This window comes from Gallinula chloropus, assembly GCF_964237585.1.
Source record: "Gallinula chloropus genome assembly, chromosome: 16".
Lineage (NCBI taxonomy): Eukaryota > Metazoa > Chordata > Aves > Gruiformes > Rallidae > Gallinula > Gallinula chloropus.
In genome coordinates this window covers 11,016,333-11,086,513 of record NC_140101.1, presented here as the reverse complement: position 1 = coordinate 11,086,513, position 70,181 = coordinate 11,016,333, and the positions used below count along the sequence as shown (strand labels likewise).

The 70,181-nt window shown below is 53.7% G+C and overlaps 3 protein-coding genes across 3 annotated transcripts in view; 1 reads left to right on the top strand and 2 right to left on the bottom strand.

Moving 5' to 3' along the window:
* ZHX3 (zinc fingers and homeoboxes 3) overlaps window positions 1–11,803 on the bottom strand; it is a gene marked incomplete at its 3' end in the record, with an annotated part of 23,837 nt that extends 12,034 nt beyond the window's left edge. The window contains 1 exon segment of the mRNA XM_084271613.1: window positions 11,787–11,803.
* A 25,264-nt stretch (window positions 11,804–37,067) lies between these two features.
* On the top strand, window positions 37,068–45,464 carry LPIN3 (lipin 3; the record flags this gene model as incomplete). Its single annotated transcript, XM_084271522.1, has 19 exons — window positions 37,068–37,259; window positions 37,597–37,692; window positions 38,454–38,680; window positions 38,890–38,997; window positions 39,410–39,530; window positions 39,695–40,124; window positions 40,956–41,055; window positions 41,180–41,349; window positions 41,433–41,526; window positions 41,716–41,785; window positions 42,221–42,313; window positions 42,444–42,502; window positions 42,770–42,899; window positions 43,115–43,263; window positions 43,422–43,508; window positions 44,436–44,588; window positions 44,869–44,980; window positions 45,075–45,178; window positions 45,320–45,464. The coding sequence occupies 19 exons, from the start codon at window positions 37,068–37,070 to the stop codon at window positions 45,462–45,464; spliced, it is 2,640 nt and encodes an 879-aa protein (XP_084127648.1).
* A 3,846-nt stretch (window positions 45,465–49,310) lies between these two features.
* On the bottom strand, window positions 49,311–58,241 carry EMILIN3 (elastin microfibril interfacer 3; the record flags this gene model as incomplete). Its single annotated transcript, XM_084271709.1, has 4 exons — window positions 49,311–51,205; window positions 51,408–51,655; window positions 54,403–54,525; window positions 58,045–58,241. The coding sequence occupies 4 exons, from the start codon at window positions 58,239–58,241 to the stop codon at window positions 49,311–49,313; spliced, it is 2,463 nt and encodes an 820-aa protein (XP_084127835.1).
* Between the last annotated feature and the right edge of the window lie 11,940 nt (window positions 58,242–70,181).

Below are 70,181 nucleotides of genomic sequence, written 5' to 3'. Positions count from 1 at the left end.
AAGCAAGGAAACGGGGATTTGGCAGGGTGGGATCGTGGATTGGGGTGGGTTTTCTTCTCTCCCCCACGCATCCCACTGCAGAGCAGTCCTTTAAGCCCCTGAGTGCAAGCGATGGCTTTCGCAGCTTACCGAGTTCGCCGGTTTATGGCAATGTTTTTCTGCTCACTGAACTGGCTCATTCTTTGAGCAGAACAAACTGTTCCACGTTGAGGCAGGAGTTGGCTGTGTTTTAACAAAGGATTTTTCCCTTCTGACAGTGTTTTGCAAAAGACCCAAAAAAAGGAGTTTGGAGCCAAGTTACAAAAGGTCAGGAGAGGCGAGTCAAGCACTGGGTGTAGTTCCTGTATGTCACGGCCAGTCAAGGAAATGGGTGGGGAGAAGAGGAATGGCATGTGGAGCTGCAATAACATATATAGAGCGATACTAATGAGGAACGGGCTTTCGAGTGGGGATGGCAAGTATCCTGGCACTGTAATTTTTGCTTTACAAGAGCCGGCTTATTAGGGAGGCTGAGGCCTCTGCAATCATTTACCCATGTGAAGCGTGTGTTTGAGAGAGTTCAAGTAGCACTAGTAGCAAGAGAAAGGCAGTCTCATTCACTTCCCCACCCCAAGCTGATTTCAAGCAGCCGCCATGCTCTCACCTCCCATCAGCCGAGAGACTATTCGAAAGGCTTCTGCCAAGCAAATGCCAATCAGTCACCAGCACAGTGCTGGGGGAAAGAAACACTGGGCTGAGAGATTTGGCACCTTGTTCTGGCCCTCACCCTGCTCTAGCACCCCAGCCATTTTTAAGGGGGGGTATAGTACTCCCACAGAGGGTTGCTGGGTGCCATGGCTGCTCCACTTGCTCCTTGCTCTGCCACACGGCAGGACATGATGGCTCGAGCAGAGCTGCTGCACGGAGGATGAGGACCCACTAGCGAGGGTGCTATGGGTGGGGGAGGACCCCAGTTAGCACTGTGCTCTCAGCAGCACAGCCTTCCTCCCTAAGGAGCTGACAACAGACCTGCCCTCTTCTAGAGCCTGGGACCACAAAGGCTTTCACAGCATTGGATGGACAGGTTTCTCATGCAGCAACAGCAGGCAGGACCAGGGTCTTTCTGTGCTATACGAGAAAGACAAACCTAAATGTCCAACTCTGGCGTCATAGAAGTTGGAATGAGAGGAGCCAAAGGGATCTGCAACAGTTGACAGTATGTCATGCCTGGTTCTCAAGGTTTTCCAGGCCTCAGAGGATCCCTGAATAGAAAGAAACCACCCATCACTGGACTACAGCCACTCCATACAACAATACACCACAACAGCAGAGCCTGTAAGCGGAGCCTGTAAGCAAAGAATGCTGCATCCACTTAAAACTGAAGAGGGAAATTAGGGACACCGTCTAATTCTTGATGTTTAGGGTGTACATACCTACTCTGTGAGAGTGGCACAGGGCTATCTTCCATTGCCTTGCACGGACACTACCTTGGCCTAAAGCACTGCACCAAAGAACTTCAGGAGCAGTCAGACTGGAAAGTGTTCAGCTCCTTCAACCAGAACCCTGTTTTCCAAAGTCGTGCCACACATTTTTAGTACCTCCACAACACACTTCCAGAAGTCCCAACCTTCCAATGGTTCCTGCTGGCACAGAGCAGGGCAGATCGCTAAGAAAGCTCAGTAAACCCTGACAGGAAGCCAAACATCAGAAGTCTTCCCAGTATTAGGTGCTCTACCACTCCGCTGCAGAGAGGAGCGGGCATGGAGAAGTACATCATCCACTGACCCCCCGAGAGCTCACAGGGGACAAGCTTCTCCCTTTCTTTGAAATACTCACCATTTCTTTTAGGCTGGATAGGAAAAGAAAAACTGGATTGGGATTTCATTCAAGATCTCTGTGGGCATGAGCCTGGAGTCCGAATCGTGCACCTGCCAGTCAAACACAGTCCCTGTCATTTGCCTTTTGGTTTGAAAACTATTTGTTCAAAACCATTTGTCATGCCACCCTGGACACTATGCAGGGATACAGAACAAAGTGCAAGGGTTATCTGTGATATGAACCGTGCTTGTCAGGACTCTTTCTCCAGCTGTTTAATGACACTTGGAATGGATTGTCCTTTCTGGAGAGTCAGTCGAAAACTCGCCATTCTCTGTAGGTCAGCTGTGAGCTGAAAGCATCCCAGTTATTTACTGCTGGAAGCTAAAGGAATTTCCTTACTCTCAGCAGACAGACATTTAAAATTAGTTTCAAGTACAGTTGTGATAAACAAATCATGTTGTTCTCCTCTCCCTCCACTGGTTTTTATGCTTGCTCGCTTTTTAAGCAGTGCCTGCTGGTCTAACCAGCCTTTGCCTTAGCTGCCCCCTGCAACTCCTCATTTAAAAATTCATTCACAACGACGCAGGGGAACTACAGACATCTTCTGAGAAAAATCAGCCAAGCCAGAGCCCTGCTTTCAGAGCTCTCCCTTTGCACTGGGCTACCCTGGAAGCTCAATATTTGAAAACCATTTAAAAAAACCAAAACCCAAAAGCACCAAAGATTTGGCTTTTTGAGGAGTTGGGTCGTTACCTTCTACATGGGACACAGGCTCAGGACTTCAGCTCTCTGGCCATGGGCAGCCAGTGGAGGCTCTTGCTGGCTGGAAGATCATCTCACCAGCCTGCTCCACTGACCCTGCTCAACAGCAGCGGAATGGAAACAGCTTTCAGCAGGCTGATAAGGAAGGAAAGATGTCTTTTAAAATGGTATCACAGCCCAAGGAAAGGGCTTTGGCTTTTGGACTGAGTCTCCTGCAAGCATCTATTCAAAATATTGATGTACTTAATTTGTGGATACAAGGAGATTCGTTTAAAAAAAATTCAGGCACACTGGGAGAATTGCTTCCTTGCCACGTGCTAGTGTGTCTACCCACGAACTGCCAGCAATTACTAAGCCTCCACTCTGTATTCAAAGCTCTATACAATGGAGTTGATTATTTTTAAGCCTTTCAAACATCAGTGTAGTGAACTTAAGAGCACCATTTGGAAGATTAAGATACGAACACCACCATATTATTCAATTTAGCTCCAACACTGAACACTTATTTCTGCAGAGAGTCACAGCTAATACTACATTTCCAGCTGCCAACAGAGACAAATACTTATAGCCTTAAGTCACACTGCAACATGGTCTTGTACACCAAGTTTAGGGAATAAGAACAAGGAAGTTACTATCACTATGCAAATGCTGCCCAAATACTGCCAAGCCATACCGAACCTATCTTCAGGTTTTGGCCACGGGCTTCAAAAATACACCCATGGACATTACAACCCGAGGAAATCTCCGTGTTCTGTGCATGCAGCCAGGTATGAAGCCACCAGTACATCTCCAGCTGCTGTATTAGAAAAGTTTTCTAAATATTTTATATGTTCATATAAGTGTGGAGAGGCTTGCTGCCAGCTCCTCGCCTGCTCAGGAGAGCGGCAGCTCTGGGTTTTGGCAGTAACGTGCCATACCCACAGGCTCCAGCCACATGTGTTTGGGTCTCATTCCCATGTCCTCTGCATGGTAGAAACTTCAGTCCCATCCCCACAAGTGGCAGCTCACCTTGAAAGAATGACACCACCTGCTTTTCCAAAGAGCTCTGCGCAGCCCCTCTGCAGAATCAAGGCCACCGCTGAGCTGCACTGCTGGCTCAGCTCCCCTGTGTCCTATTTTGGGGCTTTTTGTGGGTACCATAGAAACATATAACAACTCAAACTGGGAGGGACTGCTGGAGGACACCTCCACTCCCAGCAAAGAGTTTCCATCAATTCTTCACCAGGCAGGCCAATCTGCCTATCAGCACTGAGCTCCTGTTTCCTATGAACTTGTGTTGCAGGGATACAGAACAGCTTTCTGGCCACTTGTGCCACTTCCAGAGATGGGTGAGTAACAGCACTTCTTTCAAAAATCCACGTGAATCACTCAAAGAAAAGAAAGATCAAAAAAACCCCCCACAACAAACCATAAAAGTAGACAGGTCCCAGGACTTTTAGGCTGTTCCTGTAACAACAGCAAACAGAGTTTACTAATAGCTGCTTTATTTGCCCAGATCAGGCATGCAGACAGGTGACAAAGGGGAGCAATGGCAGGAAAAAGGATTTGTGCCTGTTTTCTGTCATTATGCTGATCAGAGGAGATCCAACTGCTGCATGTTGCCTTCTTGAAACCATCCCACCCTTCACAAACCATTGTGTGAGTGAGACTGGACAGGTGCAGCACTAGCAGGATGGGCACAACATTTTTCCAGGGAATAACCAAGGAATCAAGTGAAGTAAGAGTCCTTTAAAAATTATAAATCAAGTTTGCCTGCTTGAAGGCTCTCATTTCAGGAGAGCTGATTTAACTTGAAGCCTTCAGGGAGAAGCTGTCTTTTAGGAATGTAAAATTTCCAAGCCCTTCAAACTGAACGTGGAAGAGTTCTCACTGGAAAGGGTACCACGGACAACAAAAGTATTCCTGATTTACACCACTAAAAGCATCACAGCCTATGCTATAACCTCAGAGAAAGGGAAATCAAGACTTTCCCCTCCCTTTTCAGAAAGAAACACAGGTCGGTCTCATTACACCAACCTGCAGCATTCATCATCATTAGGGTGAGTGGCACGGTATACATTATTAACTCTGTTTAACCTAACCAAGAACACCACAGGATAAACTAAACCACGGGAGGAGCCAGTGCAGGGGATGACAATGTCAAATACCCATCGTGCTGTGTCAGCAGGCAGCCTGGGAATGGGATGAGTGGCTGGCATGATGGAGCCTTTCACTTCGAGAGCAGCAGTGCACATCACAGCCACATTAGCAGAACGTGGACCTCCTGCTACCTGCTTTCTTCCTCAGGCTGGGAGAGAGCAGACTCAGAAGCATCTTGGTTATACTGCATACCCAAATGACAGCGTGTCACGCTGGATAAAGCTCAGGACAGCAGGAACTCCCTCCCTACACAAACCCATAATCACCTGCTGACAAAAGATTACGCGATTAGATGTCTCCAGTGCCAGAGGAGCAAGGGGAAGGAGTGTTCACAGTCTGCAGGGCTCGTCCCCAGTGAAGTCAGAAGCAGACAAGGTAGTGTCGCAGTGAAACCACCCCAAGGGTAATGCTCTTTAGATCAGTCACAGAAATCCTCACCTCAAGCTGCTTATCCAAGCGGCCAGGATCAGGCAGAGAGCCGGGCCAGAGGGTTCGTAAAAGCAAACTCTCCCTGGATTAATGCTGTAAGACTGTACATACCTTCCAGTGTCAGCGGGGAGAGTGGTTTGCAGCCTGTCCAAAACACTGAAGAGCTGTTCTGCCACTCTCTTCGAGGCGGTTCTAAGACCATCTGCTTTCATAGCAAAAGGACTCAGCAATTGCTAGCAACAGCACCCAAAATTCAGGGCCAGCTGCTCCTATCCATACCCTTCAACCTCTCTCCCCTTCTAAAATCAGGCACAAGTCTCATCACCACCTGGCAAGTGCTGGTGAGTGGTGAAAAGCTGCTAGCAAAGAAGATACCCTCGCCTTTTAGGTTACACAAGTTGCCATCTTGGGCAGGGTCCCATGGGACTGCAGCTCCCCACCAGCCAAGCCTGGCTTATAGAAGGATATTCAAATTACAGTGAGCAACACACCACTTGCCATCCCCCAGAGCATACAGGTGTTCTGAAACCATTCCCAGGGATCATCTACAGAAGGAAATTGCTGGTAGTCACCTCCTTGTTGCCTGGCATCTTCTGCTCATCCCCCTCTTCCTCTGCCAGCTGTTATTTCCATGGTATTTTAAGTTCTCCCCAAGGGACACTTTCTAAGCCTTTCCCCAGAGCATCTCATTTTAGGATCCTTCAAGGGAAAACTCTGCAGGCTTTCAGAAGCCACACATACGTGTGAACTTACACACACACACACACACACCAGTCAGTAGCTCACCATCCCCAATGCACGAAGTAGTTTGCATGATTGAGAGACTCACAACTTGGGGGAAGGTCTACAGCCTCAAGTGTGAGCTGTCCCAGCGTGAGGATCACTCAAATCACACAAGGGGAAAAGAAGACAGAATAAAGTGCCTGAAGATACCCTATCCCTACACTGACAACATGATTTCTTCCCTTTTACCAGGCCAGCTGTTCAAGGCACAGTTCTACTGCAGGAGGGTTCCAGGCTGCACACAATGTCTAAGGGAACAGCTGGCCCACCAAACCAAAGTTGGAGGTTTACAACCTAGAAGCAACCTGCCTGCTGCCCAGTCTTGCAGCATCCCACCCAGCACATCCTTAAATAACTCAAGATACCTCAAAGAGGGTTTGTGGTTTTGTTTTTTGGGAAGTGCAGAACAGAGATGAAAGTAAAGCCTCTGTCTGAGAGGGATGGATTTTCCCAAAGGCTGGGTCATGCTTCTTGCATGACTCATGCGACAAATATTCACACCAAAGATGAGAGAGCTGACCCAGGCTACATTCAGGTGCTAAGTTGCTTTGATGTGCTTCTCAAACAGCCTGCACAAGTCATTGTACCCAACTGGATAACCAGAGGGAGATACAGGTGTGGGTATGGTGTTGTTATTTCTGGAGAGTCAGATACTCCCCAGGAGCATTTTTACCCACCCACAAGCACCACGAGGCCAGATTTTCTGCCATGTCTCAAAGACACTCCTTCCCATGGGCTCAGCCACAGCATCCCACACCGGCTGGAGCTCCATCGCTGCTGGAGGTGCTGACACAGGTCTCAGGCCAGCCGCTCACCTGGACCCAACCCAGATCACCCGGCTCTAGCAGAAGGAAGAGGGGCTCCATGCCATCAGGACCAAAGAGGAGCAGCATTGCTCCTCTGCAGCATCAAGCAGTGGCTGAAACATGGTGACCCTCCACTGGAAAGGGGGAAAACGAAGTGGGGAGGGATGAAACAATCTGCCCAAGGTACAGCTGCACGCTGCAGCAGGAAGCACCTTCATGTGCCAGCATCTTTACCCACAAAGCCATCACCTCTCCCTAGCATCCACTCAGATGTGAAGGAGAAAGGCAGCACAGGAACAAACACACAATATGTTCAAGGAAAACTCCATGCCAAGGCCAAAGGAGCATGAGAAGCCTGCTCTACCCAAACTGGCCATCAACTTAAGGCTAAGGGAAGAACTGAAAGTGATGCTAAGGCTTCCCAGCTCAAAAAGCAACCACCTTGCTACCACATGTCTGCAGTTATATAGGGAGCAGCAGGATCTCACCAAGCAAGAGCTCTGGGCACGTACAAAACCATTTAAACAGACCATCCCCCCACTTCTGTTCTCCCCAGGAGAAGAGGAGAAGGGCCCGTAATATGGTCATGCTTCTGACCCCGTCCAGACTCCTGGCACACTGGCTATGGAAAAGGCACAGGCTGCCTTCCCACTGCCACTGTGCCGGCTGGAAGGGAAACGCTGTCCCCGGCGTGTCACAGAAGGGAAATGAGGCACGGAGCAATTTTAAATAACTCGCCCAAGGTCACAGGAAGCTTGCAGCAAAGCAAGTAATTGAACTCAGGACTTGTGAGTCCCCAGTCTAGTTATTTGATAGCAGAGTTCATTCCTTTAATGGGTCACCTTTAGGCAGAAGCCCTCCCAGTCTGCACGTGAAAGCACTGCTGAGAGATTACACTGAATTACATCGGCAGAAAATTATTACAAGTTTCCTTCCCAGCCCAACAGGCTTCATGGGTTGTTTTGCAAACAGACTGAAACTCACTGTGTGTTTGGGTGTGCTGGAACAGGCACCTTCCCAGCGCTGCACCAGCCAAAGTGCTCACACAACTCGGACTGGGCAGGGAGATAAGGTGTGTTTCCTCCAGAGATCATCCTCCTGTTCCGCTTCCTCTGGTGGGTAAGAGCTTACTGGTTCCCTGAGTTTCACCTTGGATTTGCATTATCAGTCATAAATATCTCTGGATGAAACAAAACATTGCCACTTTAGCACCCAGACTGACATCAAGAAGTCTTTCCCTTCGCAGGAGGCATCTCCTTGAACCTGGTGTGTGCCACCACTTTATGCTGCTCCAATTGTCTACAGCACTCAGATAATCCTCAATTGATGACACATGGTGAAAGTGTTGGGCAACAGGTTTGGAAAGGGCCACACTGGGTGGAATTCACCTTTCATGCAATGCAATGGGGGCTGCACGGGGGGAGTCAGACACTTAGTGTGGGTCTAGCCAAAGGGTTTACGCAGCGTTTAAGCATCCAGTGGCCCCATCTTTCTGTGTACAAGCAATTTAATTTGTCAAACTGATGTTGTGTACATCCTGAGCAGATAGGTCAATACAAGTAAGAGTAGGAAGGGAGGGATGAGGGGAAGGGATGCAAGGGCATCAGGAAAACGGGGTCTGAGCTGAAAGTTGGGAAGACATTACAGGTGTGTGTACTGACTAGGGAGGTATGAAAATGAAAGCAGAGATGGACCACGGGTCCAATCCCAGAACAGCTTCACAGCTGCACGCTCACAGCTACATCCAGCTGCTTGGGAATGACAAGCATGACTCGGAGACCCCCAACCATCACCTTCCTAAAGAGCACCAAACCCCACCAGCTCAGCAGGAAGAGAGAAGATAAACAAAAAAAAGAAAGAACTTTGCCTCTGCTAAGACTCTGTTACAGACAAACACCCCCCAAGTGCTACCAAATCAAAGGGATAAAGGACGATTCTCTTTTAGAAAGCCTTTGGACAAAGAATTCTTTCCTTTGCTGCAGATTTGAGGCGAAAATTTGCTCTCAGGAAAAGTTTCTCACTCAGGGTGGGGAGAGCAGATATAACTTTTCCCTGTCTCTTCTTTACTGGCAGAGCAGAAGCAGCTGTCGGGTGGAGGAGATGATCACAGCCATACAGAGGAATAACCCTGGCCCAATACATTTTGCTTTAAGGCTGCTCACCTTACAGACCTTGCTGTCACTCTGCAACACCAGACTATAAACCCCAGCAAGGAGAACATTCAATGTGGGAGCTGGGACCAGAGGTTTCATTGCAGAGCCCCAGTTTTGTGAAAGCACCACACGCTTTTCACACTGTGGGCTGTCTGACTGCGATGAACCCCCAGCCCTCTGCCACAACCAGCTCAGCAGAAACATCTCCAGGAGATTATTAGCAACAAGACCACACTAGCAGCCATGGGCCTGCAGATCCACAGGCCCTAAACACAGGGCTGAAGAGGCATGACATCAACTATGTCAAAAATTTGCTGGCTTTGAAATCCTACTCCTGTTTATTTGGGTTACAGGAGTACCCAGAGGCCTCAGCCAAGCCAACATCTGCCCTGCAAAGCTCAGGCTGGGGAAGTGCACTTGCACATGTAATGGCCATCTCAGTGTAGAGCTCTCAGCCCATGGCCAGTCACAAGCAGCTCATAGTTTTACAGCAGAAATAAATAACAGCCAGGTTTTGAAGAGAGTAGGGGCAGCAGGATGGACAGGCTGCAGGACTCATCCTGCACCATGTTGGGAACCAAGCCACTGGCCGGACACCACGGACACTGGTGTCCCTGGGGCTTTTCTGGAGATCCCATGGTAGAGCTAAGCTCTGTCTTTCAGCAGCCAAAATGCTGTGCACAGAGCAGAACCATGCTCTGCAAACCCCTGCAAGGATTTAGAGAAGGTTGTTAACCTAAACAGACAGGTCTAAGATTGATTCAGAGGAAGGATGAAATCAAGAGGTAAAAATAACATTTCCAACACACCAGTGACATACTGAGCCCTTAATCCAAGGGACTATTTACAGGGCAAGAGCATTCCTCACTGCTCTTACCTTCATCTGGAAGGCCCGAGTCCACACCAGCTTTGGAGGAGCCTGTCTGCAGGCAACGGGCAGCCCAGGGAACAGCCCAGCCTGGGAACTGGGATTTGCAGGAGGAGAAGGGAAGGGAAGTTAAATAATTGGAGAACTAAGCATAGCTCGCTGGGATTTTGCCTCACAATCCAGGGGATGAAAGTCGAAAACTCAAAACATTTCCTCTCCAAATGTATTAAATTCCCATCTTCCTGTTCCAGAGTCCTTCCACTGGCTTCAGCATCCAGATATGTGCTTCCCAAACACCCTGCTAGGAAAAGGGTGTTGTAAGCAAAAGTTTTAGAGAAGAGGAAGGTTAAGGCACAGCATATTTTTCCCATTACTTCAATACATCCTGCAAGCTCGGTAAAGAAAGAGTCTATTTAAAAATCCAGGGTGGGGATGAATTAGCTCACCAAAACCATAAACAGATTTGCTTTGCACTTTCAGTCCAAGAGAAAAAACAAGACAGACTATGTGCATATTGATGCAGACAATAGCACAATCATTTTAAAAACAAATGAATGGGGAGGGAGAGGACACCAGAGGAGAGTTGCGGGGGGAAAGGAGGAGAAAAAGAGGCCAAGGCTGAGAGCAGATATGCCGAGTTTGGTTCCTAAAGCTCCTGAGCGGACACTGAGGAGCCTCCGTGCACCAGCACAGCACCGCCAGGACGCAGGGAGGATGACACATGGTGCTGCAAACACCACGACCCATCTCTGGGTGCAAACTCTTGAGTAACAAACGACGTTATTTTCTGCAGATGTAACACAAAGGAACCCTTCCCACTTACCCAGTGACCTCCCACACAAAGCATCCAACTCCCCGATTACTACCTTGCGGTGGCAAATACCAAGGGATATAGCATTTAATTCCCTTCTCCCCACTCTCCCTTGCAAGAGGCCCTGACTCCATTTACCCAGACAATGTGAAGCTGCAAAAGCCTCACCCGCTTCATCCCACCGAATTCTCCACCTCAGACAGCCCAGAGAGCAGCAATGCCCACTGCATTTGCAAGCCTGGTGCCTTAAGGTATTTGAGGTCCCACCTAGTAGGCGATTAATTGAGGCCACTTCAAGGAGGACAGCTCTCAGGGGGTGCAGGTGGATCCCAGCACATCATGTGCTGTGGCAGGGTCTGTTAGCTTATTCCTACCAGCTTAACAGGCTGGATTTAGCCTGCAGAGCTGGAAGTTTGTCAGGAAAGCTACAGCAAACAGCATCAGTCCTGCTGTCATACTCCCAATACTGATTATTTAATGAAGTCTAGAACTAAGCATCTCTGGGCATAGCAGAAGCTGGGTAGAAATCACTCTAGGGTTTGAAAATCCCCATTTCCATAGGGACACAGTCATTTATCACACAGCCATGGAATGGGTGAATGAATTTCACACCAGTCTGCTCCCTAATGCTCCACCGTTGAGCTTCGTTTCTTACGAATAAAATGGCTTTGCTCTGGTATGAAACCCAATTTCTTCTTCAAAAATCTGGAATGGTGCAATGGAAAACCAGAGTGTTATTTCCAAGCACTGCTCTTCCATCCACAGAAGCCAAAGGGAAAATGCATCGCTGCTTTGACCCCTCATCCCCACCATGGGCCAGATGAACATTAAGTGATATGGATTCTTAGGGATGGGGAAAAAAATAAACCTCTGATCTAACACAAGGAGAGAGGAGCACCAGCCTGGAGAAGAGCACAAACGCCCAGGACATCTGAACTCCATCCTGTCCAACGCATGATGTTCAGGAGCAAAAAATACCCGATAAATTGCCTCCTTCTCAGGGACACGTGGGAGCACAACCCACGATCCACACCGAGCACGGAGCACAGCAGGGCTCAGAGGTTAACGGAGCCACACGTCACACAACCACTGATGTCAGCCATTGGGCTGGAAGAGCCATCCCAGAAGAATCCTACAATGCACTGAAAAGTGCCACATTGCTCTGCCCAAGCTACACGAGATGGAAGGGTGCACGGACCGTATCGCACATGGAGCCCGGGGTGGCCACAGTGACGTACCTGCACGAGGGACCACGTCCTCAGCCTGTCCTTCTCCAGTTCCTCCTCTGCGCTCGTGCGCATCTTTAAAGTGCCTGTGGTGGCTTCAGCTGCACCAGGATTCAAGGCTGGAAGAGAAGACTCAAAATTACCACAGCAGCTCCGAAGGAGAAGGCAACCTTGGTTAGTACAGGCTAAAAGTAAAAACAAAGCCCTCATCACTTTAAGGTGCCTCCCAGCTCATGCCATCCACCCCGCCGTGCTCCCAAAGCATCCCAAAGCACGTGCCTTTGATTGTCTTTTTTCCCCCACTCAATTAGCAAAGACATTATTTATCAGAAGTTAATCAAGTTCGTGGAATTAATTGCCAAGCACTCAACCGTGCTGGCTCCCAACCCAGTAAAAGTAAAAGCCTCCCAGCTGCGACGTGCCAGAGACCAGGGACGCTGCTCCCAGGGCTCAGCCACTACTCACAGGCTCAGTTCATTAACAGGACTGGAACCCTCAATGGCTGAGAACATATTTAAAGGAGGAATCACAGCACCCTGCCTGACACTGCTGCAGCCTGGGGCTATATATAACCCGCAGCTCTGCTTGTAGCTGTGGGCTTCCTCTCTCCTCTCCATTTCCCTCTGCTGCAGTCCAGTCCCCATTCCCTCAGTCCCGGAGAAGCAGCAGGCTGATGTATTTCATAATTTCTAAACTTAACCGTCTGAAGGGATAACCAGCCAAGTGGATTTCTGGGATTAAGTTCAGACTGGGGTGGGGAAGGGGGGGAGAAACCAGCGTACTGAAAAACAAAGAGTCATCCTGGAAAAAGGTGAGCCAGAGCTCATAATAAGGATGAGAAATAGGAAACTTATGTTGTGATTCCAAAGAAAAGGAAAATTTATACTCGTTTGCTGGTCCTGCCAGAGCACAGGCAGTGGCAGGTTCTCCCTCCCCAGCAACACGTCCCCAGTGTCCCTCTGCTTCAGCCAGTGCCCATGCTCCGGTCCCCTAACGTCCCCAGCCAAAGCCCCAATGATCTCAGGTTGGATCCAGCTGACCACAGACTTTGCACACAACCAGTGAGTTTCTCTGATTAAAATAAATAAGCAAATAAACTGCATGGAGAGATTTCACCAAATAACTAGCAAAGAGGCTTTCAGCTTAGGAAGGTGCTTCCATCCAAAATCCTGCAGGCAAGAAGCTTCCAGTCTGGCTATAACTGTGCCAACCAAACCCCAGCAGGAGTTAAGAGAGAAGAGAAGGAAAGGGGAAAAAATATAGCAAAGGAATTGGACAAGTGTTGAGGGACGTACAAAGGTCCCTGCTGCAAGGCCACTGGGACAAAGCTTTCCCCAGGCCCATGGTGATGGTTGCCGTATGTTATTTCCTATATATTATTTTATTTCCTATATATTATTTTATTTTCCTTGATTTAATTTACAGGAAACACAAAGTGAGCACAAAGCCAGGGGAAAATTCAGCCCCGAGTCTGGCAAATCCCAAGAGTTCAAAGAACAAGAGAAAAATACTTTAAATGCCTGCTAGATGCCACAGCTTTTTCGTTTTTCCTTGCTTTTCCTTCTTTTCCCCCTCCCCTAAACTGAAGGGAAAGGCTTATTCTGAACCAACTGGGTTTCAACACACTTGGAAAGATCGCAGTGTCAAACGCCGGGACCTTGACATAGCAGGTGACAACCTTTTCTATGCCAGAAAAAGTTTAACATACAATAAGAAACAAATATTAGACTGCTGATGGAGTGGGTTTTTATTCCAGTAATTTGTGTAAATGTCCTGTAACAACTTGCACAACGCTACAGTCTCCCAACCACAGTGATAACAGCACAGCCCCACCATGCCTCCTTCCATGACATTACCCCTCTCTTTCCTCCCCAAGCTCTCCCCGCTATGGTAGGCTTAATATTATTCACACACTTCTTTAGGGATTCAGCATATGCCTAAGACTTTAACAAACACGACTTCATGATCCTTGGAGTACCTAAATTAAGAGTGACCTTGATTGCAGCAGTGTGAGCGGCTTCGTGCTTCCTGAAATTAAATGTGGTTTAAATAGAAACTTAAACTGCAGGCAGAGAAAAAACCCTGAGTTTCCCAAAACCTTGCTCTGCAATATTGAGCAAAACCCCTGGAATTTGGCACCATGAGCTGCTGTTCCCCTAGGCCGCTCCTCCTTGAATTGCCTGAAGCCAGTGCTTCAAGTCAAACCAGGAGAGCTGGGGTTGGGGGTTCCTCTGAGCATCATGTCAGCAACAAGGACCACCATGGAATGGTTTTTTCCTAGCTTCTTTCAGATATTAAATCCCAGCATCTGAGAGCTCAGGTCCTTCCGTCTCCAGGATCTCTGCTGTCTGCCAGAGCCCCTGGCCGTCAGCATTTACACCACACTGCCCATCTTCTGGAGTCTTACTGTTTCTTCAGCCAGACTGAGCAGCTCAAAACCTGCAAACAGTTCAGGAACACAGAACATATTCGCCAAGTATCAGACTTGACATATGCAGTGTCTCTACATTTAGAAATCAAAACCACTGCAAAGCCTCAAGAGGAGAGATGTTTCTGTTTTCCTTTCACCTGGCAACCTCATCTCAGCTTTTTTAATCATTTTATTCTTTTAAACAGCTGTCAGCTCTCTTCTTGCTCCCTTTCACTTTGGTTTTCTTTTCTGACAAAGCCAGGAAGGGAAGAAGGCTCTCCCAGAGCAAAGCTCCTTCGCAGGCCAAAGCCCTGTTCAACCAGATACTCACACAAACAGACCAGGCAGCCCTGGGCCCCGCTCTTGGCACTCTGTCCTGCCAGAGGTCAGGCTGCAGAGGAGCAAAATGATATGGGAAAAGACAAAAAGAAATCCCCTGCCTGCCAGTCCCCAAAGGGGATGCTCTGGGGGATGCTCTGGGGGATGCCTCACCATTCCTTGCTGTTCCAGGACTGGGTAACAGCACAGACATGCTCACACTTCGTAGACTCTGTTTTTGAGAGACAGACACCTTCCCACAGTGGCCATGTGGACCTTTCTGTGGTTCATGGGACCTTCTACTCCAAAAGCCAAGCACACAGCAAGGTTTCTTCACCAAGCTGCTCCACATCCCAAGCCCCACAACCAAACAAGCCTCATTCAACACTTCTTTTGGTTCCCATCGATGAGCATCCCAGCCCTGTTTACAACATTATGGTTGAGCAGCTCACACAGACGGCCCTGAAGTTGATTACAAGCGGTTGTTACACCCAGTGAGGAGTGAAAAGCTCACTTGTACCTCAAGACCTGAGTTGCTTTATGTGGTTATGAAATAAAAAAAATGATGCACAGTGATGGAGAGTTAATGGCCTGAGACTGTGCACCTCATCTGCAACTCACCAGCACAGAGCTGACCCTGCTCCCACCTGTAAAACAGCTATACAACAGGTAAGGTGGTGTCACGCTGGCATCTTTGATAAGACTCTTGAAGGAAATAGCATGAAGAGGACACAGCAGAACACATTCCTGACCTGAAAAAGATGCATGTGGAGCATCCTCAGCCACGTAGGACCTCCTTAGACAGCTTCAGCACTGACCGCCTGGCCCTGCAGGCTCTGCTGGGAGGTGGCGGGGGGGACACGACACATGACAATGACCCTGCCTTAACAAGGTTCTCATTCCCCAGGTGCAATTAAAGGCCTGGCAAGTCACCATTTTGGTACCCTAAAGTGGCTGTTTCTCCTCCTGTATTTACACAGCACTGGGAGCTCGTCTGTACTGACAGTCGTTTAACACTGCTCTGCTAAAGGCTCACACCTCCTCCCTTTCTCTTTCAGCTGAAGTGGACCAGTGCCCTGGAAAGGCTGTATCAAGAGAGGCAAATCATACAATTTAACGTCCAGAATGTTCAATTTTAGAATCAAAGAGCATAAAATATTTCTAGCCAACATCTGCTTTTGAGGAGAGGCACACAAACTTACATTATCTTTAGTCACTTCAATCTTTTTAAGTGCCTGAAAATTTAAGCCCCAGAACATCACTTGTCCTCTCTTGCTTATTTTAGCCTGAAAACCATCCTTTCTAACCTCACCACTCCTGCCAGCACTGCAGGAGCACGGGAGAGCTTCGAGACACCTCCCACTTGCAGAACAAACTGCACCTTCATCGCCCATGAATGACCATCAGGAAATATTAGAAAGCCGTTCTCAAGTCATTTCCATCTTCCAACAACTGATGCTCCACAAGCTCTTCAGACCACCAAATCCAGTTGTTAGGTTTAGGAAAAGTGTTTTCCAATATTTAATCTGAACCTTTTTCTCTACAATTTGAGGACTCTGACCTCTTGTCCCACCAAGGTGATCACAGAAAGCAAACACCACCTCCCCTTTAGGCACCCAAAGATGTATTTCCTCCTTCCCTCCTGCATTACCTAGAGCCAAACAACTCGGGTTCGTTCAGGCCAGGGGTCTCTAGACCTCCAGTCAATCTTGTAACAACCCTCTGGACCTCCTCTCTCATGACATAGCCAGACAAGGACACCTTCCCCCATCATTCTGCCACTACACACCCATCTACTCTGGGATGGTTGTTTTTTTTTAAGGAGAGGTGAGTTTTATGCACAAACTCCAAGAATTCACAAGCAGGGAGAGACCTGGGCCAACTCACATCTACCTTAGTCATGTTTTCCTATTGCAAAGAGGAGGAATTAGAGGATTATTCCCGTTAAACCAAAAAATCCTACTGCCGAGTTTTAAAAAATTTAAATCCAGTTCAGGTCAGACTTAAGACAAGGGGTGTACACAGCACCAACTGCTAAAGTTCAGACAATGATAGTCAGTTTCTCACTCCAAGGGAAGGAAAACACAAGCAGACTCCTGCTCCTCTCCCTTCCATTCACTGCCCCAAGGATGCTCTGAGAGCCACTGGGGACACAGATACCTGAATTCTACTGTCCAGTATTTGGGAGCAGAAATCTTCCTTTTGTTACATGTTTTATACAAGGTCTGATCACCTGTGTCATTCTCCAGCCTGGCTGAAGCAGAAGAGCACCAGTTTCCCTTCTGCCCAAAATCTCAGCCCTGCAGCATCCCCCAGGACGTGGGAAACTGCTGCTCCAGTCCCGCACTGCCTGGAGGGTTTGGGATCATTAGCTCCAGATGGGAGCTGGGATATTCCGGGATGGGGAACTCCATCAGTCCCCTGGGATTTGGCTTCCGTGCTGAGTAATGTATCTAACCAGTCAATACACTCAGTAATGAATCTGAACAGTTCCTCTGCTTCCAGGCTCTTCCAGCTGCAGGGAATGGTCCCATTCACCATTTGTGGGAGCAAGGGGACAACACAAGCAAAAATAAGTGGGTTTTTTTTTAAATAATAATAAAAATATAAATTCTCTTTGACCAAGAAACCCCCCTGAGCCCTCTGGGACAAGCAGCACTACCGTTAACTCAGGTATAAAGAAGCCCAGGGAGCCAGCAGTGACGGTACTATAACAATACCAATTATTAATAGGAGGGACCCCATCACTCTCAGCTTCTGCACACAGCTCGGCTAAAGGCAAAGGATCCTATGGGATATTTTTGGTGTGTGGACCTTGTGTATTCCATAGTCAGCAAAGAAAAACCCACACTGACAGTTTTTACACTGCCCACGGTATCTTCCTAAGGTGATTTGTCATTTAAACTGTCAGCTTGAAATCTAATCATTTCTATAAAATATTATGTATTAGAGTCACAGGCTGTGACCACTGCCAATTCCCGTGTCAATTTTTATGGGATTATAATCATATCCCTCCTAATGTTTTATTCTCTTGCTTCTGTGCCAGAGATGGGAAGGGCAGTAAACAGCTACTTAAAAACAGTGTGTAATGATCCCAATCCAAACTGACAATGGAGCAAAGTGCCATGCTCCCCCTCCTTGGGAGGGATGCTCAGCAAGAGCATCCTTAGGTGTTGCCAAAAATGCTTTCAACTTCCAGTGTAGCCTCGAGGCAGGTTTCTTTTTTTCCTAAAGGGAAATGCACTTTGAATTGAGGGGCAAACACACAGCTGGACAAGCTTTGTGTTCCTGCCATTGGAAATGCCCAGGTCTTGCAGAGACCAGGAACAACTCAGCTCACCAGTGGACACAACGGGAAGGTCAGTGGGACCCCACAACCCCCTCCCCAAGCCCGTGCACCCTCCCCTCCATTCACTGCTCAGAATCTCTGCAGCCTCATCTCCTCCTGACGCTCTCCTCTTGCTCAAGGTGGAACAGATGAACTGACACATCTTGGGTCTTCCCATGTTGCTTTCCTTACTGCAAAGGATGCAGGTCCTGTCCCAGTTCCAGCAGGGACCTGGCTGGGGCTCAGCCAGGGGACACTTCCACAAAACAAGCATTTTGGCTTTCTCAGGCAGAATCTAAATGTCTTCCCTGTCTATTCCCACCCCCCTCATATCCTTCCCCAAATGCCTGGAGCACAACAGTGCATGTTTGCACCCAGAGGACTAACAAAATTGTCTAGAAAAGGAAGGAAAAATTCACTTGCCCAAATTAAGGGGCAAATTTTACAACATGAACGCAAGGAAAATGTTGGGCTTGTTTCCCCCCCTTCCTGCAGAGCAGTTTTTTGGGTTATTTTTTCAGGACAGTGTTCCTTTATAAAAGCATTCTTCTGAAAGCACTTCTCCCCTGAAGCTCCCCCTCCACCAGCTACTGTTACAAATCTGTGATAAAAGAGGTATTCAGCAGGGTTTGGCACACAAATAGCACCCAAACTGGCACTGCCAAAGCCTCGCTGCTTCATCACAAGCTTCCAAATATTTGGAGAAAGAAAAGATGCTCTTGCTGGGAGCATTGGATAAGAAAAGCTTCAGGTCCTGGGGCTGTCGGAACCTCAGTTTTCATGGAGTGGGGGTGGGGGAAAGGAAGGAAAAAGGGTGTCTCTCCATGCAATTCTGGAGAAAAACTCCCAAGCAGGAGCAGAGTGTGATTCAGGGTTTCAAGGACTGGTGGCCAGGCGGAACCTTTGTTGGACCATCGCTTGATTTGATCCAGCTTCAGGATTTTGCAGTGTCTCGCTGGTGACATCTGAATATTTTGGGGGGCAACCATGCTGTGAAGTTCAGCTGTGGAAGCACTACTAGAACAAATAGAGGGGACAGTGGCCATCCCTGATGCCACCACGTTCTTCAGACAGCGTGGGAGCAGAGCCATGGAGGTCCCATGTGGCTGGACATACAGACTTTGGAGTTCAGCTGAACATGCACACTTTGCTTGCCTAGGTAAGGTACATGTCCATGATCTAGCCACTTAATCCTGCTAAAAAAAAAAAAAAAAAGCCAAAAAAAAAAGCAGGAGGTCTTGCTCTGGTCACCCTCACCCCACATCTCCCTATCCTCACCCCTTCTGTCACTCCTTATCTGTCACTTAGTGTGTGCTAGACTTCTCCAAGAGTTTCTGCTCCAGCAGAAACCATCCACTGTTATCCCTAACCATGGGAGCATCCCTTACCAGCCTCTCATTTAAGTTTGCAAGAGAAATGGAAATGACACACACACACACCTCCCCACAGGGGCTCATCGGAGCCCAGGGGATGCTCAGATCCCGATGGAGGAGGACAAGCCTCAGCAGCATGGGCTGAGCCCACAAGTGTGCAACACTTACAGGGTGTCTCTGCAGGGACACAGGCACGCACACCCGACAGCAAGCACAACCCTTCTGTCCTGCAGCTCTTCCCTTCCATGCCAGAAACGAGCCACAGCCAAACTGGACCCGGCATCCATGATGCAAGGGAAAAGAAACATCTCAGCAATGAATAGATCTCAGCTGGAATCTCCCAGGAGATGGTATTAAAACGTAGGGGGAAGAAATAAATAAACTGAGGAGAAAAGAAGGAACTTGCCAGTACTGGCCATGCCAACTTCTAAAACCGTGAGTCAAGTCCCAAACCCCATGGCACCAGCTCCCAGTCTGGGATATTGGGAAATAACCAGGCTAACACGCGGTGGGTTGACAGGAGGGCATCTCCTATCACAAGAATTATCATTCTCCAGCTTTTCTCTGTAACCACAAAGCTCCTGAGGTCTTTTTTTCTCCTTAAAAATCTGACATTCCCCATGAAGTCCCTGGTTCTGAGCGCTGGGCTTCAATCCAAGTGTCAGATGTCAGGAGATAGCACTGGGCTGCAGGAGCTGGCCAGCAGCCATACCCTTTTCCAACCAGCTCCGTCAGGGTCTGGATTCAGGAATCCACACCAATGCATTTGGGAAGTATTTCCCAAAAATGCAGAGTTTAAGCCCCAAACCATATCACGCAGCAGCAAGCACAGCTCCACAGCACCCTATAAATACACCACTACGTACCACGCTCGCCAGGTCCAGCTCTAAATCTGGTTCACCCGTCAGTTGCAGAAAATATAAACATTCTCCCTGGTTTTCAGTGCAATATTCCCAGGTCAAGCCAGAGAACCTATGGAGTCACTAAGCTATAATTAGAGGTTTATTATAAAAGGTGTTTGGGATGCCTGTCAGCGCTGAAGGAGACTCTGTATTTAAGGTACCCGTAACACACGTAGCAGCAGCAGGCTGGCTGGGGTGGGTTTTTTTTTGGTTTTCATTAAAAAAGGAAAAAAAGCCAACTTGTTTACTCACCTCGAGTGACTTTTCTTGGTCTCTGTTTTGCTGGAGCATTTTCAGCCTCTAACTTGATTAATGGCATTTTAAAAAAGGCAAAAAGAAAAAAGCCATCAGTGAGGTGGTTTAAAGGAGAGAGTTTTATCCGTAGCTCGGAACGGGATTACCAGCTAAACCTCGCCCTTCACCCCCCAAAAAATATAACAGAATGAAATTGATCGGCTGCAGGACGCACAGATTCGCTCTCTCACTATTGTAGGATTGTTGACATTAGCTTTTATTTTTAGAAAAACATGAAGTGTGGAGGGGAAATGAAACAATGCAATACTTCTTTGAGCCCGGCTCTAACGTTAGGAAAACGTGCAAAGAAAACAGCCTAGCGATCAGCTTGCATACCTTCCCACAGAGCGCCGGGCTGGAGTTTATAAAACAATAAATATCCCTTCAGAGCACTTGGACTGGCCTCACTTTTTCTTTTTTTTTTCCTTTTTTTTTTTTTTTTAATAACATCTCACAACATCACTGTACCCCCAGCCTTTGGGATGGAGAGGACCAGAGAGCCACACTCCAGGGATGCTCACCAGGACCTGGTGTGCCTCCTGGCCGTCACACCATGGAGTGACTTTGGGCAGCTCTTGCTCCCTGCACCAAAATCAAGGGGGGCCCACACCAGATCACAGGCTTCATGCCAGAGCGAGCCTTTCCTATCCCCAGCACCTCCAATTGCCCTCATCCTGCAAACACCTTCCTGGGAAGGTTGCTCCATCAAACACACCAGGATTTATTTCTCACCTTTGCAGCACAGCTTGGTTTGCTCCTACCCAATGCCTGTAGGGCTGGGGTTTCAGCAGACAATTCCCTGGATTTCCAAATAAAGTATTTTTAGTGCACAAGCACCGAGCTGTATCACAGCTCAGCAAACACTGCTAAAATTAAATTTAAACTGGGAGGAAAAAGCATCTCTAAAAGGATGCTCTCACACAATACCTGGTAGTAGCATCACTGGCGCTTTGCTGTTGGTCACTAAGTCCTGAGGTGAGGTGGCCAAGCCAGGAGCTAACCAGATCTGCTCCATGAGGGGGTAAAAAGTCACATCACGAGGACATAAACCCATCTCTGTTAATATCTAATATGAATTCAGATGCACAGTGACATGAGCTGCCAGGTCGAGCTCTGTGGAGGTGACCTTTCCTGGGGCTATCCAGATGTGACACCATGCAGGTACCAAGGCAGAAAGAGGATTTCTCCAACCACCCACCTTTGAGGCAGAACTGGCCAAAACAAGCAGCAGAGGGAGGCAGGGCAGAGAGCAGCCACAGATCCCTGTGGTAACAGGCTGCCCAGCTCTCAGATGCTCTGAAATTGCCCCCTCCCAAATGCTGATTTCCACCTGTCCCTTAAAATCCCAACACCAACATATTCGGGAGCTGGATGGATGCACCGTAAACACGGTAACAAATTCCACTATTAACAGGCTCCCACAGACTGATCTTTGCATCCTGCAGCAAAGCACCACTGCAAGGGAATGTTTTCTGCCTCCAGCAGACTACTTACTGTCACACACCTACATAAAAATACAGATATTAGACTTAAAACTTCTATTCCCCTCCCCCAAAGAAAAAACAACTAAAATTGAGCTTCTCAGTTCCCAACTTTGCAACACTTTGTATCTGCAACTCAGTTCCATGAACATCCCCTATCTCTTCTGTACGATCCCACGGAGAACAGCTACACTGCACATACCATTTTTCACTACATTGAGCTTGAAGAAAATTTAAGACTTCCTCTCCTCCCCATCTTCTTTTATTATTTTTTAACGGGAGATGTGATTATTGAAATTAATTCGGGGAATAGTCAGCCTTCACCAGTCAGCTCAGCAGTTTGGGTTTTCTTCATCTCCTGGTTACAGGCTAATTATTGTACTGGTGGGATTATTTCCCATTCACATTTGGAATTTACAGCACAGTAGGGAATTGATTAAATTAGAAGAAAAAGAAAATAAAAAAATAAATAAAATCAATGACATTTGAAATTCTCCATTTTTTTTTAATCTTTTTTTTTTAAAATGTTCCTCTGTGCCTCATGCCTGGGAGGACCTGACAGACCCAACCCCAGCAGACCAAACGTGCACAGCAGCATTTTGAGGCGTTAAAAGGCAGAATGGCAATGACACCTCTGGAGTAGACACTTCGGGAAGGCAAAGCGAGCCTTCCACATTCATCAGTATCTCTGCTGCTTGCAGCATCCTCCGCTGCCTCACCCTTTTCCACGTAGCCAACATTTGTAATTCAGCAGGAAAACCTCCCCTCTCTTGGGAGACAGGCCCTGCTGAATTCAGGCGGAGAGGGATCAGGGCTGGCTGTGATCCTGACATGCTAGAGGAGGATGCCAGCAAAGCCAGGAGAGTGAGGAGAAGCAAACAGGGCTCAGGGAAAGGCTGGGTCCAGGTGGACGTGGCAATGACTGCTCAGAGAGAGGTTTTACACAATCAGCCTCCAGCACACTGGCTCCAAGGGTGCCACTCCAAAGCACCTTCGTTTCTAGTGATTTTCTAAGCACAGCTGCAATTGCCAGGACCAAATCTCCAACCTCTGGAACCGATGCTGACACGTGGCTCAGCACCATCCGCCCAGGCCGGGTGAGCAGGACACCAGCACACCAGACATCAGCTGCGAAGGGCAGGGGGGAAGCTAAAAGCAAAGGACCTGCAAACCTGCCGTGGTTGCACCATCACCCTCTGTCTCCATCTTCCCTGTCTGTAAAGCAAGAGGAAAATGCCAGGCGCTGGAGCAAGGAGCACAGGCTGCTCTTTAAAACATCCACTGTGCTTCACAGCACACCCAGGGCTGGAGGAGCGGGGCCTAACAGGTGGGGTTTGCTATAACAAGTGGGTTATGCTCTTAACAAAACACTCACACTCATCTGCTTTGCTCTGAGTCCAGACCACAAGTCTGGAGGGGGCTTGTGCCCAGATTTTTGGGTTTGAATTAGCTCTGCCTCTAGAACACAGCGACGCTCCCCTCGTCCTAAACATTTCCCGACATGGAAACGATTCCTAGCAAAGGAAGAAAGAGCGGGACACGTTTCAGAAGAGGAGTTTGCTTTCACACCCTGCTTAGCAAGCCAAAGTGTAACACAGACAGGCTGGCATCCTCCTGCAGGCGCTTCAGGATCACTTGTCTCTTAACTTGTCTCTTAACAGCCACCCCACAACTAGCAACATGTGAGAGCCAGTTAGCCTGCATGCGAAGAGCAAACACACCCATCTCGCCAGGGCTGTGAGGAAACATGTCTAGAAGCCCCACTGTTGTCACACCCAACCCATAAAGGTCTCCAGAGCAGCTGAGCATCATGCTCAAGGTGTTGGTCCGGTGTTGACCATCTCTACAGGGTTGGCCAGAGCCTGAAGGTGCGACACACACTGTCTGCAGCAGACTGGTTAGCACTGGAGACTGAAATGGTTCAGGCAGGACCTGGAGCCACCAGAAAGGTCTCCAGCCACCAAAGCCTGCTCTCTGCACAGGCACGAGGAGCCAGCAGTATGGTTGGATCCTTAACCCAAAGACACAAGACCTCAGGTCATTAAACACACTACACATCAAAAAGCACCCCAGACAACCTCATCTCGAATGTCCTCTTACACAAAGTATACTCCAAGTTGTCCTCTGTGCTACAGTAAAGACCTTTGCTACTCCTGCGCTGAGATCAAGCCTAATTTTGGTCCTCTTAAACTAAAGGCTTTACTTCTTACCATTTTAAGAGCAGGCAAGACATTTCAACCCCTCTTCAAAGCAAAAAAAGATACCGATGGGTTCCTGATTATTTAGGAAGGCAGGAGAGTGAGCTCCACCTAACAGTAATGCAGTAACCACACTCTCCACCTGTGGAACAACCCAATCGCTGGATTTACTTTCCAGAGGGACCCCACAGAATCATTAAGGTTGGAAAAGATCTCCAAGATCATCTAGACCAACCATCCCCCTACCACCTATATTACTGACTAAACCATGTCCCTAAGTACCTCACCCAACCTCTCCTTGAACACCCTGGGGGACCCAGCAACGTCGCAGCTGGGGCTACGGGACAGGAACTCAGAAGAACAGAAAAATACCCCCCAGCTTTCTGAGAAGCACCTGGATATAAAGGAAAAAGTGTCACAGCTTCTGAGTGTCAGCAGTGTGGCTGTGAAGTGAGAAGCTGCAGGAGATGCACAGATTTCCAGGTGGGAAGAAACACTAACAGGGCTGGGTGCATACAGTTATGAACATATGTCACTGTACCACCAGATAAAGCACTGAATGTCCTTCAAAAGAAACAAATTACTAACCCTGCAAGTGTTTGTGCAGCACTGGCACAACACCTGAGGGAAATCAGTAATTGCCCGACCTGTTTTCATAAAAGAAGTTTCTGTAAGTTTCACGAAAACCTCTTTCTTTATGGAAGTGTGAGAGCAGAGCAGGCGCGAGCATCCTGCACGGCCAGCCAGGCTTTGGGTGCAAGGAGCTCCCTCCCCTTCCCACGGGAGCAAGCTGACCCCCCTTTGTACCTGCAGAGCAAAAAGGTCAGCCTGAAAACACTATCAAGATGCTTATTCAGGAGAAGAAGAGTCAAAGGACTCCGACACATTCAGCAGAGAGCCGCCTCGCTGGAAACCCCTTTAAACCATTTCATCAGCCTCTTGCCCCAGTGCAGTTCTAAGCGCTCGCTATTTAAACCGGTCCCACCCAGGCAATTCATGAAGGACACTCTGCTGACCCAAAGCCAGGGCTCATTCCCCACCCTATTCCTGACGTGGTCCTCTCAAGCATCTCCCCATGAAATGAAAAAAGCCAGAAAGCTCTTCCCCTTCCCTCCGAGCAGCCAGGCAGTGCAGCAGGCAGGCAAGTCCCATCACCCAGCCTGAATTTTCTGAGCATTACTGGGCAGCAGCATTTGGGTGGAGCTATACTGGAAACTTTTGCAACCTTCACATCATTTTATTTATTTTTATTTCCTCCTCCCTCCCCCAGCAAGTGGTAAAACACATGGGGGGCTGGGCTGGAACTGCGAGGGCAGCACTGGCCTTCAGTAGGAAGGACAAGCGTTACGAGAGCCATCACCTCAACTGAGTGCAGAGTTTAGAAGGGTCATTCTCTGGTTTCTCTATTTCTAAAAAGAGAATAGATTATAAAAATAAAGTAGGAGCAAGGAGTGGAGAGTACATGGGTAAAAAGGGAGGCCAGGGAAATGTCCCATTATCATGCATGTAGATAAAGGAGATAGATAAAGGAGAAGGCACCCTCATACAGTGTCCATCTCTCAAATGGGAGGGGAAGGAGAAGCCAGGAAGTCTTTGAAGCGCACAAGGTGGTCCTCCATGCAGAGACAAGCCACGGCTGTGGTGGCTGCAAATGCCTCTGGTGACAGGCCCACCGCTTCTGCTCTGCTCTTGTGCCACGTGGCATCACCATCTCCTCTAACTCCAGCACGGTCCTCATCCAACCAGGGCTTCTCCAGTGACTTCACACAAACTCGCTCCATTTGCATTTTAAGCATTGTTATTTAGAACATTTGTCCAGAGGAAAAAAACCAAACAAAGGAGGGGAGAAGTACAAGATTTTTTTTTTCTCTTTTTAATTAGAAACATCACCCCTCTCCTACTCAACAAAGCAGAAAAGCCATCACAGCTGCAAGAGGAAGAGATGCTAGAGACCTTCACCGCAGAGACCTGCTATTGAGCACCAGCACACAGCATCTTCTCCCAGTTAGCCTCCGTCACAGGACTAGACTCCTTCCACCTTGAACTGGTGCCCAAGTTATAGACATAACCACCCTGCTTAATCCTGCTTTCTGTGTTAACGCAGGGGGAGAGGCACCTCTGGGAGCAACTCTGTGTGGGGCAAATCATCGTCAGGATGATGGAAACAGGGGGGACCAGGACCTGGCTCTGGGCTCTCTCTCTCCCAGGCAAACCCCCCTTATCTCATGCCAGCTCCCTGCAAGAACCAGGGTGACAGTAACCTATATGAATACCCAGCAAACCAAGGACCTCTCCATGGCATGAATCCCCCTGATGCTTTTAACACACAAATCAGGTGGAAAAGACAGAAGGGGAGGAATAAATAAATAAATACCAGGAGATGGGGAGCAGGGGACCCACGGCAGCAAAGAGAGCAGCAACGAGACACCCCCGTGGGCTTGCTTGCACAAGCTGGGGTGGGGGCTGAGTAGGATGGTGATGTGGTGGGAGATGTCTGCTCCCGTCTTCTGCCTTTTGTTTGCAGAGATTTCCACAGACCCTCAGTTATTTGTTTCCGCTCCCAGTGGTTTTCTGGGGGAGCTAACGCCCTGCCTGCGTCGGGCAGGGAGCAGGCAGCCAGGTCCCCGGAGGGAATGAAGACAAGTGGGTCTTCCAGGGCTCAGCACTGGGCAGGATGCAGCCCCGCATTTGGAAACAGTGAGCGAAGCACCTATGCAACAGCCTCACATGGGGCAGTGGGCACCTCGTGCCTGGTAACCTGGAGAAGGCTCCTGGGGGAACAAGCTGAGGCTATGCCCTGAAATGATGCTGTAGACCCGCCCCCATGCACAAACAGGGGAAGGTTGGACAAGGGACGGGCGCAGACCCACATTCCAGGGTTGGACTGTAAACCCAAGTTGTAGATAATTCCAGGAGCTACGAGACGAGCGGCTTTTACATAGTAACACCATAGTAACCGAGGCGGATGGTGAAGCTTGTATACACAAGGGCACCACGTTTTCGGAGGGAAGCTAGAAGGGGTCTAACCAGGAGGAAAACCTTCACATGGAGCACGGGGACATGCCTGTATGAAGGAGAACTCAAGCCGCACTGCTGTTTAAACCTCCCCACACTGACAGTGCAGATGACTCTCCTACCAGCCCCGCTCACCTGCTCCAGGCATCCCTGCTCCAGCTGTCAGCATCCATCCCTGCAATCCCCCTACCAAAGCCAGCAGCCCCCGTGGGGCTGGGTTCACTCAGCTTTGTGACAAGTGACTTCAGGGCTTCAAGTTACTTCACCTTTCTTACAGCAGCAAGAATTGCAGAGCCTATCAGAAGAGCCAATGCAAACCCTAACCTGTCTATAATACAATTAACACAACTCCAGATTAGGTTGTATCTGAAGCAAAACACAACCCTACAGCCTCCTCTTTCCCACCCCCGAAGGTGGGTCAGGGCTCCAAAAACTGTGCAGGCGTTTGTGTTCTGGCAGTTACTGGGCTGGACTGAGAGGAAACAATAACCAGACTGGAACAGTCTGCTCCCTCTTCTCACTACGCATCCCAAGCTGTAAAATGCATCAAGGTCACTGACCCAACCGAGTTAATACAAGTTATCTTTGATTTGCTGCTTTTGTCTACAGTAAATAAAATGCTTCTCATCTTCCAGGTTGTTGGTTTGGTTTGTAGTTTTTTTTTTTAATTCCTCCTTATCTCTTAAAGAGAAATTAGTTTAGAAAAAGCTGTTCCACATAATGGAGTAAACTTCTGGCTTCCTATCCGTGAAGAATCGTTCCTCAGGACACCACGATCCTTGGCTGGGGACTGCAGCTAAAGTAGGTGGCTGGGGAGAAGAGCAGCAAAACCTTCCTCCCATGCTGGGTGGAGGGGAAAGCCCATGGCCAGGCAGAGCCTGCTCCCTTACGGGCCCAGAGATGGGAGCACACAGCACAAGAGGGGCTGCTACAGTGTTTAATTATCCAGGCACATCTCTTGGCCTAATGAGACGCATCGCCTACATCACCTACCACCCCCCCAAAGTTTTCCACCTCACCGACCAGATTAGAAGAGGACCCCTCAGAAAAACCCTGCTGCTTGAATTCTGAGGGCACAGACTAAGCACGCCCCAAACAGAGGGCAGAGTTTAAAGCCCCAAGCACGAGCTACGTGGCCACCCCTCAGACACACCAGCCCTCCAAGCAAACGCGATGCCCAGGGGGACCCACACCCAGCTAATGAAACATCCCCACTCTCCAAACCCACTGCCCGGAGCACAGAGGCCTCGGTCCACTGGCACCCGGCCATGGGCCCGGCTGCTGCCGCAGGAGCCCAGGTCAGGGGCTGGCATAGCTCAGGCAGGACTTTACCCCGCAGCCCGAGGGCGTGTGGCTAAACCACCAGCCCCAGGCAGGCAAGGAAAGTGCCCATGGGAAACTGGGGCACAGCGATCCGGGGTTGAGTCCCAGCTCCGCCACAGATCTCCTCCACAGCCTCGGGCACATCACTTAGCAGCACTCGGTGTTCCTACCTGTGCGAGGAGGGTGATGCCGGCTGCTCATATCCCGGTTCGTCCCAAGGCCGGGCACGTTGAACCCGGCATCGCGGCCACAGCGACAAAAATCCCACCCGTGCCCAACGCTGCCAAACCCCAGCTGCGACACCAGCGGGGTCAGCTGCCCCGCAGTCCCCGGGGCCAGCGGGCGGCAAAGGCTGAAAAAAAACCCCTCTTCTTCCTCCAAAGCTCCAGTCTGAGGGAAAACACCCAACCCAGACCCCCCGAGGGAGAGGCAGCCGGGTCCCGGGCAGCCCCACGCAGCCGGGCGCTCACGCAGAGCTCCCACAGCGCCCGGGCGGCAGGTTTTTAATTGAATTTATTTTCATTTGTATTTTAATCGCCCCCGAACCCATCGCAGCAAAGGGCAGCGCAGCCCGACGGCTCCCCGGCGGCAGGGCCGGGCGGACCGGGGCGGCGGCGACGGGGCGGGGGAGGGACACGCGTGTCCCGACCCCCTGGTGGGCACCCGATAAGGGGAGGGGGTCGTGGGAGCGGCACGGCCCCGCCCGCCCGGCCCCCCGCACCTGCCCGGGGTCTGCGGTCGCCGGGGGCAGGTCCCGGGGGACGGGAAGGAGCGGGCGGGACCGCGGCGGCCAGGCGAGAGGAAGGGCGCGGAACTCCCCCCTCCTCCTCCTCTCCCCACACTCCCGGCACCCAGCGCTCGCACTCACCCGCGGCAGGTCCCCGGGCCGCCGTGGCGACTCGGCTCGGCGCGGTCCGGCGGAGGCCCCGGCCCCGAGCGCGGGGCGGGCGGGGCGGGCGGCGCAGCGGGGCGGCCGGGCGGGCGCCGCCGAGCCCAGGCATCAGCGGGGGGCGGGGGAAGCGCGGGGCGGGCGGGCGCGATACACACCGGCATTAGCCGGGCTCCATCGCCGGGCGGGGACGGGGTGCTGACGTCACCGGAGTCGGACCGGGGCGGTGTGCGCGCTTGCGCGGGGGGTACCGGGCGTCCGGTGGCTGTACCGGTACCGGGGATGGGGGCGGCCGGGCCGACTGTGCGCGTACCGGGGCGGGATGGTGCAGCCGCCGTACCGGCTGCGCGCGTACTGGGCATCGGGCGGCTGTACCGGCTGTACCAGTCCCGGGGGGCGGTGCAGCGGCCGTGCGTGCCACGGAGGGAGGAGATGGAGTAGCGGCTGCACTGGCTCCGTGCACCGGGAAGGCGGGTCTGGGGACGTGCACCGGACGCCGGTACCGCCTGCGTGCTCTGGGCGCACGGGGCGGAGCGGTGAGCGCCAGCACCGGTAGCCCGCACCGCGCTGTGCGGTATGTGCCGGTACTGGGGCTGTGAGCGGGGCGGGAGGGCAAGCACCAGTGCCCGGCCAGACACGGGGGGAGGATGGCGCGGCCGTGGCGTGGGCACCAAGGGCAGCGGGTGCCCCGTGCAGCCACCTCAGCCTCTCGGTGCCCCGGTTCCGTCTCTCGGAGCGGGTGGCTCCTGCCGGCTTCAGGAGCTGACCCGGCCGAGTGGAGCCTGGCTGGGGCCGGGAGGGCCGAGTGCCGCGCCGGGCTCACGCGTGGGGCAGTGAGAGGGGCGGTGGGGTCAGGCCCGTGACGCCTGGGCTCGTCGGTCCGTGAGCACGGCCGGTGCTACCGAGAAAACCCTACCGCCCGTGTGCTGCTCCGCACCTTGTGCCGGTGCCCCGCAGAGCCTGGCTCGGTGGCTGGAAGCACCCGGCCCCCTCCCGCTTCCGGCCTTTGCCCCTCGGAGGGATGAGCTTGTTCCACCCGGTGCGGGCCGGGGGCTCGGGGGTCCGGCTGCAGGGTGAGCGGCTCCGGGCATCGCTGCCCTCCCTGGGCTGGGGAAGTGCTCTTGGGGTGGGCAGACTGACCCGCTGCACCCCACGGGCTCTGGCAGGTCAGGGGTGGAGCAGAGCTCCGACTGCTTTTTAAATAAAGCGTGGCTTGGCCACATCGTCTGTCCTGAAATCACACGCCAGCTTTGGACAACAGAGAAAAGAGTTTCCAGCTGCTTAAACGTGCACGTCATCCCATTTCTCCTGGGCTGGGAGCTCGGTCACACCCTGCTCACAGTTACGCTGACATAAATATGATGTCACTTACGTAAAGCCACAGGCTCTAAAGCGTGGCCCCTGGCTGGGTTGTCAGCAGCTGGGACAGAAAAGACCCTCGATGCATTCATTGCAAGTTCAGGGACTTCATTTTCCAGGACCCTGCAGTGCTCAGGACTATTGGCTCTCTTGGTTTTAGAGCACAGCCGGGTTTCTCTGTGAGCCCTGGCTCTTGGAACCACACAACTGTATGGGAAATGTTGTTTTCTGGCTTTTAAGTAAGCTTGAACCCTTGGTGTTTACAGAAGAAATGTGAACTTATAACAGCTCAGAAACTAGGAGCCAAATCAGCAGAGCATGTTTATAAACCAGAACAAATGGTTTTCAACTAGTCCTGCGGCTGTAATTCAGCTTTTTCAATGCTTGTGATTGGCGACAGAGGATGGCATTTCCTCCTCTTCAGTCAAAACAGCTTTCCCACTAACTCCATCACATGCCAAGCCAGTCTGACCTGATCTTTCTGGGGATGGGAAAGAAAAAAATCCCTAACAGTGCTGTTTTCCTGCTGTATTCCCAGCACTCTGAGCCACTAGACCTTCAGGAATTGCCCCCATCCTTGAGGGAGCAGGACACCTCAGCCTGGGGAATTTCACCCCATCCATCTGTGATGGGTTAGTGGTTCTGCCTCTCATCCTATTTGGCTGAATTACCCTTCTCACAAGCCTCTGGAGCGATTTGTTGGTCCAGGGAAGGAAAAAAGACTCTGCCTGGCCAGCCCAGGGCAGGGACCTCTGCCAGCCTTCCCCCAACGCTGCCCTGCAGCACTGCCACACTACAACAGCCCTTCCACCCCCCCAGCCTCCCCCAGAGAATCCCTGGAGGGAATTGGGCGGGATGTGGGGGTCACTACTGGAAGCAATTAGGGAGGACAGCCCCACCAGCAGCTGGGAGCTGCTCCTGGGTGCTGCCTGGTACAGGGCCCTCAGACCTGCTGGGCTGATAGACAGCTGTCAGCTCCACATCTGGGTCACCCAGTCCAATAAACTCAATGGCTTTGGCCATCTCTCCCCTGGCATTTGGCGTTTGTAGCATGCTGCTCAGCACACAGCATTTGGGAAAAGGCATCTGCAGCTGTGCCTCAGCCCAGCTGGCTGCTGCCTGGGTTCTGCCAGCACCTCAGGAAACCCCAGTGTAAGGGTGAACCCCAGGCACTGGTGGAGGTGGAGGACAGCAGACCCAGGGAGAAGTGCCAGGCTAGTGGCTATCGGGAGGTCATGTCCCAGAGCAGCAGGACCCAGAGCATCCTTCCAGTGTGGCAAATGGGGCAGGGGGACACGGCTCTTGGGTTCAGAGGTGGGAAAATGATTTGGATGCTGCAGTAAGTGGCTTGGCGAGGTGGGCTTCCAGCTGTCAAAAGGGGCTGCTTGAGCTGAGTGGCTGAAGGATTGCTCCTGTCACAGCCTCAGCTTCACTTGTCTACAGCAAAGTGGGACCCTTTCAACTCCACCCCCTCCTGTCAGCAGACTGCTAGCTCCTCTGCAGCGTCTCTGATGAGCTGAGCTGGGGCAGGTCTCAGCTAGCATGGAGGCAGGAGGGTTGGCTGGCTTCCCACGTCTCTCTTGCCGATGGACTGTCCATCTTTCCTCCAGACATTTGCCCCCAGACCCATGAAGAAGCAGGCAGCGAGGGGTGAGGGGATACCCAAGGAGAGGCTGGCTCAAAGGTAGGCTTGAGCAGCTGCAAAAATCTTGGAGAAATAATGTGATGACCGAGGGAGGAGGCAAAGCCCCCATCAACCCCCACCTTGGAGGCAGCCAGAAGATTGGCTGTGGCCTGACCCATCTGCAGCAGCTGTCGAAATACAAAGAGGGGGGATCCAACCCCACATTCAACACGTCTTGTCCCCTTTCCCACTCTGAGACTGAAGATACAACTTGGTTTTTTTCTGGAACTGAGAAAAATTGAAGCCTCTCCCAGGCAGCGAGTGCTGGGGTGCTCCCAGCTGCCAGGAGGGTAGATGGGAGTTTTTCCAGAGAGGCTCTGGAAGTGCTGGGACGGTGGCTACCAACCCTGCCAGCCATCAGAGGTACAGCACAGCCTGCAAGGCAGCACTGAGGGGCCAGCAACGTGAGGCCATCAGCGTGAGGCCCGCAGCATGAGGCCCGCAGCATGAGGCCCGCAGCGTGAGGCCTGCAGCGTGAGGCCCACCATGCCGCTAGCCCGTGTGGGACGAAGGCTGCGATCCGAGAAGGGTGGGAAGAGCCAGGGATGTGGGGTGAGAGCTGCCAAGATGGAGGCGGATGTGAGCTTTGCTTTTCCATTGGAATGCAAGGAGCTGAAAGCGCTGCATCTCGGTTGGCTCATAAAAAAAAAAGCCGCCTCATTTTGCAAAGGCTCATGGCAAACATCTGCGGGTTCCCAAAACGGGGAATAAACCTCTCCCTGTTAGAGCAGCTCCTGGGGGGAAGGATGCACAGGGAAATTGGGGTGCTTGGGGTTACAAGCCCGGAGAGTGATGGATCTGCAGGGCTCACCTTCCCCCCTCCCCCCAACCTAGCAAAAAAAAGAGGAAGGTGGAGAAGGTGGGGGTATGAAAAGCAGCTGGAGAGCCAAGAATAATTGTATGGCTTTGTGCAAAATTGCTATGGCAATTAAAAGTGCTTTAAGCTTTCTGGAGGGGAAAGAAGAGGTAAGTAAAATGCCCCAGGGCTGGATCATAGCAGAGAGGGAGGTACAGACATCCCCAAGCGTGGCCATGGCACATCAGGGGTGTGCTGCAGGGGGGCTGGGGGATGAGGAAAGCCTGGGTACCAGGAGTTGGGGCAGGAGCCAGGATAAGGGCCAGCACAGGAAACCAGGTGAGTCCCAGAGGGAAGTGATGGGGGAAGCGGCTGCTGCAGGGTGCCCCAGTGCCGAGTGCATCCCCCTGTATCCCAAGGTGGGGGCTTGGAGCCACAGCAAGGCAGGGCTGCCCACGGGTGTGTGCTGGCTTTGCACAATGACATAAACTCACCCAAATTCATTCTTAACTTGCAGTTATTGAGAGGCAGCTAAAATTACCCCTCAAAAATCCCCCGAGCCCTTCTGTTCTGATGAAATCTTATTCCTCCCTACAAGCATCATGTACCAGCACCTTCCACGTATCCCCATCTGGCCCTGTCCAAGGTGCACCGGATCTTACGTCCAGGAGCAATTAAATCAGCAGCACAGCAATTATTGCCCCACACAGCCTCTGCGGTCCTAGTCCACATGTCCTGTAACCCCTATAAGCCCTATGGGGGAGGGAGAAATAAGCATCACACGCAGGCTCTCTAGCAAGATGCTTCCCACTCCAGATTGTCCTCAGCCTGGCCAGGGCTTCATGAGGATGCTCTCCAGCCATGGCAGGATAGCTTTTAAAGGGCAGATCTTTCCCAGAGCTGCACACCAGCCTCTGTGAGCATCTTTTGCAGAGGGCTCAGTCTCCCCTGGAATCCTGAGAGCTGGGGCTTTGGATAGTTTGTGCCCCAAGGGGTTAAACACTGGGAGATCTGGTCTGGAAAAGGAAAGAAGGGCTGGTTTTGGAAATTGCAGCTTGATAGGTTGGGGTGCAGTGGCCTCAAAAGATGGTGCATTGGAGGAGGAGGGAAGGAAGGGTCTCTATCAGTGCAAGGCAGTTGGCAGTTCTGCCTGGAGCTGCTGGAGAGAAGGACCCGGTTGCAATGAGATAGACATGCTGATTGCAATGAGACACAGCTGCTCTGTGCAGGTGCCAGCTGCCTCCCCAGATCCACCCTCCGATGCAGGAGCCCTCCCTCATGGGATTGGCAGGAGGCAAGGTGCAGGGCTGGGTGTTGTGTTGGAGCCTGGGCCCTCCCCTTGCTCAGGTGAGAGGAAGGAAGCTGTAAGGAGAGGAGGAGCTGAGGGTGTGGTAGGGTTATTGCTGGCAGAGGGCAGTTCCTGGGGTTTCTGGGCTGGTTGAGGAGGTGCTGAGGCTCAGCAGCTGTCCAGGTAACAGGGGAGGCCCCGGGGAGTTTGCAGCCTGGGAGGGATGGGGAGGTGGATGAGTGGTGTGGGGAGGGTGTGCTGCTTGCAGAGTGGCCCAGCCTGCTGCCTCCCAGGAGCAGGGCAGGCTGGTGTTAGCAAAATATCGGGCTTGTTTTGGGGGTCTTTTTAGCCATAGAGGTGGGTGTGAGCTGCGTTGCTTTGGGGAGTGGGGGGCACCTGACTGCCCCCTCTGCAGGGGCTGTGTGGTGAGGGGCTGTGGTCCTGCTCTTCCTGGGGTAGGTGCAGCTTTGCCCTGTTCTGTGGGGTTTATTTGTTGGATGTGGCCTTGGGGTGGTTTGAAAGCCCTTTCCCTGGTGCTGTCCCCCCGTTAGTCTCTCTCCAGAGTGTAACTTGTTCCTTGTCTCTCACATGGACCTGCTTCACCCATGGTGGGGCTGAGGGTTGGTGACAGGTCTGAGCACCTTCTCTCTGTCCTTCAAGGAGTTAAACTCACTGGGCTGAAAGCCATACCAGAGCTGTCCTCTTCTTGCTGCCCTGAGCTTGGGGGCCGAGCGGGTCCCCAGCAATGTGCGAGCAGACACAGGAGGGTCTTTCTGCCTGGGTTTCCCTATGTGCTCTTCAGGTCTGCCTCCATGTATGCCCAGCCAGGAGCTCTTCAGCATTGCCCTGGGAGCGCTGGGGCCAGGCTGTTTGTTCACGCTCTTTGAACCCCCCCTGCTCTGCAGTGAAGAGCTCTCTCCTGATGTGCCAGGCCCTGCAGGGTGGCAGGGAAGGCAGCTGGAGGGCTGCCCACAATGGCAGCAATGCCCAGGAAAGCTGGGCTCAGCAGGTTGGTGGGTGGCTCCATGACCCTGGCCCTGCTCGCAGTTGAGCTGATAGGGGCATCGAAACTTCAGGAGCCAGCTAAGGCTTCCCTGCTATCCCCCCTGCTGCCCTTTGCCTCAGGGAGGATCTGGGCTTTGGGCTTATTCACGGTTGTTGGGGAGAGGCAGAGGGAACAGCGTGGAGTGGGGACTGGAGGAATGCCTGGGGATGGGATGGGCATGAGTTTGTGCCAAGTGGATCGGAGAGGATGGGTGCCTGCTTGGGCAGAGGGCTCATTGGGTGGCACCTGTTTGTTCTCATCCTTGTGGGTAAGGACTCCCCTCTCAGTGGCTGCCCCTTGGCCTGGCTGTGTGCTGGGGGCTGTGCTGAGAGCCCCGGGGCACCATGCCATCAGCTGATCCTGCTGCTGGCACAAGAGGTTTCCCAGTTTGTCTGTGGTGCTTCTGACACGGTCATCCTGTGTCCTCATCCTTTCCTTGGAGCAAGGTGGGCTGCAGAGCCGGCGGCTTGGGAAGCCAGGCTCAGCCTCTGTGTTTCCCAGCCTCTGGAGCGATGTGCTCACGCCAAGACTGTTGTCCTGCCGATGCTCAGTGCTGAGAAAACGGAGCAAGGGGCTCCTCTGGCCCAAAGGCTGGGACCAGCACCCTGACATAGATCCACAAGAAGGTACCCCAGGAGGCAGCTGGCGGGGGGATGCAGGAAGAGGGGCTGCACAAGGGCTGCCTGGGGCCTGTGCTGCATGCCCCAGCATGGACTGCGTGAATCTCCAGCTCTGCAGCTATGCCTGTCCTCCAGCATGGCAGAGGGGAATTGTCTCTACTCGGGGAGTGAGCAGCTGGAGGATGTGAGGGGATGAGCAGGGAGCAGGCAAGGCTTTCCTCCCACGTGTTCTTGCTAATGAAAACCAGGAGCTGTGCAGCCTCAGCGTGCAGCTCTGCCTTGTGAAGACCTCACTGCAGAGCTCTCCAGGCATCCCCTGGGCAGCATGGCCCCTTGGCTGGGACTGCCTGGCAAGGTGGACGATGGCAGCAGGGGCCAGTGCATGGAGACCAGGGAGGTCTGGTTCTAACAAGGGCTGCATTGGGCTGACTTGGCGATGCCTAGGTTGGATGCCTTCCCCTTCAAGTGGGAAATGTTAGGTTTGGACTTGGTTTGAAGTGAGCTTGTGGTGTGTGCAGCAGCTCCTTGGGGTTCTCACATCTCTGCCCTAACTTTTGGGGGCTTTTTAAGGACGGTCTGGGTAGGAGGTCTGCCAGCCAAATTCTTGTTTGAATAGGATGCTGACAGCTTGATTGCAAAGTGTTGCTGTGGGGTAGTATTTACCCTCCCTGGGGGCAAATGTGATGGTGCATCCCCAACGGTAAAGGTCTTTCTCCTCCAAGCTGGATGCCATAACTAGTGCTCTGGCTCCTGCCCTGATTTCTGGGGCTCACAAGGGCACTGGCTGATCTCTATCAAGGCCCTTTGTGTGTTTGCCTCAGTTTTCCTGGAGACTTACCTGTCCCCACCATGGGGCTGTATCTGCAGCTGTGAAATGACTCTGCCAGAGTAAACTCACGCTGTGTTCATCCCCTGGAGCCCTTCTCTGCCACCTGAGTCTCCTCCTGTCTCTCACTTGCAGTCTCAAACAATGAACTACGTGGGGCAGCTTGCTGAGACCGTCTTTGTCACGGTGAAGGAGCTGTACCGGGGTCTGAACCCCGCCACCCTGACAGGCTGCATCGATGTTATTGTGGTGAGGCAGCCCGACAACTCCTTCCAGTGCTCCCCGTTTCACGTGCGCTTTGGGAAGCTGGGTGTGCTGCGCTCCAAGGAGAAGGTGGTAAGTGGTGCCTGCCCTGGGACTATGATTCCTCTCTGGCCCCTCCAGATCTAGGACCTCCCATGACCCACAGGTTATGGGAGAACTTTGAAGGGGATGGGAGCCTTGCTGAAAGGTGTGCTTGCTAATTTTTGGAGGGGATGCTCCTGAATGAAAGCTAGCCTCTTTCAGAGAGGAATGTGCTTCCCAGGAAAATTGGGAGAGGTCCCATACCTCAAAGGCTGAGTGGCTGTCAGCCCTGTGAGCAACCTAACCAGTCCCCTCCCTGGGAAGTACCTTTCTGCACACCGATGGGTGAGCAGGCTCTGATGGACAGGGTGCTTCTTCCCCTTGCCAGGTGGACATTGAAATCAACGGGGAGCCTGTCGACCTGCACATGAAGCTGGGTGACAACGGGGAGGCCTTCTTTGTCCAGGAGTCAGAGGAGAATGAGGTTGGTGATGAAGAGGTGCTGTGAGTCTGCGTCCTCCTATGACCACCTGGAAGCACAGGGTTGAGGTAGAAGGACCAGATTTTTGACTCTTTGTCTTCCCTGGGGTGACTCCCTTATCACCTCTGATGTTTTGTGTGTCTGGGAAGGTTCCTACCTCAAGGACCTTGCAACCAGTGTGGAGGATCTGAAGTACTGGAGTACCCTGAGGGAGCATTAGACCAAATATCTGCATCTCAGACTGTCCTCCCTCCCTGGTCATGGCTGCTGGCCAGCCAGGAAGACATCTCAGAGCTTGGCCTCTTGGAGGATCTTGTGACAGGGATGAGAGTGAGCCAGATGCTGTGGCAGGCTGCCTGCTCCACTGGGAAGTGGGATGAGACTAGTTGTGGTGTCCAGAAATTTTGGAAGCTGTCTCCCAGGCTGACTGGTGGTTGGTGCCAGCTTGGGCTGGGTTTGAGAGCAGGGAGAGGGCTGTGCAGCTGAATCCTCTCTGCAGCCTTTGTAATTCTGGACTACAATGCCATCTCCTGCCTGCCTCTCTTTGTCCATGTTGAAGATGTCTGTAGCTTGTAGCTGGATATCCCTGCTTTTATTTTTCTTCACATGTACAAAACCTTTTCTTTTGGGCCTAGCCACAAAACCACCCCCAGGCTGAGGGCTTGGTGATGTCAGTTGTGCTGGTAGTATGTACTGTGCATCATAGATGAGAGCCATGAGCTGGAGGACACTGGGGCTGATGGGCTCTTCCACCCCTGTTTCAGGGCAGCATCCCCTCCCGTCTCTGCACGTCCCCCATCCCCAGGGAGCAGAGCCCAGAGGATGCTGCTCAGCCCTCTCCTGGGCAGGAGAGCCCCAGTGCTGAAGCGACCCTGCACAGGAGGAGGCGGCGCAGGAGGAAGCCCAAGCGGAAGGAGGTGCCAGACTCGGAGTTAGAGGGCTGTGAGGAGACCAAAAGTGAGATGTCTGTGGAGGAGCCGTACAGGCCCAGGTGAGTGGCTTGGTGCGGGCAGGGTGATGTGCTGGGTCTAGCCTGTGATGCCCATCAGCATCAAAAGATGGGGACAGTGTTTTGAGTCGGACCCCAGCCTCCTGTGGAGTAGAAAGCTGGTGGAAATGGTTCTGTTGGGCATTGTCAGCTTCCCAGGTGAGGAGGCTGGTGCCTGAGGCAGTGTAACTGACCTCTTTACTCCTCTGCAGTGATCCAGTGTACTTCTCCTTTGCTGATCTCCCTGAAGAAGAAACCAGGTCGCTGCAGTCTCTGGAGACATATCCTTACTCCGATGGGGAGCTGGCCTCTGCTAGCAGGTAACGGGCAGAGCCAGGGTGTCCTGCTCTGCTTTGAGAGCAGCAGATGTGCCTTGCTGGGGAGGTGTTGAGGGAAAACGGATCTGGGGGTGTCAGAAAAGAGGGTTTTCTTGGCTAGTGAGGGATGCTTCTGGCCATGGTTGCAGATGCAAGAAGCCTGTGTGCACAGGGGTCTCCCACTTCTGCTGCTGAGCTGCTTCTGGGCAGCTGGTGGCATAGCACTGGCATAGTGTGTTGTGTCCTTGGGCCTCAGCTTCCTGTGGGTCTTGCTTGTTTGTCAGTTTTATGGGGCAGAACTGACTCTACAGGAAACCAACCCCAGAGCATTCTTGGCCCTAAATGTCCTTGCAATGATTGCAAAGCATGGGGTTGTAGGGGAGATGAAGTCCAACATTCCTTTCTCCTCTTGTAGCCCTATCCTGAGCCATCCATCTTCTCCCAAAAGTGACTCTGAGCTGGAGATCAAACCACAGGAGAGTTTTGCTCTAGGGTCTGAATCCCATGTGCAGTGGACCTGGGGAAGGCTCCCTCAGGTGAGTCCCTGCTCTTGCTCTTTAGCAGCTGGTGGGAGGGGGTGTCTGAAAGGCCTGCAGAAAGTGGAGGCTGTGGCCAGGCAGCCTTAGATGAGCCTGTCCTATTCTGCCTGATGCTTTGGGCAGCTTCCCATCCTCAAACCTGTTGTTCTGCTTTCTTTGAGGTGAATAAATCGGAACGAGTTGAACCAGCCAAATCCACAAGGACCTTTGCTGCCACAGAAACTACTGTCTCTGTGACACCAGTCCCAGTGGATGAGACAAACCATCTTGTTGCCACCTCTAGAGATTTGGGAGGAGGTCTGAGCCCAGCGGGGCATCAGGATGCACAGTGTTCCTCCACTGCATCTGCTGTTGAGCCAACACCTGCACCCAGGGATGGGAATGGTCTCCCCAGGCTGAAGGACATCCCTAGTGCTGTGGGGGCAGAGAGCTCATTGGAAGCCTCCTCAGCCCCAGAAGAGAAACAGGAGGGAGGCGGCAGTGTTGTGCCAGAGGTTCAGATGGATGTGGAGCCCTTTGAGGGAGCTGCTGCTCCAAGGCAGGTGGGCTCTGAGGGCCCTGAGCCACAGCTGGAAAGCCAGAGGAGACAAGGTGAGCTGGTGACTGGTGCTGCTGGAAGCAGTGTGTGAGCTGGAGATGTATTTGACTTGGATGGGGAGGGGGTGGGTTGTTCTCAGTGTAACTCCATGACCAACCTGGGTTTTCATGGAGTGACATGTTTGCTTTGCCTTCTCTGTGTGCCACCAGCTCCTCTGCTTTGAAGAGCTGCTCTTCAGGTTTCCTCCTTTCAAACCACTTGGCTCCCCAGGAAAGCTTTCTTGCCTTACATTTCTCAAAGTCCATCCTTGGATGTCACCCCATTTGCATGCTTAGAGGAGTTCTCAGCAGCATAGACCACACCTTAACTTGAAGTGTCTGGCAAGGCCTGGTCTGACTGCTGTCTTCATCCTGAGCATACCAAGTCAGGTGGAAAGTTGTGCTGAGCAAAGCATGCCCTGGACAGTGTATATAAGGACTTTTGTGGTGTTACCTGTGCTAACCAACCTTGTCCCTCTAACAAAATTGTCTCCCTGAGGAAGAGCCCCTTGGGATTCCTCACTGTACAGGGAGGGAGATCACAAAGTGTTATCTTGCCTGATGCTAACTTCAAATGGCACCTTCAGGTTGTCATAGCAGAACACGGGCAGGACTTTGGCCTGTCCTTTGTGTCCACTTGGCAAGTGGTCTCATGCCAGTGCAGGTGTCTTGAGGTACATCTGCTGATGTTGATTTTAAGGCAGCTTTTCAAGTAGGAAGAGAGGTGCCCTTCTGTATGATACATGACTATGGTAGAGGAAAATGCTGTTAGCTTTCTTGGTAGATGCTGAGATGACCAACCCAGGTGATCCATTTAAGCTCTCTCCCTTCTGTCTGTGCATTGAGGATCCATTAAAAGAAGTCCTCACTTGGGCCCCAGTGATGTTTACCTGGAAGACCTCTCCAAACTGGATGAGAAGCAAGTGGCTCTCTATTTCCCTAGGAGGTATGGGTTGTCCCAGACAGCCAAGTTCAGACCTTCCTGAGTATTAATTCCCTTACGGCAAAGAATTGGAGGTCTGTCTAAAGCTATTGTCTGATGCTTCCACTGTTTTTCCTCTTGCTGGTAGTGACACAGAGCAGAGTTCAAAGCCTGTGGCAGACCCTAGTGACCCTCTGTGTGTCCAGCCACCATCTGACTTGCCCACCGACAGCCCCATGGACTCCGACTCCGATTTGATGCCTGACGTTGCCCTGTCCCTGTGTGGAGGCCTGGGGGGGACAAAGCAGATTCCTCGCGGTAGGTGGGAGGGGAGGGGAGGGGGAATCTGGTGTCCTGAAATCTGTTACACCAGTGGCATGACACAGCTTCTGTCCCACCAGAGAAGTTCATGGAGCACATGGTCTCCTACCAGCAGTTTGCAGAGAATCCAGGACTCATCGATGACCCAAACCTGGTGATACTGATGAACAAGAAGTGAGTAGCCTGGTCTTCCTCCTGCTTCATCCCAGGATGACCAGTCACTCCTGCAGGAGTGCTACTCCATCCCAGATGACAATTATACCACTGTAGTTGTGGGAAGGACCTTCTGGCCATGCTGCAGGATGGTGATCTGGAAATAGCTCTTGCTTCAAGAGTGGTGATGTTCCCTCTTGCTTCTTTCAGGTATTACAACTGGGCAGTGGCTGCTCCCATGGTCTTGTCCCTGCAAGCTTTCCAGAGGAACATTCCTGAGGTCGGTGGCACATGCTTCTCAGCAGGGCTTGAAGAGTGCAGTGGGGCTGCAAGAGGTCAAGCTGCCCATCTGGGGCTATGCAGGCAGCCTGGGGCAGAGCTAAACGTTGTTCCAGCCCACAAATCCTGAGGTCTGTCTCTTTCCCCAGAGGTACCTCAGGGTGGCTTTTAGATACCTGGGTACTACTGATGCCTGGAGAGCAGAGATTTTCCTTGTTGAAAGTCTCCTTTTCTGGTGGCTGTATCTGTGCAAGGCTGGCACCCCAAACCATTATAACTTTCACCCCAAACCATCTCACTCATCATGTGTGGTGGGAGTCACACATCCTGTTAATAATTTTGCAAAGGAAACCCTGCCTGGCAAATGTCTCCTTGGCCTGTTGGCAGCTGAACCTCCCTGGGCTGAGGACCAACTTTATCCCATGTTCTGCCACAGAGCACCATTGACCGACTGGTGAAGGAGAAGATGCCCAAGAAAGGCAGAAGGTGGTGGTTCTCTTGGAGGAGGAGAGAATTCCTGGTGGAGGAGGTGTGTTTGCAGCAGTGGCTGTGAGAACCATGTCCCCATGCATTGTCACCTCTCTTACTGCTCCAAGTGGCAGTACAACAGATCCTACTCATGGCACTGAGGTGCTGATGACACCGCTGTCTTCTTGTAGCAGTCAAGGCCTGGGAAAGCCAACGTAGGGATGCTGCAGCATGGCTCTGCTCAGCAGAGGTAAGTGTCCCTCTCCCAGCTTGCCTTTAGGAGTCTGTGTGTGCTCTTGATCTCTTCTCCTACGTGACCAGCTATTCCCATGTCTACCTGATGTATGAAGGATGAGAAAGCTGTGTTAAGGCTCTGGCTGACCCTGGTCCAGCCAAGATCCTCCATGGCTGCTTCTTGGTGTGTTGTCCTGGGTCCCCTCCATATATCTCCTGCTGCTCATGGGGAAAACTATGGTCTGCACAGTAAAGCCAACATGCTCTTCCCTCCTTTGTGTAGGCAGAAAGAGGAGGTGTCATCCAGTGATGATGAGCCCCTGCACCCTGGAGACATGTTAGCAGCGGATGCCCCTGCACAGAAGTCTCAGCCAACCTACAAGAAAACCCTGCGACTCTCCTCTGAGCAAATCGTATGTACTTTACTCCCTCACTGCCTGCTTGTGTGTGTAGGGGTGAGACAGCCCTTAAACAGGTCTATTCTACTCCTGACCTCATGCTTTTATAGGGTATCCAAGCATCTGGTCCTGGGTAGCCACCTTGTAGAGGCTTGAGGACTCTAGCCTGGCTAGGTGGCCTCTGGTGTGACCCAGGGGTGGTGTACCCCTTTTGTTCCCCTCGGCCATAGGAAAGGCTGAATCTGCAGGATGGCCCCAACGAGGTGGCATTCAGTGTGACAACTCAGTACCAGGGCACCTGCCGCTGCGAGGCCACCATCTACCTGTGGAACTGGGATGACAAGGTGGTGATCTCTGACATCGACGGCACCATCACCAAGTAAAGGGCTTCCTCCCACCCCGTGTCCCTGCTCCCCCTCGTTAGGGGGAAGTGTCCTTTCAAGGCTTGCATTAGCAGCTAGGAAGGACCACAAGTCACATTATCTTCTGGATATCCACCAGGCTGGATCAGCCTAACGTGGTGTCTGTCTTTTATAGGTCAGATGCTCTTGGGCACATCTTGCCACATCTGGGAAAAGACTGGACTCATCATGGGATTGCCAAGCTCTTCCACAAAATCCATCTGTAGGCACCGGAATTAATGAGGCCAAGGGGAGGTGGGAGGATGAAGGAGGAGAGGCTGAGTGGGAGCCAGTCAGGGCTCCTTCATCGCTGATGCTGCCCAAAATAGCCCAGCTTTCTGCTGTGGGTGATGCTGGTTGCTGGCTGGGCTGCCTAGATGATGTTGGAGCCTCCCACGGGAGGAGATGCGGGCGCTGCCTTCCCTGGGAGAGGTGGAGGCTTTGCGGGGCAGATGTAGCAGAGCCCCGCGGTGGCATCGCGCAGGATCACCCCGCGGAGCGCGCTGTCAGCTCCCCCCGGCGCCCCGCGGCTCGGGGCCGGTTCCCCCAGCGCCCGCCCCGCCGTGCGACGCGGTCCCGCCCGGCCCGCGGCTCCGTCCCCGGCACCCGTGGCCACTAAGAGGCACTGTGGGCCCGCGGATGCCTCATCCCGGGCTCAGGGTCGGGGGACGGGGCTCTGGGGCTGCCCTCGCTCTCATCTTCCATCCCGCAAGAGCACCGTAGCCGCCCACCCGGCCGTGCCGGCTGCCTGGGGGGTGGGGGGGGGGATGCTGCAGGGGTCTGGGGGGCTGCAGGGGCCGCGGCTGGCTCCCCGCGGGCAGCCCGGGGTGGGAAGGGCGCCGGTCCCGCCCGGGCACCGAGCGGCGAAGGGCGCTTTGCGGCCGGGGTTGGGGGGCGGCTGCTGGGAAGGACCCGGAGGGTGGTACGGGGTCCCCCTCCCGTGCTGCCCCCCGGCAGCGCTGAGGCAGGTGGGGATCCGTCTTAGCCGAGTCCCGGGGTGGTGTTTGTGAAGTTGTTTGTGAAGGGGTGTCTGGGGTTTTGGGCTTAGGACGGGTACTCTGCCTCATCCTCCCTCTTCCTCCTCCACCTCAGAGTGGGAGGACACCCTGTCCAGGGCACAGCTCAGAGGGCTCCCCTGTGCTCTCTCTAGGAATGGCTACAAGTTCCTCTACTGCTCAGCCAGGGCCATCGGTATGGCACACATCACCAAGGGCTACCTCAAATGGGTCAACGACCAAGGCTGTGCCCTCCCCAAGGGTCCCATCCTGCTCGCCCCCAGCAGCCTCTTCTCTGCCTTCCACAGGTGCCGCATCCTCTCTTTCTCCCCAGCCTTGTGCCTCCTACACCCTTGGGAACAGCACCCCCCATTCCCCAGCTTGATGCTGAGGGAAGTTGCAGCCTTAAACTGCTTCTGGCCTCCTCGATGCCTTTCTTGGGAGGCAGCTGGGGAACTGCCTGCCCTCCCTGGAGCTTCATGGTGAAGCTTCTGCAGTGCACAAAATCTGAGCCCCGTACAGCCTGGCTGCCCAGGGGTCACTGATGCCACTCTGACCTCTGCTCTGTCCTTGCATCTTGTGCTGCAGGGAGGTGATTGAGAAGAAGCCAGAGGTATTCAAGGTTGCCTGCTTGACAGACATCCAAAACCTGTTTGCCACAAAGCTGCCCTTCTACGCGGCCTTTGGGAACAGAGTAAACGTGAGTGAGTCTCCTGGGGCGGAGGGAGGGCTCGGGCTGAGGTGGTGGTGATGCCTTCCTGCAGCTCTCACGCCTTGCCTGGCCTCCTTGGCAGGATGTCTATGCTTACAAGCAAGTGGGCCTGCCAGAGAGCCGCATATTCACCGTCAACCCGAAGGGAGAGCTGATCCAGGAGCTCACAAAGAACCACAAGTCAACGTAAGCGACCTGCTTGTTCCTCAGTACCTTTGGGTCAGCCCAGCTTTAACCCAGGCCAGCACCTTGTAGGGTAGAAATGGAACCAAAACCCCAAAGACTTAGAGCCAGCTTATTGCAGCAGCTTCTGTCTTACCACCACAGGTACGAGCGGCTGTCAGAGCTGGTGGAGCTGATCTTCCCTCCCCTGGGGCAGAGTGGGAGCATCGCTCTGGTGTGCCCGGAGTACAGCCACTTTGCCTACTGGAAACCTGCCCTGCCTGCTGTTGACTTGGAGGCCTTCTCCTGACCTGCTGCCTGTAGAGACCTGACCCAGGGCTCTCCTGGGCATCCCCCACCAGGACTGGGTGCTCCAGGCACACCTCCACATCCCTGTTTGTTGTTCAGGGATTTTGCACTTCCAACATGGATCACGTTCTGTGTTAGAAACACCCACAGCGAGTCAGAGGGAGCTCTGACTCTGCAAACCCTCTGTTACTAAGGGGGAATTCCTGTCAGCTGGCTCTCTTCTCACTGTTCTTAACATCTTAAAAGCCCAGCTCTTTTCCTTAAAGGTGGCTGTGGGTCATTTATTTATTGATGAGCCTCTGGCATAGCTATTTCTACCTCCAGTATGACCAGTGTTCCCAGACAGTGCAGCTACCTGCAGTCTGGTAGCTGAAGGAGCGAAGCTGGCCGGGGGCTTAATGACTCATTATGGTGGATGGAAGCTGTTGAGGTTTTGAGTATTCTTTGCTGATATTCACTAATAGCAATAATTAATAAACAGTGCCTTAATTTAGACTGCCTCTTGTCCACTGTAGCCCTGGGCATAGGAGTGGGAGCCAGGCTCCATGTCCCTTTACAGACGTGGGTGGGTTAACCCTGCTGCCAGACCCTGGCATGGGGGTCTGGGGGACATGGGGACAGGACACCCAGCTTCCTTGGCCTGTGCAGCAGCTGCACTAGAGAAGGACTTTATTTTTTTGCTTGCTACCTCTAGGTAACACTGCAGAATTGATTTGATGTCTGTGCATGGGGCTGTGTCTCCTGTTAGCTCATGGCCTGTCTTGTGCCAGGCACTTATTCCTGTGCCTCCATAGCAAGTGCTGGAGTGGAGCTCAGCTTCCCCCAAGCAGGGGTGGGTGGCACTGGCCCCCCGCTCTCTCCCCTGCCTGGCAACTTCTCTGAAACTCAGTGCCCAGCACTGCTGTCCAAGCCAGCTTGGTGTACCTACATAAAACAAGAGAAGGGGCAGGAGTACTGTTGGCCTCCTTCCTCCAGTCAGGCATTACCTTCTCCTTCCCTTTCTAGTGGGTGTAAATCACCTCCTCAGCTGCCCCTCTCCCTGCTTTAACCCCAGCTCTGCTGCTCCTGAAAGCCACACGAATTGCTTTGATCCTGGAAACCTCAGCAAGAAATACTTTTATTTTATTTTTATTTTCCTTTTCAGTACAAATACTTTTTTCAGCTTTTAAAAATCTGAACAAATGTAAAAGGTTTTAAAAACAACAAAACATAGCCTGTGACCAGGGTCAGTTATCAACTGCCTCAAAAAGCTGCCTCTGCAAGAACAACCACCCTGGCATCCTCTCCTTCCCTCTCTGCAAGCAAAAAACATTGTTTAAAATGCCCTGTTTTGTACAAAGTTCCTTTCACTTTTTAAACACGAATAGCTGAGAACTGAGATACAAACTGTCCGTAGCTTCAAGTGACGAGTCAGGAATAGCACCATTTTCTGGAAGGACAGACTTCTTCCTTGTCCTAGTTTTACTGTGGCCAGTCCTGGCTCCCTCTGTGCCAGAGGAAGCCGTCGCTGCTCGGCTGTGCTCTACCCCAGCCCTGGCCTGGGAAGGGTGAGCCTGGCCCTTGGCTTAGTTTTCTCTTTGGTTGCTGCAGCCCTTTTTCTCCCTGTTGTGTGAGGATGTGGAGGGGGCTTGGGCAGGGTGTTCCTGTGAGATGAGGGCTCCCCTGGCCCATGGCAAAGTGCTGAGGGCTGGCTTGAGCCTCCTTCAGTGAGCCAGGGGGAAAGATCTGGTTTGTTGTCAAAGAGCAGGTTTTGCAGGATGCTCAAAGGCAGCTGGAGGTTGTTCCTCTGCTGGAGAAGTGTCTGGCAGCTGCAGTGTAGCTCCAAATCAGCCAAAGCTCAGGGCAGCGAGAGTGCATCGTGGTGCTGTGAGCACCCAGAAGTCCACAAGCCAGCGGGGCTGGGTCCTGTCTCCCTGCTCCTGCAGCTGATGCCCCACGCTCTTCTGGTAGGGGAAAAGAGCTTTTACTGCATTAGGGTAACCCAATGCAGCCAACTGGACTCGATGATCCCTGTGGTCCTCCCTAGCCTGGAAGCTTCTGTTTCAGGGAGCTCATCCAGCTTTTATGGGTGGGGATGGAGGAGAAAAGGCACCCAGATGCATCTCTGCTGGGAGCTGGTGCTGCTTCGTGCTAGGCAGAGCACAGAGCTGCTCCTCTGCGAGGCTGAGGGGAACAGGGGGGGCAAATCGTGGCACAGAAGAACAGGGATGACCTGGTGAGGGTGATGGGCATGAGGTGGGGGCTGAAGGCTAGCTGGTGTGGAAGGGTCCATGAGCTGCAATGCTGAGCTGGCAGAAAAACCTGTTCCTCTGCAATAAAGTGCCGGAGCAGTTAAAAGGGAGGATTTTTGATCTCCTCTTCATCCTTCTTGTTAGTGAAGCCCTTGCTGGCAGCCCAGCAGCGGACACCCATGTTGGGCTCCCTGGGAGAGGCAGGTTTTTGTGTGGGCATGAGCCACACTGTCCAGGCACCTGCTCTGCAGGGTAGGGCTGAAGTTGCTGAGCACCATGTACAACCTTCTCCAGCCTGGGTATTTGAGGGCAACTACATTCAAGTTGGGTAAGTGATGTTTTCATTCCAGGCTGAGCCGCAGCAAGGTCTCGTGAGATCTTCTTAAGGGTCCCTGCCTCCTCCTCCCCGATGCACCAGTGGGTGTGGGTCCTTGGGGCTGTTGGCATCCCAGCAGGCTGAAGAACATGAGGAAGATGCAGGCTCCTGCTCCTGCACTGCCAGACAGGGAAGGCTTCATGCTCCCACCCTGGAGTGGCTGTAGCTCTCATGCCCCAGGATGAGACGAGGGAAACCACATTCACAGTTTAAGCAATAAAACAGGTGAGAACTCAAGCTGGAGGACAGGACTGCTCCATGCCCATCTTGCCCTCTGCAGAGCCCTACAGACACACATCTCTTTGGGGAAGACACAAGCTTTCCGTAGCCCTTTGTCCCAGGTGTGACCAGAAAGCACCGTGACAGGGAGGGTTTGCAAGGCACAGCATCCCCAGAGACCTCAGGGCTCTCCCCAAAATGCTGCTGCGGTGGTTTTGAGCTGCTCAGGGTGCTGCAAGGGAGGTGGGGGCAGAAGGGGAAGCTCTGCCATCAGTTGAGCACCATGACAGGGGATTCTTCAGAAACACACACGCCAGTGCTGCGTTTTCCTAATGCACATCCCCCCTGTGCTCTGTAAGGCACACGCGTTCACATGGAGCGAGCAGTATAAATGGATTTACCAGACACGAGGAGGGCTGCCGTCTCGGGGAGGGGAAGGCAGGTCCCAGAGGGGCTGAATACGTGTGTTCTTTGAAATCCACAGTTCCTGTGGCAAGTTTTGCTCCCTGTAAGGAGCCCTGGCTCTTCTCAGACCCTGGATTAAGATGCAGGTGGTCTTTAGGTCAGAGAAACTCTATTCCTCAACTGACAACTACAGGGTTTTCATACTTCAAGAAATGATAAATCCACACAAATTAAAAACAAACAAAAAAACCCCAACCCCCCCCCAAACATTCCCGCCTCCAGCTTCCTCCTGAATTGTCCTTCTGGGGTCATCAGCCCAGGAGCCAAAGCAACGCCCCCGGCCAGGAGGCTGGGACACCAGACAGCTGTGAGCATCGGGAGGCGAGTACCCGAGTGGCAGAGTTCCTGAAGCAGGGCTGGCAAGATTTCTATTTGTTTTTTCTTCTTTTTCTTTTTTTCTTTTTTTTTTTTAAAAAAAGGGGGTTGTAGCAGCTTTTAATTTATCTTTTCATTAAAAATATCATCCCAAGAATTGCTATCACATTGGAGCGAGTCCGTGTGGTATAAGTTAACCCCGCCCTGCGCGGGGAGAAGGAAGAAGCACATGGCAGCACGACTAATGCTGCTTCCCCTCCGCCTGCTCTTCCAGGTGGCTGACCTGCTCAGCCAGCTCGGAGACCTTGGCTTGGCAGTCGAGCAGGTTGTCCTTCAGTCCCGTTATTTCCTGAGAGTGGACAGCCAGGGTGCCATTCATGTGGTCCATGTAGTCCCACAGACTGCCCGTGTGTTTCTCCAGTTCGTCCCTGATGCCGTCCAGGCTCCCCGTGACGGCACCCAGCCTGCCACAGACTCTCTCCACCCGGGCCACCCGGTCATCAAAGTGAGCGATCTCCTGTTGCAGGTCATGGGCCACGTTCTTGCAGGAGCTCAGGTCACTGATGATCCTGGCTTTGAGTCGCTCCAAATCACCTTTGAGGTTCAGGACACGCCGGTTGCTGAAGAAGAGCTGGGAGCCTTGGTCATTGACTTTTTCCTGGATGGAGTGGACCTCATCCTCGATCTTCCGCTCGTGCTCATCCAGCGAGGAGTTGACGTGTGTCACGGTGTCTGAGTACTGGGAGACAGAGTCCTTGAGCCCTGTCAGAGACTTGCTCACGGTGTTCAGGTTGATTTTTAGCAAGGTGATCTCCCCTTGCAGAGCCCCTGATGCTTCCTCCTCAATCCGCCGCTGGATCTCCAGGATGGTGGCATTTAGCTTCCGCAGGAGGTCATAATTGCTGTCCATCCGGAGGAGCAGGTCCTGGTTCTTGCTCTGGCAGTCTTCAATCTCTGTCCGGAAGGTCTCCACATCTCTGGAGGCAGAAGTGCAGCCCAGGGAACAAGTGCTCTCCAGAGTGATGAGGCGATTCTGCAACGCTTCCAGAGTCTCGTCTGTGCGTTTCCTCATGCTGGCGAGCTCCCCCTCCAGCACAGGCACCACCGCTCCATCCATCCCCATGGGAGAACTCACATTGTTCAGCTCCCCCACAATGGTCATGAACCTGTCCTCCAAGGTCTGCATTTTGTCTTCAAAGGCAGTCCTCATGCCATCCACCTCTGCCACCACAGCACCTCTCATGCTGTCCTCCATACCTGAGCAGCAGCTCCCCGTTTCATTCTCTGAAGCATTCAGTCTGGCCTCCAGGTCTTCAAAGCGCCCTTCAAACAGGTTCCCTAGGGTCACAGTGGAGATTTCTCCATCCAGACGTGAATGCAAGTTCTTCTGGGACTCAGAGATGCTGTGAAGACCTTTCTCAAGGATGTTCATGCGATCGGTGAGGTAGTCCAGGTTGCTACAGCAGCTTTCCACCACCGTTAGCCCTTGGATTTGGGTCTCCAGCTGGGAGATCTCTTTCTTGATCTCCAGCTCCTTCCCATCCAACGTCTGCTGCAGCCGAAGGTTGGCGGCTTTTTCCTCCTCGCACTGCTGCTGCACCTCTTGAATCCGGAAATCGCAGGTGGTCTGGATCCTCCCCAGCTTCTTCTCGAAGCCGTCGAGCAGCTCTCCGCGCAGGTTGCTCAGCCGCGTGTCCACGTACTCCTCCAGCAGGTCGATAGAGGTGAGGGGCGAGGGCCGGGCTGACTCCAGAAGGTGCTTGATCTGCCCGTCGTGGTCCAGGACCATCCCACGAACCTCGTGCAGCAGATCCGCCTTGGTCTTCAGCACGTCGCTCACCTCCGTCACTTTGGTCAGGATCTCCCCCATGGGAGGGTAGGTGGCAATGTCAGCTTTATCTGCCACATCCACCAGCCCATCAGGAATGATGCCGAAGCCCACGGTGGAGTCAGGCGTGCCCGGGCTGTTCATCAGGGAGCCAATCATCTTGGTGGTGTCCTCCTGGATGGCCAGCCGCAGGCGGTCCCCCAGGCCGCTCACCATGGTGTGCAGGCTGTCGTAGGACTGGGAAAGGCGCCTCACCTCCTCCTCCAGCCGATCCAGGCGGTCCCCGAAGAGGCCAGGCAGCTTCCTGCCTGCACAGGGAAAGAAAGAGAGAGGGGACAGTCAGAGCTGGTCCTCCTTTAGCGCTCTTCCTTGGACATCTCTGGATCTGAGCCCCTTCCATACTAACACTGGCCCCGGCTTCCTTCTCCTTTCAGCCAAATATCAGCCCACCCATCCTCCACTCCCCTAACATGGTAACCCTGGGGACATGAAGCAGGAGCAAGATCTCACCATACTGATTCTTCTTTGGTCCTGAAAACAGGTCAGGGTGGCTTTTTGGATGGGGAGGAAGCCTGGGGATCGGAAACATCTTTTGCCCGGGAGGCATTTTAGGGTTGGGGTGTTGGGGCAGGAGGCCGGGTTGGTCAGTCGGGCTGTCGTGGCACCCTTCTCCCATGAAGCCCGGGCAGCACCTCCAGGCCAGCTCGGTCACTGTCTTGTAGCCAATCTTGTATCTGGGTCTGAAGAAGGTGCGGTACCTTTCCAGGAAAAGGGAGGAAGAGAGAAGGTGGTTTAGAGAAGCAACCTCAGCATAACCAACAGAGAAGAGCAGGGCCATGGGTCCTGTTGGGTGTGGCAAAGCTGGCTGAGACCCACGTGCTGCCCCTGCAGACCATGGCCCACCTCCCCCAAGAGCTCCTGCTGCACCAGCAGCAGCATCTATCCATGGACACAGCTCAGTAACCAGCACTCCAAACACACGTGCCAGCCCTCCCTGGGACTGGACCATGAGGTAAGGGTGTGACAGCACACAGTGAGAGTAGAGTTCTCCCCAGCAGGCTGGTGGCAGAGCTGGACAACCTGAGAACAGCTCAAGGACGAGGAGGGGGCTGTCTGAGCCAAGCCATTACTCATGTATTTGTGGTTTCTGGAGAGGGATTTTGTTTGTTGGAATAGGGGAGCGTGATAATGAAATGATGGAAGTGATTCCAAACTCCCTGCAAGCTCAGGTCACTTCCAAGAGGGGTCTGGACTGTTCATGGGTGAGATTTACACTTTGATTTGGCCTGGAGACTTTCCCAGTGTGGTAAAAAAAATTCCTCTTCTCAACTCTGCTCCTGTCCTGACACAGGAGGGTGGAAATACCTTTGGAAACGTATTTTCTCCATGTGAGGAGGGCATCAGTTTGGTGGGAAGCCTGTGAGGTTTGGGTTGGCCAGGAAGGTGAGAGCTTTGGCAGTGAGGCAGCAGAGCCCTGGTGAGGTTTACTGGGGTGATGCCATGGGCTGTGAACAGAGGTATGGCTCTTTACACCCCCTCCAGGTGGGATGCCCTGGGAGGTTATTCTACCATCAGTTTGGACATTATAATATAAATTCTCCCCCCCCCCAGTTCAAGGGTTTGAGCCCCAACTCCTTGCCTGTTGGGACACTGACACCTTCCCTATCTGCTCGAGGTGGGGTCCCACCAGCCCATGGGGGAGGACTTGGCAGCTCCCAGCTCTTCTGTGGCTCTTCCCTGAGAGGTGACAGGGATGGCACAGGACGCTGCCAGCACCCTTGGTCTCCCTGCCAGCTGAGCCGAGCTGCACAGGGCTGAAGCAGCGTGTTTCTCGCCACCTCTTCTCAGAGATGCCAGATGCTTTGAACCTGCCTTCTAGAAATTTCCAATCTGAGTTTACCAGAGCCTGAAAATCCTGAAGGTTGCTGTTCTGCAATGACACACACACTCAGACCCTTGTTGTTCTCCAGCACAGTCGGCAGAAGGTCTCTGAGGAGGCAGCACTGCACAGAGGGGCTGTGTAAGGCACTCGCACTTATCCAGTCACTCAGGACAGCACAAGGAGCAGAGTCCTGTCCTCCCTGTCCCTGCCAGGTCCTCAGGGCCCCAGGCTGCATCTCCCCAGGCAATGCCACTTCCACCTCTGTAGGTACCATGAGGCAAAAGCTCTTGGAATCACTTCAGAGCTTCTCTACATCAACCATTTCCCAGAGGCACAGGACAGCTTCAAAACAAGCTCTTCTTTTGTCACTCCTCCTCACAGACCCTGCAAAGTCTCCACGGTCTGTCCTTCTTCACATATAGGCACCTGCCCAGAGGTACAATGGCAGGAGACTGTTGTGCTCGGCCACTGTCAGGGGGTGAAGCGAGGATGGGGATGGCATCCAGAAGACAAGGCACCTTCTCCGAGTCACACCATCCTCTGCAGAGGAGCCCAGAGCCCTTCAGCACCTCCAAACACTTCTTCCCCTGCGCTGGACTGCAGCTGAGGGAAGTATTTATTGCAGCTGCACAAGCATCAGCCGATGGCCCCAGTGCGTGGGGCAAAACATTCCCCTCTCACACATGGATGCAGCACCCGAGACTGTGCAGAGTCCAGCAGCAGGTCTGTCTGCTTCCAAAAACTACCCTGGCTTTGCTTGAAGGGCTGGAGGGGCCAAGCAGTGGGCACAGTAGAGATGGGAGAGGCCTCGGGGACCTGCTCCACGGTACCAGCATCTGCAGGATGTTCTGAAGTCCACAGATGCTGCTAAAGCACTTGTGATGGGAGCAAGGAAAGTGCAAGTCAGTGTGCAGGTCTGACTCTGCCCTCTCTGCCAGCAGAGCCCGCAGCACAGCCACACACCATGTGCCAGTGCTGCAGGAGGGTGCTGGGCTCCCATGAAAGCCCCTCTCAGCCCAGATTTCCTCAGCACCCGTCTCTGCTGCACCCGCTGGGCCTGGGGAGGATGCAGGAGTACAGCATTTCAGCACAGAGCAGCATCCGAAGGGCTGCAGAGCGTGGCAAAGCACAAAGCCCCAGTGTCCACCCTGCCCCAGCTCCAGCTCTGGCTGTGGCACACCAGGGTGTTTCCCTCCAGCACTGGCAGAGAGTTTTGCAAATATTTTCCTGGGGCAGGAAGGCTTCAGCCACCCCCCAGCTACAGACTCCTCTCCCTCTTCCTCCTCCTCTCCCTCAGGCTCTCACTGAACTGCCATCCTTCTGCCAAACTGCAGGTCTTTAACAAAACACTTCCCTGCGTGCATGCATTCTTCCCCCCCTTCCCTGATTTATTTCTGATGAGGGGCAGAGCTCCCTCTTCCTCTTGACAGATCCCACCTTGCCTCCTCCTGGCACTGCTGCCCTGCCACCAACTGCCACGTCCAGGGAAAACCCTTCAGCCCCCCGTGCTGCCCTCTGCAACCCAGGGACTGATGGTTGGAAGGGTGGCACAGGAGCCCCAGGAGAGCTGTGGCCTGGAGCTGGGAGGGGAAGGGAACCATGCCTGGCGTCCCCTGTACTCACAGCACTTTCCCTGGGCACTTGGGTCCCCAGCTGCACTTGTGGTACTCGGCTTTGACGTAGCTCTCAGCCCCGTCCTGCAGCGTGCACGTCACGTTGCGCTGCACCACGTAGGCACAGTAGCTCCTAGGGGGAAGCACAGCAAGAGACCATCACCCTCTGCCCCACAGATAGCAGTGCCCCAGCTATTCAACCCACCCCTAAGCAGGTCTCCCTGCCCCACCAGAGAGATCTTGGGGGGGGCCCAACAGCTGGAAGGACCCCTCAGCATTGCCCACCCCACCCACTGGGGACAGGGACAGCAGTGGGACCTGGGGCAGTGCAGGGAGTGCAAAGCCCCCAGTGCCAACCCTTTTCCTCACTCTGGGTGGGTCCAGGTATCTCTCTCTGGGTTAAGGGGTGCAGCTAAACTGCACACCCTCAACACAGCTCTGCCCACCTCAGCCGTGCCAGGCTGTCTGCTCAGCATCGGGCAGTGCCCGGCCCCCTGGGTCACCATGAGCCAGTGGCTGCCCCATCCTCCCCCAGCTGTGGTCAGGTAAGCCCTGCCCAAGGAACCAGTCTTGGTGCTGGGAACAGGCTGCACACCCTTGTCTTCTGGTTCTTCACCAGCCCCCTCAGCAGATCCATGGTGCTGCAGGAGGCTGGGCTGGGTGCTGAGCGTGGCTGCTGCTGTCACAGTCGCATCACCACTGGCACTGGGGTCACCTGGAGTGACCCTGGAGCTTGGCACAGGGTGGCCAAGGTGGTGAGAGGGGCTGGGGCACAAGCAGAAGCCCACCAGCAATGGCAGTTATGGGAACAGCGTGTCAGAAGTAGCTCCAGCAGCAGCTGGCAGGGGTGGTCCATCCTCCTGCAGCTCCTGGAGTGCTGCCAATGCTGCGGCCATCCCAAAAGCCTTTGGAGTTTGCTGTGGGTACTGTCACTCCTAGCAAGGGATGATGCTACAGTCAGCAGAGGGAGAGTAGATGCAGGCTGGCTGCTCTTAAGGTCTGCAGCATCACAGCTCCATCATGGAGACAGGGACAGGATAGGGGTCCTGGGACAGACAGGGGCTGAAACCTCTTCAGATCCCTTGGACAGGCAGCGCAAGGAGTGAAGCCTCTTGCATCACACCTGGTCCCAGGTGCCTCAGGGTACCAGCCAGCCCCAGGCAGACCCTCTCCAAAGCTGAGTGGCAAACCCCAGTGCTGAGGACAAGGTGGCCAGGAGGAAGGCTGTGTGGGAAGGATGCAGGAGCACTGCTTGGACAGATGGAGGCCAAGACTGTTCCAGCTGAATGCAGAGCTGCTGGTAGGAGCAGATGGACTTGGTCCACAGCAGCAGAGACAGGAGGGACGTGCAGTGAGGCAGGGATTAAGGACACAGGGATGTGGCAGATGGCAGAGTGGGAGGAGAAGAGGGCACAGGCTCACAGCATGGAGCAGAAGCAGAGATGGAGGGTCAGCGGGATGGAGCAGATGGGCCAGCACAAGCTGCAGGTGCCAGGAGGTGTTCAGTGAGGCGGGAGAACCCAGCTCTCCCCCTGCGAGCTGGGGTCGCTGCAGCTGAGAATCAGTCGTGGCCTGTGGAGAGCAGCCTCGGGGCTGAGCAGAGAACCAAGCTGCAGCACCTCAGCCCAGCTCCCACGGGTTTGGCATGATGATGGACCGGATGGCATCAAGGTGGAGGTGAGGGAAGGGACTGGGACAGTCACAACAGGGCAGGACAGTTTGGGGAGGACTGCGGAGTCCCCTGTTTGAGGGGGTGACATTGTGCATGTGTGTGTGTGTGCTCCTCCCACCCCTAAATCTCCCACCATCACCCCCTGGTGACAGCACAATGGGGCTCTGGATCACCCTGAATGGGGAAAGATGAGTGAAGCCTCCAAGCACGTGAAGGCAAAGAGACAAAGTACACCCACCCACACCCCCCATGCCAAAGCCTACAACGAGCCCCCAGTGCCCCCACTCAGAGGCCTGGTGCAAGATCCTCCACCTCCAACAGCCCACATGTTGGCAGGAGCTTCCTTGGTGAAGCAGTAAGGTATGAGCAGCTCAGCCCCCTCCAATACCCTGGCCTTCTCTGCTCTCTTCCAGCAGGGACCCCTGACACCCCCAGTGCATCCCCTTCCTTCCCTTGGGTGCAGCATCAGCATCGCTACCCCAGCCCCTTCCCAAGGGCTCTTTTTGCTCCCCTGGGATGGGCACCACAACTCCAGGCAGCAACTGGCACTTCCAGCCTGCCCAGACACAAGTGGCTCTGCCCCAGCAAGAAGCTGCCAGGTTCAGAGCAGTGCAGGGATCCAGGCTGCTCCCTGATCCTCCAAAAGGGAGACATTGATCTGTGCACAGGGCCATGGGAGAGCAAAGCCCAGTCGCTTTTAGCTGGAGGGAAGGGAGATCACATGTGCCTGTGGAAATTCAGAATCACTACCCATAAATCCAGATCCACTTACAAACACGCTGCTAATCCCTCTGTAAGCAAGCTAATAGCCAATGCAGGCAGATCTGCTAGCCACGACTAATAAACACTACCTACGTGTGACTGCTGGGGTTAAGGCAGTTCTGGCTCACTTTCCTTCCCAGAAAGCCCTTTCCTTCTCACCTGCCCGTGGCAAGCAGTTTTATAGCTCCAGCCTGATGGTTTAAGAGTGAGCAGCTGGAAAATGTTACAGGCTTTGGAAAGCTCTCACTGGCACTGCCAGTATTGTTCATCTCGAACGTTACTCTATTCATTCCTGCTTCTTCCTAACACCACATCCTCCCTTTTCCAAAGAAGCCCTACAGAAACCCTTCTAGCAAACAAGCAGAGAGGAGAAGGAGCACCCCCCCCTCCCCCTCCCCGCGCCATGTAACAGCCTTTGTGGAACCGAATGGAAAAAGTCTATAGCTGAGTGTAAAGCCCACATTCCTCTTCTGCCTGAGCTTTCCAGGTTACTTGAAAACATATTTAAACTCCAGTAAGTACGTGCTTTACAAGCAAACGGGCAAACTCCCTCCGAACCAGTCTGCGTTTTCATGTGTAGATCTCTGCACCGCTATCCCCCTCCCGCCCATCACAGCCCCGCACCCGTGTCACGCAGAACAGGTACATGCACACACACGGGCATCCCCAATCCACATCCCCCCCGCCCCCCGCACGGGACCGCAGCACACACGTGTCCCCCCGGCACGTAACCCGCTCCCCCCTGGAAACACCCCCCCCCCGCTCTGAGCAGACACGCAGCCTCGGTCTGCGCAGAGGGGGTGCACCGGGACACCCCAGCTCTGCCGTGCACACCAGTCCCCATCCAGCACCCAGCAGCTTGTGCGGGGCAAGCGATGCCCGTGGCTGTGCACGGGGACCGCTGCCCAGCAAGGGATGCCCGCAACCGAGCCCGAGGGGACCCATGACCGGTACCGGGGCATGAGTACCCACCGAGGGGTGCCCGCGGCAGCCGGTCCCCCCGAGGATGCTGCTTGCCGAGCCCAGACGCGTGGCCGGTACCCGGTGCTCGCGGTCTGTCCCCGGTAAGGGATACCCCGGGCTGGGAAAGCCCCGCCGTGCTGCCAGTACCCGGGGAGGTGCGGGGGGGGAGCCGACGCCTGGGGACGGCGGCGTCTCCCGATGCCCTCCGGATCGGTTTGCGCGGCCGCGGACGGAGGCGCGCAAAGAGTCGCTTACTTGTGCTTGCCCACGGGCTTGCCGGGGCCGAGCTGCGGGCTGGAGCCGGCCGTGTAGAGGCTGTACCTGCCACCGTAGGGCAGGGGGGCGGCGGGGGGGTAGAAGGAGCCCTTAGCGTCGGCGAGGGCCAGCAGCGTCCCCAGGGAAAGGCAGGCGAGCAGAGCTCCGCGGCGGCGCAGCGCCCGCGCCCGCCGCATGGTCCCGGGCCCGGCGGTGGCGGAGCGGGACGGGGCGGCCGCGGGCTCGGCAGGGACGGCGCTGCGGAGGGGACCGGAGCGCCGCCCGCTGCGCCCTGCCCTGCCCTGCCCTGCCCTGCCCTGCCCTGCCCGGCGGCACACGCCGCTCCGCCGCCCGCCCGACCCCTTTTGTACCGCGGCGGCGGGGGCGGGCCGCGCTCCTCCTCCCGCCCTCCCACAGCCGCCGACCCCCGGCCCCGCGGGCGGGGAGACAAAGCGGCCCCCCCGTCCCCTACACACACGTCCCCCGTCCCCCCCCTCCCCGCCCCTTTCCTTCCTCCCCCCCCACCCCGCGCAGTCCCCGCGGTGCTGAAGCTCCGCACCCGGCGGAGGTCGGGAGGAGAGCGCCGACGGCCCCGGAGCGGAGCTTGCGGGGGGAGCGCAGCCCGGCCTCGGCCCCGAAGATGCCCCTACCCCACTGCCGCCTCCCCGGGCACCGGGCGGGGGCAGCAGGTGCAGCGGGGTTTGGAGCCGCGTGGTACCCGCACGGCTCCTTGGCCACCCCCGGCCCGAGAGAAGGGCTGGAGGGACCTTAACTCTGTCCCTTGGGTGTGCTGGGGTCGGGGAGAGCTTTGCTGCTGGAGATTGGCAGCTGTCAATCATTTGACTGGCACCAGCCCGATGCATGAGGCACCACCGAGGGCCCAGCGAACCCAACACCCGTTCTGCAGGAAGGTTTTGGAGCTGACATCAGCCCTCCCTCCAGTAGATTTGGGTTTCGGCTCCAGGAGAGAGGGGACAATCCCTTCCCATTCCCCGCAGACCCACGAATCTCCCATGGCCAAGTGCATCTCCTCCAAGGTGCCTTTGGAAGGCAGGTTCAGGTCTCCTACCCCTCCTGTGTGCGCAGAGGTCCCTGATAACCTGCACCCCAATGCCCCCACCCATGGGTGACCCCCAGCAGTAGGTGCTGGGCACTGAGCACCCTTACCTGACAGCACACACCAGTCACCACACCATTAACCACAGTGGTGTTAGACCCTTTGTATGAGCCATGGGGAGCCTCGGTGTTGGGTGAGGGGGAGAGGACCCCCACCCAGGGCACCGGGCAGTTTGGGAGAGGGCTAACATCCCTGGTGCTATCCAGTGGAGGTCAACCCATAGCACCACAGAGGTGAGGCCATGCTGGGGAGCAGGTGCTTTTGTCATATAAGCAGAGACTGGGCCACTCACTCCCTTGGGCATCCTACCAAGGTCACGCTGGGGATTGAACGAGGCTCCTGCCTCTCTGGGCAGGGCCCAGCCACACTCCAGCCCAGGCAGGCAGCACCACAGCGAGGTGTGCAATGCTCCTCCGATGCTCTTGGAGGAAAACAAGAAGCGGCTGAGAAAGGGTGGCTGGGTGGGATCCCAAAAGCAGGAATGAAACCTGCTGCTGGGGGAAGGAGGTATCCAAGGCTTGGGCTGTCACTGAGACAGAGATGATAAGATACAGAGACAAATGGCCTTTTTCAGTTAAAAGGAGCCTTTGGCTCGGTCTGAGGCGAGTACAGAAACATTAGCAGGAGAAGAAAAACCCACAGCAGAGCCGTGCTGGGGGGGGAGAGCTGGAGACACTGAGCGGAAAAACCAAGAGGAGGAGGAAGGCTGTGTAATGAGCCAGTGCATCCCCTCAAGCGGCTCCCTCCTCGCGGTTCAATCTGCTGCGGGGTGTTGCTACAGGCCGCCCCGTGCTTGTCAGGCTGCACCCCAGAGGTGGCTGCAGTGTGGATTGGACATGGTATATTTGGCAGCACATGAAGTGCTCCTCATCCAGCTGGTGCATCGGGTTGTTCCCCTCTGCTGGGATGCTGCAGGAGGGACGGTCTATAAGCGACTCTACAAAAACAAACAGCAGTTGACAGAGCCTGCGTGGTTTCACGCCGGATGCCAAAGCTGAGAACTAACCTTGTGCACAGCCTTAATTTCTTTCCCCCCTGTGCGCAGGGAATAGGAGCCAGATTCAATAGCAGCGTGCTGCACGTGTGTGTCTGAGGCCTCGGGAAAAAAACATCTGGTGTTGCATGGTTTCATACCAAGCCCTTGGTCCTGGGCTTGGAGCTGCTGCTGCTGTGTGGAATGGGCACGGTAAAGCAGAGTTGGGGGGGGGGCAGGGGGGGCGTGTGTTCCCACTAGCCTGTCTGTGAAAGGCAAGGGAAAGCAGTGAGAGCCCTTGCATTTGGGGAGGGGGTGGCAGGGGGTGTGCATCTGTCTGTCTGTCCCTGCCGTCCAAAACCCGCTCTTGAAACGAGGGGTCACCTTCTGCCAGATTTCATCACGAGGCGAGATCCTCAGAGAGACTGGATTTCATTCTGGTGTTCTATTGTCTAATTGTATCCTGACAAATAAAAAGGCATCTGGGTAGACAAGAGAGTGCCAAACCTGGGTCCCCACTGAGGAAATGGATTCATCATCAACTCTAGACATCAAAGAACCCACATGGGAGAGAGCTGTTATGACTGCCCCAAACCATGGGAAAAACTCTCATGTGCCTTATTAGCCGTGAGCTAATCCAACCATGAGACACAGAGTGGCAGGAAACTGGGATTCGTTAGGTTTCACTTCTCAGGGAGCAGCTCAGGTTTGACTCTTTGAGGATTGTCCGTGCTGCCACCGGTCCCCACCACACCGCGAGCTCTGGGTGGGCACAGGAGGATGCCCATGTGGAGCCTGGCATGGCATCCTCACTCTGGAGAAGTGCTCATGTGGAGAAGAAGCAGGAGAGCCCTTCCTACCAGGGCATCCTCCTGACATGGGTATGTCCCAGGGGTTAACAGAGAAGATGCCCAGCCGCACCTCCCAGTGCTGAGAAGCACCTGCTGATCACTGAGCTCTCCAGAAGAATGGAAGGGCTTTGCCACTGCACTGCTGCCAAAAAAGCTCTGCAAACCTGGAGCTTGGTTTTCAAGGGTCTCCAGCCCTTGGTGCTTCCCAGAGGAAAGCTCTGCTTTCCCTTGTGGCCTTGGCTGGAGAATCAAGGGGATCAGATCAGAGCCGCTGATCAAATCTGGATGCTGGGCAAACCTGAGACCTTACCAAGGGACGTGTCCCCCTGAGCTGCGAGGCTGTGGGAGCACCTCCAGCACCAGCTCAGCATGGAACTGGGAAGCTTGATCTCCGCCTGGACTGCCAGGAGTTATTTTGATTACCCCTCTCACCCAGCACAGCTCTGCTCCCAGCCAGTCCAGGGATGAATTTTTTCCCTGCTAAGAAGCCAGCAGAGATTTACCCAAAAAGCAGGGCCATTGGGCAGGACCTGGAGGTACCCAGACACAGGAGCTGGGCTGCAGAGAGGACAGTAAGAGGGGAGGTGCTTCAGGCTGCTCTTCTCCAGCTCTGCTTCCCAGGGAGGGCTGTGAGAGGCTAATTTCACGAGCGGATGACACCAAACAGTGACCTGTTCTGCTTCACATCCTTTTTAATTAACACCTGCATGGCCTCATCAGCTGAATAATTGCCTCCCTTCATGGGTCAACAAGCCAGCAGCCCCTGACCTCCCTTTCCCACCCAGGTAGGATGTTTGGTGCTTGCACAGAGCACAGAGGGTATGTACCACCAAAACCTCCCATATGCCAGCTCAAGCAATAGGAGAAGTGAGAGGACAGTCCAGGGGCTCTTCAACTTCATGTGCTCTTGACCAGGACAAGTCTCACCCCCCCTAATCCTGAGCTTTAAATAGGTACCATTGCTGGAAAGGCACCCGCCCGTGCTGGGCAGGGTGGGGTGTGCCATGGGATAGGAGCAGACTGCAGGAAGGGAAATTTAAGTTGGATGTTAATAATAACTGAAAAGAAAAAAAGACCAAACTGTGGTAGTAAAATGAATATAGCCCTGGAGGAGACTGGATTGAGCCGTCAGGACCGATTTGAGGTAGGGAAATGGATTGGAAATCTTCCCAAGATCTCTCCCAGCCTGAGTTTTTCCAAGTACAAATTCATTTCCCAAAGTGGCAAGGCAAGAGAGCAGCTCAATTTAGAGGCAGAGTTTCTCCCTAATGATTCCCACTGGATCAAAGGCATTCCTGGAACTGGCACTCACAGAGGCCCTTTCCCTTGGCAGCAGGGCTGTGCCTGTGAGAGATGGAGAGACTTGTGGGAAGCCCAACTTTCCCAGTGCATGTCCAACAGCCCAGGCAGGGCTCACCCTGCTGCTGCAGAGCCCCTGTGAGGACACCACGGCTGTGCCACAGCTACCTGGGATGAACAGGGACACTGAACTGCCGAAACTGACAGGCAGGGTGCACATCCCACATGCAACAGGGCTGCGGCATCATCGTACCAGTTACCAGCCCAAGGAGACCGCTGTTCCCAATAGGGCCTGGAGTTTTCCAGGTGCTCCAGTTCCCAGCTAAAACAGAAGTCAAGGAAGCCCACCATGGTCATGGTTCAGCTGCAGGCCCAGAGGATCTTTCTGGCTCCTAGAACATGCTTCCCCTACATCCCATCTCCATGCTTGGTCTCAACGGGAAGGAGATGCAGGCGTGCAGGCAGGAGGCAGTCGTGGTCCAGCCAGTAGCGCCACAAACCCAGGCAATGTCACAACATCTGCCTCCTTTGGAGGTTGACAAGGTTTTGTTCTGAATCAGACCCTGGCCCCACTCCCAAGGGCTGCGATCGCAGCGCGTCATGTCCCTGTCCCCCCCCACAACCTATGGGGCAGGGGGCACCTGGGTTTGCCCAGGCTCCAGAGGAAGCTGTGGCTGGGGGGCTGAGAACAAACTCCCTTTCTTCGTGGGAAAGTGTAGTGACTTGAAGTGGTCAGACAGCCTTATCTCTGGTTTCGAAAGCCACACGCTGATCATTTGTCAAGATTAGCGCGTGCGGTAGAAGGGATGGAGCTGTTCCAAATCCATGCTCACATCTCTTCCCTGGGCTCCAGGCCATTCATAAAAATGCCAGAGCAGCAGCGGCGGCGGCAGCAGGCAGCACATACTGGGGCTGTGGTTTGGGGAGGACTAGAAGGGGTCAACCACAGGTTACACAAGCTCTGAGCGGGGAGAAGAATGCACAGGTTGGTTTATTTGTATCTCCCTTAGCATCCTGCCGCCAGGAAAAGGCTCAAAGGGGCTGGCAGGGGAGATTTGGCAAGGGCAAGGGGCGGGCAGGAGGTCCTTTGTGTGGATCAGGGGTTAATGTGCTTAAAAAAAACCCCTTTCCCCACCCATGCCAGGACCCCAGGGAGAAGAAAGCATTAACAGCCATGGCAATGGGGCAGGAGCAGTGTCCAGGGGCAGTCCTGGATGGATTCAGCAGCACATGGACATGGGATGAGGGGGATGAAAAGCAAGCAAGGGAGGAGGTGAGGCCTTCACAGTAAACCCCAGAATGTTGATGGTGGAGCACTGGGGATCTGGCTGGACCCAGGCTTTGTGCTGGGGTGGGCTGGCCCTGTAAGCCCCAGGGGGGAGCAGCCCTGATCTCGGCTGGTCCCCTATAAGCTGACCTCGTGTGCTACCAAAATAATTTAGTCATTTCCACAGTGTTGCAGCAGTTCACACTTGCACTTCAGATGGTCCTTCCCATCTCCTGCATGAATGCTCTTCTGTGGGGGCTGTCCCTGGGGCAAGAAACTCTTCCACTGGGAAAGGAAAGAAGCATGGTCCTTTGGTTTAAAGAAATGCCCCCAGTCCTGGTATGTTTGATTGCTTCTCCAGGGCTCAGCAAGGTCCTTTGTGGAGCTGTGCCTCTGGCTTTCAGGAAGGTCCGTGTCCTCCTGGGCTGTGTATCCAGTTGGGCCAACTTCTGCTTCTCCTGGGAACAGGCTGATGGCAGCAACCCAGTGATTTAGCCACAAAAGCTCTGCTTGGTGACCTCATTGCTGCACACAGTGGAAGAAAAACACTGCAAGAGCGGAAAGAAAATACCTTTCCGTTGGGATCTGGGGAATACTGAAGGACATTAGTACAAACGAACCTCTTTGCTGGTATTTTTTCTTAAAAGTCGCCCAGTTAAAGTCACAGTTGAGCTAATTGTAACCTCTGACACTCCTGAGAAGCAGAGATCGTCTGGTGTTGAAGTGTTGGGATGCTTGGGGTGGGGGGGGAGGGGGTGTCACTACCTCTGGGTACCCAGTTCCTGCAGGTGTGAAGGGAAATAACCCAGACAGGGAGTCGGGTCTGCTGAGGGGACTCTCTGCAAGCGAGACGGCCCCAGGAGCTGGCTTTGCAGACAGGTTTCCCTGCACGTGGTGGGCCTGGGTGGGCAATGGCCAAGTGCAGAGGCTGCTGCAGGGCTCTGCCAGGAAGCATCCTGAGGGTTGTCTTCTGGCTCCCCCATCTCCTGCATTTTGGGTGCAGGAGCCACATGGAGCTTTCTTGGCTGCTCCAACAGCCTGCTTGGATGAGGGCTGCCTGGATGAATGGTGGAGAGCAGCCCTATGAGCCTGGAGCAATTTATCCTACGTGCATGGCTCAGTTTTGGCCTAGATGTGGCCCTTTCTGGGATGCTGGGGCAGAAAGGAGGCTGTTTCACACCCCTTGGGGCTGCTTGCCCCAAGCCATGGGTGCTGTGGCTCCCACATGTCCCTGAGTACCCTGTGACTTCTGAATTGATCAATGTGGCAACAGCTGGGCTGGAACCTGCCAGTATCCATGTTGCTTGAGGCAAGGGGATGAGTGGGAGCTATTTTGGGGGTCCTAAGAGGTGCAATTCATGCCTCTCCATGCAACCAGCACTGCCCTGGACTCTGAGGTGACCCCAAAGGCACGTGTGTATGGTGTGTGGTGGGGAACGGCCATAAATAACATGAGCAGGGAAGAAAGTGTAACCGATACCAGCGTTGGGCTCTTTCCAGACCTGCTTGGACCTGGGACCTCGTGGCCAATATTTGGCTTTGCCGGCTTCCCTTTGCAAGCAGCTGTTGCTGCAGGGCCGGCATCTGCGCTTGGCCCTCTGCGCTGCTTCTCTCTCACTGTACAGCGACGTGGACTTGCCAAGGTCCCACTGACCCATCACAACAACACAAAAAAGGAAAAAAGAAGAAGAGAGGAGGAGAACTTGATATCTTCTGCAAGTCAAACAGCTTGGGTTCAGTCTTGGAGACCTTCCCGAACTCTCAAGGAATTTCCTGGTCTTCGGAATCTGCCAAAATCTGGGATCTGCCTCGGTCGGGCTGTGCATATTTTCAGAGCACACCCCACGGTGCTGTGTTTTGGGTTTCCACCCCGGTCTTTGCTCTATCTGAGCGGGTCAGGAAAGGAAAGCCTGCCTCTGACAGGCTGCAGGAAGGTGCAGGGGTGTATTTAACATCCTCCCGCCTCTTTCTTTCAAGATCAATGAGATTTTTGATCCCAAACCCCTGTCTTGCCAAACCCTGGGCTGTTACTGCAACCCTCATCTGGACATGGAAACTCGGGTGCAGTTGGAATACATTCGGTTCCTGGCTCACCAGCAGGGCTGGAATTGAAGGTATAACCCCAGATTGACTCATGCCCTGTTTATTTTCCAAAAAGTAATGCTTTTGCACCAGAAAGCAGCCTCTTTGCTTGTAGCTGGAGCTCTGTGTTTGTGTGTTTATTGCACATATTTCAAGAGCAAACAAGCTTCTGGGTGGGAAAAGCACAGCCCCTCCTCTCCAGCCAAACTCGAATGAAATTCCTCCAGGTCTTTTTTTTTCCCAAAATGAATGCTGGCTGGATTTCGACCAGGTTGTTTTTGACCAGCTTTAATCTGTGAAATCAACACCGAGTCAGGAAATGCTTAAATTGACTCTGAATGAGAATTTGGCCAGAACTTTCCTCCTATTTATGAGGGATAGCTGGAACCAGCAAAACCTCCTGGAAGGGACCTGTCCTGACCCCTCTGTTGATCCAGCCAGGTCTGGAGGGGCTTTATCATCCCCTAATGCTTGATTTTGTACCTCAGGAGCTCAGCAGTCCCATCGGGCTCCTCATGATGCTGGAGTCTGGGACTGTTTTTCCATTGGTTCCAACCAACTTTGGGCCAGGCTGGTGGGAGCAGTTGCCACTGGGGACGAACCCAGTTCTGTAGGCAGTGGGTCAGGACTGAACCCTTTGAATCACTCTCCCCTTCCCAGCTCTGACACGGACCAGCCCAAACATTCTGTCTCTGCCTCCCTGTTTGCTCCCGATGCCTCTGCATCAGGAGGTCTCCAACCCTGAGGTGGGGTTGAGCAGCCCCTGGTCCAGGAGACCCCATATCAGCCCCCATGACCCCCCACCCTTCACCGTTCCCCCCTTCCCCATCCAATACTTTGCAGGGGCACTGCAACTGCATCGCCCTTGAGAGGAAGGAAAAGAAAACCCAGCGTGAGCACATGTGGCGGGCAGGGGGAAATGGCTGCTGCAAAGTAAGCAGTGCCTTTAAAGAAGTGTTTGTCTGGGGTTTGTTTAGTTATCCTCTAGGTAATTTTACAGCTGAGGAGGCCGGGCCATTCAGGCAATGGCCAAAACAATATCCCCACTGTCTGAGCAGCTCTCGTGGCTCAGCAGAGCTGGGGGGGGGGGGGGGGTGCAGAGGGAGATGGGAAAGAGAAGTTTCTTTTACTGGCCGTAGCCAGAAAGCGCCATGGAGGATGTCCTGTAATTAAGACGTCGCTTCGAACGATCAAGTCACTCGGCTGTCAGGTTGAATAAACCTCCGGGCTCAGGCTGGCTGTGAGAGGGGGAGGAAGGGACATTGTTGGGAAAGGCTCAATCCCATCATTGGGATATGAACAGCAGCTCCAGGCTCAGGGTGCCCTGGGATGCTCGCTGTGGAGGAGGTTGATGGGATGAGGGCTCAGGTCCCTCATTCCTGCAGGCAGCAATATTTTGGTGCCCCGTGTGGAGTTGGAGGCAGGTCTCCCCTGCCTGCACCCCTGCCTGCACCCCTCTTCCCACCCCCCCAAGCCCCAGGAACCAGCAGCTTCACCCTGTCAGCCACAGGGATCCAAGGCTCCAAAACACCACCCACCCCACCAAAGCATAGTTTGTCCCATCAGCACAACCGATCCCAGGCTGCAACCCCCTTGCAAATCCCCAGGAAAATCTACCCCTGCCTCTGCCAAAGGCCTCGTGCAGCCCGAGCTGGAAACGTGGGGGCTCGAGTCTCTCAGCGCTACGTGCAAATAGCTCGCATCAGCTCCCAGCGCTGTTCCCAAGAGCCGCCGCACTCGCTGCTGGCAGCCAGCTTGCAGGAGGATCCCGGTATTTCATGCAGACATGGCAAGAAACCAGCCCTGTTTCCCATTCACAAGGGGTGGCTCCGAAACAACACGGAGATCTGTCACAGCGTATATGCGGCATCTGTGCAAATTGGCCTGACTGCCTAAATAATTCTGTATATATTTATAAACTGTGAGATGTAACGTTTTTTCCTGTTTACTTTTCGGTTGAATTCCTTGCTCATGGAAATGAGAGCTGCAGCGGGGCGGCTAGACATGACCATTGTATGGGGAGGACGCTGTACAAACTGTCCTAGAAAATTCTGCCAAAATGCCAGGCCCTATCAGCCCTGATCTGCAACACCACCACCACCCCCCCTTGCCCCTTCACATACGTGCTCCCCCCGCTCCCTGCTCCAGCCCTCTGCATTGAGCTGAACCCAGCTGGATGCTCTCATACAGGGATGGGGTAGTGGGGGTGTTTGATCAAATATTAATCAAGAGAGAGACCACTGCAGGTAGATTGGGTTTGGATCCATGATGAGGAAGGTGGAAAAGAGGGTAGGGAATTTTCCATCCTGCCAGGATTGCTGTGAATCCGAGCTGGGCAAATCCTCTGTGGGTAAAATTGGATTTTATCTATCTCTGCCCCACCAGCCACGGGTGGGTCATCCTCTCCCACATGGTGCTGGCAGCATCTGCACTGGCACCGAGGACGGCTGGTGTGAGCCCTTCTGTGGCATGGCTAGGACAGCAGCAGTGTCACCATCGCCACGGGGAGCTCCTCTGGCTGATCTCCATAGTCAGTGTTTGCTGAGCATCCCTGGGGTGTTGCTAAACCACTGTGCCCAGGATAGCAAGGTCGGACAAGATAATGCTGCAGCGGCAGTTTGGGATGCTGGGAGGGGCAAGCTCATGGTCTCTGCTCCTTCATCTGTGTTTTGGGGCCAAGGACATGGGATGCTGCCCCAGTTACGTGGGAGTTGCAGTGCTGGGAATTGGAACAGGCTGCCTAGGGAGGGGGTTGAGTCACTGACCCTGGATGGATTTAAAAGACGGGTAGATGAGGTGCTCAGGGATATGGTTTAGTAGAGTACAGGAACAGTTGGACTCAGTGATCTCAAAGGTCTTTTCCAACCTAGTGATGCTGTGATTCTGTGATTCCAGATGCAGCACTTTAACACTTGTATGGGTTTGGGATCGAGGGGCCTGGAGCATTTGGTACCTGCAAGGTGAGGGATTGGTGCAAAGGGACTACCTTAAGGGGCTCGCACAGCTTCTGCATCAGCCAGCACAGGAGTCACTGCATGCCCCAGGTCTGCTGGAGCCAGAGCTAACACATCTACTGGGCAGGGAAGGGAGAGGGAAAGGGAAAAAAGACTTTAAATGTTGAAAGGGAAATTTGCACCCCACTTTATGGCTGCTTGGAGGCCACATGTAAGGCTGCCAGCTGCCCAGGTGGGCTCTGGGAGAGTGCTGAGAGGCACCCAGACTACCATGGGGGGTTCGACCTTCTTCATGCCCCTCAAGGATGGGCTTGCACATCCCACCCTATCTGGTTCCCCCAGGTCCAGCAGAGCTGGGGGGTGGTGAGGGTGGGAGACCAGAGGAGCCTCTGGGTCCCATGGGCTTTCCCCCATCCCAGTGTGCCCAACTGCCCTTCCACGGGCACCCTCACCCTTGGGAGGACTCATCTCCTCCTCCAAAGCAGGAACAGGCAAAATAACCTCTTCCATGGCTGACAGACAGCAGGGATGGAGCAGGACAATTAGAACACGGGTAGGAGCCATGTTTGCACCAGCATCTCACCAGTCACTCCTCACCTCAAATCCATGTCACCTGCTGGTGGCTGCTTTGGCCTCCATTTCTACCACCAGTTCAATTCAAGATGTATTTAGCAGCAATCAGAGTTATTGTGTCATATTTATTTATAGTCTTTCACCCTCGCTTCTGTTCACTCTTGGTTATTTCAGTCACATTTCTTGCCCCTTACATAAAGGTCTGGGAACAGCTGTGCCGGAGCAGATCAAAGGTCTTCGGAGCCCCATGTCCCCTCCCCAATGTTCAGCAGCGATGGAGACAGGGGAAGGAGGAATGAAACAAGTGTGTGGTGATCCTCCTGGCAGTGAAAGGGTGAGGCACACCTCTGGGTCAGCCTGCTGCAGCCCCTGGGACCTCCCGAAATGGCTCTAATCTCTTCTGCAATGTGGTGATACTTCTGACCTCCTCCTCGCCCCGACCAGCAAATGTCACTTCTCATGGTGCCCCGGATCGTGGATCATGGCTGCAGCATCCATTCCCCTGGGACGACTGGCACTGGTGGGGATCCCCTGTGAGCAAGGGGGGGCTAAAAATTCATAATTACCCAGGATAACTTGAATTCCTCTAAGTGCTGCAGAATTAGGGATTTCTGTGCTTGCACGTGGTTCAGGGAGCTGGTGGGGGCATGGTGGCCTCCCAGCCTCTGCCCTTCATTAGGGGATGCTGTGGGATGGCCACAGGAATCGAAGGCATCAGAAGGTCCCCTGCCTCAGAAGCATGAATCAGGGATGCAGGCTGAGCGTCAGCATGAGCGATGGGATGCAGCAATGGCCCCAGCCATGCCAGGACCTCAGGACCCCAGCTCCTGCCCAGCAGTGGGTGGTTTGCTTGATGCCCAAAGTCCAGAGGGCTGTGGGGTGGGAAGAGCAGTTTTTCTTCAGGAGGGCAAAAGGGACTCCTGGGGTGGAGTTGTGCAAGTGAAGAATCATCATTAGAGCAAGTGTCCGAGGAAATCCCAGCTTTGGGACACAGTTGCTTCACACAGTGCCAAAAAGCATC